The following is a 60948-nucleotide window of genomic DNA, read 5'->3' on the forward strand; positions in this document are numbered from 1 at the left end:
AAACATCTTGTTAATCTACCCATCGTGTCCGATTTCAAAAATGCTTTACAGCGAAAGCACAACATATGATTATGTTAGATCACCGCCAAGTCAAAAAAACACAAATTTTCCCAGCCAAAGATAGGAGTCACAAAAAGCAGAAATAGAGATAAAATTAATCACTAACCTTTAACGATCTTCATCAGATGACACTCATAGGACTTCATGTTACACAATACATATATGTTTTGTTTGATAAAGTTAATATTTATATCCAAAAACCTCAGTTTACATTGGCGCCATGTTCAGAAATGCCTCCAAAATATCCATAGAAATTGCAGAGCCATGTCAAATAACATAAATACTCATCATAAACTTTGATGAAAGATACATGTTTTACATAGAATTAAAGATACACTTGTTCTTAACTTCTTTCAGCTAGGGGGAAGAATTTTTATGTTTGGAACTAGGATTCCTGGGAATGCATTCTGATGAAGATCATCAAAGGTAAGGGAATATTCATAAATGTTATTTCTTATTTCTATTGACTCCAACATGGCGGATTTTTTTAATTTCTTCTGAGTGCCGTCTCAGATTATTGCATGGTTTGCTTTTTCCGTAATTAAAAAAAAAAAATCTGACAAAGCGGTTGCATTAACTTCTTTCCGCACGGATCCCTTTAGCGGGATAATTTTCGTAAACAACCGCTGAATTGCAGAGCGCCAAATAAAAAAAAAATACTAAAAATATTTATAATCATGAAATCACAAGTGAAATATACCAAAACACAGTTTAGCTTGTTGTTAATCCACCAATCGTGTCAGATTTTGAAAATATGCTTTACAGCGAAAGCAATCCAAGCGTTTGTGAGTTTATCAATCACTAGACAAAACACTAAGAACAGCTAGCCTCAAATTAGCTTGGTCACGAAAGTCAGAAAAGCAATAAAATTAATCGCTTACCTTTGATAATCTTCGGATGTTGCACTCACGAGACTCCCAGTTACACAATAAATGTTATTTTTGTTCGATAAAGATTAGTTTTATAACCAAAAACCGCCATTTGGTTAGCGCGTTATGTTCAGAAAACCACAGGCTCGTTCCGGTCCTGAAAGGCAGACGAAAATTCCAAAAAGTATCCGTAATGTTCGTAGAAACATGTCAAACGTTTTTTATAATCAATCCTCATGTTGTTTTTAAAATACATAATCGATAATATTTCAACCGGACGGTAACCTATTCAATACTACAGAGAAAGAAAATGTCGAGCTACATCTGTCGCGCGCAGGAACTAATCAAAGGACACCTGACACGTTTTGAAAAATCTCGCTAATTTTTCAAAATAAAAGCTTGAAACTATGTCTAAAGCCTGGTCACAGCCTGATGAAGCCATTGGAAAAGGAATCTGGTTGATACCCCTTTAAATGGAGGAGGGGCATCCAACGGAACAGGGATTTTTCCAAATAAAAGGCACTTCCGGGTTGGATTTCTCACAGACAATATTTTGACAGTTTTGGAAACTTTAGTGTTTTCTATCCTAATCTGTCAATTATATTCATATTCTAGCATCTGCACCTGAGAAATAGTCCGTTTACCTTGGGAATGTTATTTTTCCAAACATAAAAATTCTGCCCCCTAGCTGAAAGAGGTTAAACAATTTAAAGGCAATGCTACCAAATACTAATTGAGTGTATGTAAACTTCTGAGCCACTGGGAACGTGATGAAAGAATTTAAAACTGAAATAAATCATTCTCTCTACTATTATTTGGACATTTCACATTCTTAAAATAAAGTGGTGATCCTAACTGACCTAAGACAGGGATTTTTTACGAGGATTAAATGTCAGGAATTGTGCTAAACCGAGTTTAAATGTATTTGGCTAAGATGTATGTAAACTTCCGACTTTAACTGTAGATAGGAGGGGATGAGCGTAGCTGAAGGACGGGACTGAAAGCAAACAAAAGATAACTCATTTAAAATATACTGTGTCCGTAAAATGTATATAGTATGTATAAGCTGGAAGTAGAAGCCTAAGTGTTGTTGGCCATTAGTTTACTCCAATTAGGAGAGCGGCGGTAGGGTTAGCAGAAAATAATAAGGGGGGGGCGGGGTTGGGCTCACCTGGGGTGACAATGTCTCAATGTTTTTCTTGCAGGTCTATGTCCCTAGAGTTGGAAAGTGTGTGATAACAGTGCAGTAATGTTAGCTTTCTTTGTGTTATCACTCTTTTTGCAGCCCTCTTTCACATTCATTTTTCCCATAGTGATTTTACCCATTGACAAAAAATGGCAGTAAACAACAAATTATTGCTCACATGCTCACTTAATCATATGTTATGTGATTCACAGCTATACATCAGACTAATTTTCAAAATGTTCAGGTCAACAGAACTTTGCCCTTTGACATCTAGGGTATATATCAGAATTACCTGTATAAATAACTTTAAAAAAGAAACCCTGATACATTTTTAAGTGGTTCTGAAAGGTCATAAAATTACCTTTCAAATGATATATAACATAACCACCTTTGGAAATCAACTGCTACTCTTTAAAAATTGCAAATATTGTGCATTCACAATAGAATGTTAAGCATTAGAATTCCATGGAACTGGGCAGCTATGTTTTAGGATTGTCACCTTGGTGATAGAGGCACCAACTTTCACACACAGCTAGATCAGTGTTTCAAAAACATGTATAGACAAAAGATGGCGCCGACAGAGAGGGCTGCCTCGCTTCTAGTCCTTAGGAAATTTAGCAGGATTTAGTTTTTTTATGTATTATTTCTTACATTGTTATCCCTGAAAATCTTAAGTGTTATTACATACAGCCGGGAAGAACTATTGGATATCAGAGCGACGTCAACTTCCCAGCACTACGACCAGGAATACAAATTTCCCAAAGCGGATCCTTTGTCCGCACCACCCAGGGCATTTGAACTGATTCCAGAGGCCAACTCAAAACAACGCCGCTGGAGAAGAGAGAGACGGAGCGGTCTTCTGGTCAGACTTCGGAGGAGCGCACACCACCCACCGCTTCTGAGTATATTACTCGCTCCAGTCCCTAGATAACAATGTCGACAAAATCAGGGCAAGGGTTGCCTTCCAGAGAGACATCAGGGATTGTAACATACTCTGTTTCATGGAAACATGGCTCTCTCGGCATATGCTGTCGGTGTCGATACAGCCACCTGGATTCTCAGTACGTCGCACCGACAGGAATAAAAATCTCTCCGGAAAGAGCGGGGGTGTATGTTTCATAATTAACAACTCATGGTGTAATTGTAACAATATACATGAACTCAAGTCCTTTAGTTCACCTGACCTAGAATTCCTCACAATCAAATGCAGACTGTATTATCTCCCAAGAGAATTATCTTTGGTTATTGTCACAGCCATGTATATCCCCACTCAAGCTGATACCAAGACGGCCCTCAAGGAACTTCACTGGACTTTATGCAAACTGGAAACCACATATCCTGAGGCTGCACTTATTGTGGCTGGGGATTTTAACAAAGGAAATTTGAGAACAGGGCTACCTAAATTCTGTTAGCATATCGGCTGTAGCACTCACGCTGGAAAAACACTGGACCACTGTTACTCTAACTTCTGCGATGCATAAAAGGCCCTCCTGTCACGACTTCCGCTGAAGTTGGTCCCTCTCCTTGTTCGGGCGGCGTTCGGTGGTTGATGTCACCGGCTTACTAGTCACCACCGATCCATGTTTCATTTTCGTTTTGTTTTATCTTCATTGTACACACCTGGTTTCCATTCCATAATCATGTTCCTTATTTAACCCTCTGGCTTCCCCTTTTGTTTTGTGCGTGATTGTTTTTGTCAAGTGGTTCCGTGTACATGTTCTTGATTGTTGTTTATTGTTGATATTGAGTAAATATTGTGGCTTTACTCATACCTGTGTCCTGCGCCTGACTCCACTTTATTCCATTTACCCGGAACATTGACACCTCCCCCGCCCTCCTTTCGGCAAATCTGACCATGACTCCATTTTGCTCCTCCCTTCCTACAGGCAAAACTCAAACAGGAAGTACCCGTTTTAAGGACTATTCAACGCTGGTCTGACCAATCGTAATCCACGCTTCAAGATTGTTTTGATCACGCGGACTGGGATGTGTTCCGGGTAGCATAAGAGAATAATATGAGTGAGTTTATAAGGAAGTGTATAGGAGATTTTGGACACACTGTGACTATTAAAACTATCCTAACCAGAAACCGTGGATAGATTCGTGTTCGTGCAAAACTGAAAGTGCGAACCAGGTGACTGGGAATATGGCCAAATACATATGGAAAGGTGACTGGGAATATGGTAAAATACAAACAGTGTAGTTATTCCCTCCGCAAGGCAATCAAACAAGCAAAATGTCAGTATAGAGACAGAGTGGAGTCGCAATTCAATGGCTCAGACACGAGACGTATGTGGCAGGGTCTACAGACAATCACAGACTAGAAAAGGGAAACCAGCCACGTCACGGACACCGACATCTTGCTTCCAGACAAACTAAACACCTTATTTGCCCGCTTTGAAGATAATACAGTGCCACTGACGCGGACCGCTACCAAGGACTGTGGGCTCTCCTTCTCCGTGGCCGACGTGAGTAAGACATTTAAACGTGTTAACCCTCGCAAGGCTGCCAGCCCAGACGGTCCCTAGCCGCGTCCTCAGAGAATGCGCAGACCAGCTGTCTGGTGTGTTTACGGACATATTCAATCTCTCCCTATCCCAGTCTGCTGTCCCCACATTCTTCAAGATGGCCACCATTGCTCCTGTACACAAGAATGCAAAGGTAACTGAACTAAATGAGTATCGCCCCGTAGCACTCACTTCTGTCATCATGAAGTGCTTTGAGAGACTAGTCAAGGATCATATCACCTCCACCTTACCTGTCACCCTAGACCCACTTCAATTTGCTTACCGCCCCAATAAGTCCACAGACGATGCAACCGCAATCACACTGCATACTGGCCTATCCCATCTGGACAAGAGGAATACCTATGTAAGAATACTGTTCACTGACTATAGCTCAGCATTCAACACCATAGTACCATCCAAGCTCATCATTAAGCTTAAGGCCATGGGTCTCAACCACGCCCTGTGCAATAGGGTCCTAGACTTACTGACGGTCCGCCCCCAGGTCGTGAAGGTAGGAAATAATATCTTCACTTCGCTGATCCTCAACACTGGGGCCCCACAAGAGTGGGTGCTCAGCCCCCTCCTGTACACCCTGTTCACCCATGACTGCGTGGCCATCCACACCTCCAACTCAATCATCAAGTTTAAAGACGAAACAACAGTAGTAGGCTTGATTACCAAAAACGACGAGACAGCCTACAGGGAGGAGGTGGGGGCTCTCGGAGTGTGGTGTCAGGAAAATAACCTCTCTCTCAACGTCAAGAAAACAAAGGAGATGATCGTGGACTTCAGGAAAGAGCAGAGGGAGCACCCCCTATCCACATCCACAGGACAGCAGTGAAGAAGGTGAAAAGTTCCTCAGCGTACACATCACTGACAAACTGAAATGGTCCACCCACACAGACATTGTGGTGAAGAAGCAGCAACAGTGCCTCTTCAACCTCAGGAGGCTTAAGAAATTTGGCTTGTCAACTAAAACCCTCACAAACTTTTACAGGTGCACAACTGAGAGCATCCTGTTGGGCTGTATCACAGCCTGGTACGACAACTGCACCGCCCATAACCTCAAGGCTCTCCAGAGGGTGGTGCGATCTGCACAACACATCACCGGGGACAAACTACCTGCCCTTTTTGGCCAAAAAGATCATGAATGGCAACAACCTCCCGAGTCACTGCCTGTTCACCCCGCTACCATCCAGAAGGCGAGGTCAGTACAGGTGCATCAATGCTGGGACCGAGAGACAGCTTCTAACAGCTTCTATCTCAAGGCCATCTGACTGTTAAACAGACATCCCTAGCAGGGAGAGGCTGCTGCCTACATACAGAATTGAAAAAAATTGGCCACTTTAATCAATGGAATACTAGTCACTAATAATGCCACTTTAATAATGTTTACATATCTTGCATTACTCATCTCATATGTATATACTGTATTCTATACTATCTATGCATTTTAGCCTATGCCGCTCTGTCATTGCTCATCCATATATTTATATTTATATATTCTTATTCCATTCCTTTACTTAGATTTGTGTGTATTAGTTATTTGTTGTGGAATTGTTGGATATTACTTGTCAGATATTGCTGCACTGTCAGAACTAGAAGCACAAGCATTTCGCTACACTCGCAATAACATCTGCTAACCATGTGTATGTGACCAATAACATTTTATTTTATTTACAATCGCATAATTAAACTGTTAACCCCAGTGTTGGGTAGGTTACTTTCTAAACGTAATCCGTTACAGTTTACTAGTTACCTGTCTAAAATTGAAATCGGTAACATAACTTTTGGATTACCCAAACTCTGTAATGTAATCTGATACTTTTGTATTACTTTCCCTTTAAGAAGACAAAATATACGTTACAAATTAATGTTAAAGTTTACATAGCTGGTCATACATTTTTCTTTATGGGTTGGTTATGTAGGTTTTTTCTAACCCATTGCTTTCTAATACATGTAATAATATGATTAAATGATATCTTTACATTAATATATGTAATTTATAAATCCAAAAATGGATGTAGCAACTACAGATTGCCCCTTTAAGTCTATCAAAAGTGTGTGAGTTTCAGCATGTGTCCATTAGGCCTATGGATTTGGTTTGTTTTTTTATAAAAAGATTTAACCAGGCAAGTCAGTTAAGAACAAATTCTTATTTTCAATGACAGCCTAGGAACAATGGATTAACTGCCTTGTTCAGGGGCAGAACAACCGATTTTTTTACCTTGGCAGCTCGGGGATTTGATCTTGCAACCTTTCGGTTACTAGTCCAACGCTTTAACCAATAGGCTACCTGCTTGAGCATTAAAAGCCCACCTTTTATTTCATAGGCTGGGATCCGCACAATGCAGCTGTTGCAAGAGCGCATTTTTCTGGTATAAAAAAAAAGATTGATAGGCAGCTTAAACTTCTTAAATTCAACCATTATTGGGTTCAAATACACATTTAGATTTGTGAACAGCCATCCATAACAACCACAATAGGTAAGGCGCAAATAGTTAAATGAGAGAGCATGAGTGTGATTCACATCAACGTGCTATGTAGATATTGTTAGCAGGTGATGTTATTATTCAATAACACAGACTCCAAAGCAAATCAGGGGGAGAAAAATAGGTTTATTCAAAGATAAAAAATCATATTTGTTATGCTGGGAAGTAGATGGTCCTTCTTCCCTGTTCTCAATGATTCTCCACAGAACAAAGTGACAGGATGTAATTTATAACCCAACCCATAGCCTGTGGTTGACCAATTAGAATTCCTTGCAATAAAACTGGGCCAATGGACAAATAACAAGTATCCTGTTTCTGGCTCAATGTATAGACAATTCGGACCAATGAGAACTTGCCACGTAGCTATGAGTCCCGGACTGAAATTCCTCCTGTGTCTCTGACCCATTAATCATTAATTCCCTATTAAAGAAAAACAACTATTTCCATTGATCATTAATTCCCTCTTGACCTTTAGTCCTCTGCGTTGTGTATTTATCTTCAGATATTCGTACAATATCAATAATAAGTGATATCTGTTGACTACACATCTGCTGTCACCCTTACCGCCAAGCGTTTATTCAAGTTGGATAATCTTTGGATGCCGACAGCAGTCGCACCATTGGAAGACATAGCTTGGACTGTAGCCTACAAAAGCCTACTCCTGCTCTTTTCCTGCGATCCATCAAACACATTGGGTGTGTCATCATAGTGGTCTCTGACTTGTGGTCAGACTCGCTCAGGTGGAACAAACTTAAATTTGCGCCTTTTTTCAATGATGATTTGAATGTAATTGAGATAACAGAGAAGTGTCAAATATTTTTTCCCCGCAAACATCTTTTCTGAATTTAAAAGTAATCCTCAAAGTGATCATCTAGTTTTTCAAAAGTATCTGTTATCTGATTGCAATATTTTTTGCTGGTAACGTAACGGATTACAGTTACCGTTTTTTTTGTAATCCGTTACTCCCCAACCCTGGTTAACCGCTTAAGTAGTCTTTTCCCAAGTCAACACAGAAAATTAAATGTAAATGAGACAAATTAGGCAGTGGTTTCAAATCACAAAATATATTTGCTAAAAGAGTTTAATTTTTTGTTAATACATTTAAGAGTATATTTCTGGAAAATGTACACTGAACAAAAACATAAATGCAACATGCAACAATTTATAAGATTTTACTGAGTTACAGTTCATATAAGGCCCTAATCTATGGATATCACATGACTGGGAATACAGCTATGCATCTGTTGGTCATAGATATCTTTAAAAAAAGGAGGGGCATGGATCAGAAAGGTAGTCAGTATCTGGAGTCAGTATCAGTATCAGTATCTCCTTCGCATAGAGTTGATCAGGCTGTTGATTGTGGCCTGTAGAATGTTGTCCCACTCCTCTTCAATGGCTGTGCAAAGTTGGTGGATATTGGCGTACACGTCCATCCAGAGCATCCCAAACGTGTTCAATGGGTGACATGTCTGGTGAATATGCAGGTCATGGAAGAACTGGGACATTTTCAGCTTCCAGGAATTGTGTACAGATCCTTGTGACATGGGGCCAAGCATTATCATACTGAAACATAAGGTGATGGCGGCAGATGAATGGCACGACAATGGGCCTCAGGATCCTGTCACGGTATCTCTCTGAATTCAAATTGCCATCGGCAAAATGCAATTATGTTTGTGGTCCATAGTTTATGCCTACCCGTACCATAACCTCCAATGCCACCATGGGGCACTCTGTTCACAACATTGACTTCAGCAAGCTGGTTGGACTTACTGACAAATTCTCCAAAACAATGTTGGAGGTGGCTTATGATAGAAAAATGAACATTACATTCTCTGGCTACAGCTCTGGTGGACATTCCTGCAGTCAGCATGGCAATTGCACGCTCCCTCAAAACTTGAGACATCTGTGGCATTATGTTGTGCTTATTGATATCCCACACCTGTCAGGTGGATGGATTATCTTGGCAAAGGAGAAATGCTCACTAACAGGGATGCACACATATTTGTGCAGAGAATTTGAGAGAAATAATATTTTTGTGCGTATGGAAAATTTCTGGGCTCTTTTATTTTAGCTCATGAAACATAGTTTCATTAATGCAACACTTTAGATGTTGCATTAATATTTTTGTTCAGTGTATTGTTGGTGAAATTGTAGTGGAAACTTCTGAGTTCAATAGTCATATTCATCATTTAGATTTTCCTCTTCTATTCTTTCATCTTAATCTGCATCTGATGACTGGTTTTCACAGTTTTGAAGTCTGCATGTCAGTGCACCTAAGCCCATTTGCCAAGCAGACGTGCTGGTTGACCCTCAATCCAATTGATTACCAACTGCTCAGTATTCTGAACCCTCTCCATTCTCCATCCCTATATGAATACCTATGGGAAGATGAACATCATCCAATGGATGTAACATTCACCTTCTACATTTGTATTTCTTGCTGTTTGGTGTTTTAGGCTGTGTTTCTGTACAGCACTTTGTGACATCGGCTGATGTAAAAAGGGCTTTATAAATACATTTGATTGATGATTGATTGTATGTTCCCGGAAAAGTGCTCTCAGGAAAACATTGAACTACTACTGGGTATTCAAGTCACCCATCTCTTATAAGAACTGCAGAACATACTGTATGTACATGAACACAATATACAGTAGTTGAATGCACTGACTCTAAGTCACTCTGGATAAGAGAGTCTGCTGGATGACCAAAATGTTGATGTAAAAACAAACACTTGCAAGGCATGCTGGGTATAATTCTAATTACCTCCGCCCCCAAACAAGCATACATAGACATCGAGACCATGTTTCACAAGTTTGAACAGCACAGAACGGCACAATTCAATACAGCACAGTGTACATACAGTAGAGTTGAATTAGAGCAAAGTAGGGTACAATACAGAATATTATGCTGTACTATACTCTACTTTGCTGTACTGTACTCTACTGCATTGTACTGTACTCTACGCCACGGTTCTTTACTGTACTGTGATGCACTGTATATTCTGCTGTGTTAGCTTTACTGTACTGTCCAAACTGGTGAAACATGGACATCTATGATTGGTTCAGATTTGGTCCGGTACGGGCCAAATCTGAACCAATTATAGATGTCTATGTTAGGGCCAAATCAAGGCCTGTCCAGACCAGACCATATCTGAACAAATTGTGGACGTTGAAATCAAGGACTTCACCAAAAAAAGATGGCCGATCTGGACAGGTGCTTAGTGGGCACATTCAAACATGCTGCAACCACACTGCAATGAAGGACAGTGATGGTCAGCACAGAAAAATACCTATAAATTTACAATTTGCTTAACACCCATTTAACCTTTAACAGCTAAAACCATCATGTAGGCTTAAGTCAAACTTAGTTTCAACTAACCCAAATGGGAAGACTGCCAGATGCACAGTATATGCAGAGTTTTTGAAAGTGAATGGGAGTGCAGTTGGTTTTGGAACTGTATGACACTGGGCTTAAGGATTTGTGCATTCCTGACTGAATAGAGATAATGCTGCAATAAATTACCAGGATTTACTTGGAAGCCCATTGAATGGTTGAAAAGATGCCCTCCAAAGTAAAACACTAAATTAACCTTCAATTAGCGCACTCTGTCCTATTTCCGGCATATTTGTTTTCCCGGGTTTTGAATTGGATCCAAAAGACTCAAAACCATGTGAATCAGGAATCCAATTACAGTGTTAGGAATCCTATTACAGTGGATGTGGGCTTTGATTCTGAACAGCACAAGTGGAATAACATTCAGTAATGAGTGAAGAGTTGTCTCAGTCTCATGACAAGTCTATAATTGAACTGTCAAAACAGCTATCAGGGTATAGAGGGACGGAGACATGCAGCTGCAGATGGCCCTCTAATCCCAGACACTGACATGACACCCACAGGCAGAGTGATGACAGGATGTCACGTATTCCAGTCCTTATTAAGCCTAAACCCTAAACACAGCCCTAATGTTAACCATAACCTCACCCTAACTCTCAATCCACATTGTCTCCTGTTTGATAGTAGCCAATTAATGTGCGATTGAAAAGCAATAGTGCTATCCTCCATGTCAGACATATTGCAGGCAGGTTGATGCTTGTATTGTCATCTCATATCTGCATCTTTCAAGTTTGTTTTGAGAGATGTTTTGCAAGTTTTGTCTCAGAGATTGAGCATCATAATATAGCAAGCAAAACAATTGCATTTCTCAAAAAGGTAGGGGTCAAAATGATTGGGAAAAAAGTATACCCCCAAGACATGCTAACCTCCCCTGTTATTGGTAATGGTAAGAGGTTGGCATGTCTTGGCCATATGATTTCTGACCCTCTGTAACTTTCTCACTCATCATTATTCACTATTCAATCAGAATTATCCGTAATCATGGTAGCATCCACATTAATGTAAAAAAAAATTGAAACATATTCTATTGTCGTTTACAATAAAAGTAACTTCAAAATGACACATAATTTACCACTAACCATTAATGAACTGTGAATGAGTCACAAGCTTGATGTAGTCATTGTATACTAGGAATATGGGACCAAATACTCAACTTTTGACTACTTTATTTATAAGAATCTTTAGGGATGTAAATAATGTTGACCCCTACCTTTTTTAGATAAAAAAGTATTGTTAAATAAAATCTATTTCTCTGAGCAATTGTATTAGTACAAAATAAGGGGACTGAAAAATGGCCATTGACTTTTTGACTCAGACCGGCCCACCAAAACCCTCCCAGCGATTCTCCACCACCCACACAACACTTTATGTAAACAAGATTACTGAAAAATAACTTTAGTAAAATATAGGTGGCAAGAATCTCTGGAACCATCTGATCAGTAAAATAAATAAAACAGGAAGAAATTTGTTGGTGAAAAGACTGGTGAGTAGGCAAGTCATAGAATAAAATAAAAATAAACATATTTCCTACCTCCTTAAATTAGCAATATCTGCAGCAGCTCCCTTCTCTCAGCAATGCCATCTATAACCAGCTCACTGTCCAGGGCCATTAAAACATCTCGCTCAGTAGCCATGAGCATAAAAGCCTCCAGGTGCTGTTCAGATAGATTGCTCCTGAGCCTACTCTTGATTAATTTCAGAGTAGAGAAGCTCCGCTCGCTACTTGGGTTACTGACAGGGTAAGTAGGAACTTGTAAGCAAGGCCCAGGATGTGGTATGCGTCGGTCAATAGGTTGTACTGACTAAGAATATGGTAGCAACACACTGGACAGTCCTTGCAAGATGAACAGCTCTTGTTCACCATCTCCATGAGTCCATGATCTTCCATAGTCCTGGTTGTGTATTCTTCAAATCCCAATTGTTTTAACCTAGTCCACTATTCTGCCAGACTCATGAGCTCACTCTGTAAATTGGCCACTGTTGCTCTGCTGTCAAATTTGATCAAACATTTGCTTAGTTCTTGAAGGGCTCCGTGGAAGGCCACTGGCACTGGATGTTAGCTGACTAAGGTTTTTAGGGTCCAGAAGAGCCATGTCGGCATACAAAGTGCCATTACTCAGAAATCGCAGATGGACGCTATCTATAACTTGATTTGATTATGGACACCAATCCTGTATTCACCCTTTTCATTGGCAGAGTGGTCTCTAACTCCAGGTTTGTTTCCTCATCCCGTTCCTGCAACTTCCTGTTGGCCCACTGAACAAAATGTGTCTGCAGCTGCCTTGACTTTTTCAAAACCTCTTGCCATTCGTTTCAGCTGCTTCTCTGTAGACAACCATACGATGCGCAGACAGAATGTCCATTCCACTTGTTTGAAGATATTTTGAGACTGGTGAGGTGACCTGAAATATTCTGAGGAATATCTGAGCTGTAGGTATTGTTTCATACTTCAGCAACCCCTCAAAGTATCTTTGTGCCTTGACCCGTGCAGTAATGTTGATGTTTTTCTGATTGTGTATGGTTGAACGAGTGAGAAGGACATCAACATACAGACCCTCATCTGGATTTCCAAAAGCTCCAAAGACCTTCTTTAAGGCACTGTCTTTAGCCCACCAGCGTGTCTCTCCAATTGGAGCAAGACGTCTGTGTCTTGGGTCCTTGCTCTCCTTCTCCCAAATGTTCACCCTCTGGTAGGATTCACGGAAGAACACAGCGATGTTGTTCATGAGAGAAAAAAGTGACCCACTTGCCAAGACACTCTTTGTTGTGTCTGCCAAAACAAGGTTACAAATGTGTGCATAGCACCACACATGCAGTTGATTGGTGGACTTTGCAGAGAGCAGGGCAGAGAAGCCTTTATACTGGCCTTGCATACTGGAGGCTCCATCAGTGGAATTGCCAAGGCACTTGCTGATGTCAAGCTTCATGTTTTCCAGTACTTCACTCAGTACCTGGACAAGGTATTGTATTTCACCACAGCCACAAGCCTCTCATGGATGACGTTTGTCACATATTTGACTATGACAGAGCATTGATCTTGTGTTGTAATGTCCTGTGTAGTGTCAATATGGACTGAAAACATACCAGCTTCCTGGATTTCACATGCTATGGTGGCCTGCATTGTGTGTTGGATGGTGGTAATGACGTTATTGATGGTAATAGAGTGATTAGAGAGACTCTGCTCCCTCTTGACACAGTTTTTTGCTTTTCTCTATGCAGGCAGTGAGATGGTCTTTTATACACAGGTCGTACTTTCCCAGCAGAATGATCATCTCTAAAAAGTTGCCAAGTTGTCATCTAGCATATACACATACTGCTTCAAACTGCATGCCTCTGTAGCTCAGACCCCTCTTGCCTATGACTTTAACAACATCTATAATGTGCCCTAGCACTTGCCTTCTTCTGCGCACTTGCTCTCTATGAGCAGACATCTGACTGCCGATGAACAAGCTCTCAATGTTACCTTTGGAGGACCTTAGAAAGTAGGCCTCCGCATAACCTCTATGCATAATGCTCTTCTCATGCTCTCCCACTCTCTGATGGACATGCTTGCAGTCTGACATTCCATTCATGAAAGGGTTTTTCTCTGTGGGCTTTGCAAATGCCAAACAAATGAAGCATAATAAAGCATGGTTCTCTTCACTATATGACAGCCACTTCCTGTTGGTCCCATCTTTACAAACTAAAACCTTCTGCACCACAGACTTTTCACACTTTTGTTGGGGTGGAAACTAAAAAACATAAAATAATTAAAAATTGTGGTGGCAGCGGCATCCTGGCTCTGGCTCAATCTACATCTGTCCACTGCAGATGTACTATCCTCAATCTGGGTGTATCACGCCTGCTCCCGCTCCCCCTCCCTGGCGCTTGAAGGCACCAGGCTCCCCAGCATTATGCACTCCTGCCACCATCATTACGCACACCTGCCTTCACCTTGTCACGTGCATCATAAATACAATAGATACAATTTCTGGCTACTGACGTCACTTCCTCTTGAACTTGCAGACGTGCTGCTGTGCGTTTTGTTGCCAACCTTACTTTGCTAGCTGACAACTTTACGGTTTTTACTTTTTACTTTTTAATTACCGTTTATATTTTTAGTTTTCCCTCACAACTTTTTTCCCTCATTCAACTTTTTCACTCCGGACGCTTTATCTGGACATGGTTCGTCAGCACCTTCAACAGCCGAAGCTAAGTAGTAACATTAACATGATGCCTTCTAATTGCAGTCGCTATACTTATAATATACAGGAGAACGATCGCCTTACGGCGAGGATAGCTGTGCTGCAAGCCCAGCTTCAGACGCAATCGTTAGGCAAGGGTAATTTCAGTGTAGGAAAGGATGAAACAGCGTCTGTGCCACCAGTAAGTATAGATAGTAGTATAAATCCCCCCGCACAGTCCCCGCAGCCGGACAACTTTCTCATGGCTTCTGGAGGGAAATGCTGTAGGAATGCTCAACTGGTGTCGCTCATTCAGCCGACAGAAATTTTAAACCGGTTTTCCCCATTAAGTAGCGAGTCAGAGTCTGAGGCCGAGTCTTCTCTGGTCTCTACTCCTCCCGTTACGGGGTCTGAGACGCCGAAGCTTCTCACCATTAGCTCTGACAAATTGAAAACCCTAGTCATTGGCGACTCCATTACCCGCAGTATTAGACTTAAAACGAATCACCCAGCGATCATACACTGTTTACCAGGAGGCAGGGCTACCGACGTTAAGGCTAATCTGAAGATGGTGCTGGCTAAAGCTAAAACTGCCGAGTGTAGAGAGTATAGAGATATTGTTATCCACGTCGGCACCAACGATGTTAGGATGAAACAGTCAGAGGTCACCAAGCGCAACATAGCTTCAGCGTGTAAATCAGCTAGAAAGATGTGTCGGCATCGAGTAATTGTCTCTGGCCCCCTCCCAGTTAGGGGGAGTGATGAGCTCTACAGCAGAGTCTCACAACTCAATCGCTGGTTGAAAACTGTTTTCTGCCCCTCCCAAAATATATAATTTGTAGATAATTGGCCCTCTTTCTGGGACTCACCCACAAACAGGACCAAGCCTGGCCTGCTGAGGAGTGACGGACTCCATCCTAGCTGGAGGGGTGCTCTCATCTTATCTACCAACATAGACAGGGCTCTAACTCCTCTAGCTCCACAATGAAATAGGGTGCAGGCCAGGAAGCAAGCTGTTAGCCAACCTGCCAGCTTAGTGGAGTCTGCCACTAGCATAGTCAGTGTAGTCAGCTCAGCTATCCCCATTGAGACTGTGTCTGTGCCTGGACCTAGGTTGGGCAAAACTAAACATGGCGGTGTTCGCCTTAGCAATCTCACTAGGATAAAGACCTCCTCCATTCCTGCCATTATTGAAAGAGATCGTGATACCTCACATCTCAAAATAGGGCTACTTAATGTTAGATTCCTCACTTCAAAGGCAGTTATCCTTTTCTCAATGGGGGGTGCTGTTTTCACTTTGTAAAGATTTTGTTCCCAAATTAAACTGCCTCGTACTCAATTCTTGCTCGTACAATATGCATATTATTATTACTATTGGATAGAAAACACTCTCTAGTTTCTAAAACCGTTTGAATTATATCTGTGAGTAAAACAGAACTCAAGTTGGAGCAAACTTCCTATGAGGAAGTGAGAAATCTGAAATCAGGCAGGCTGTTCTGGGGTCAGTTTATTAATTTGCATGTCTTCTATTGGTCGAGATGCACTGCATACGCCTCCCCCTAGATGTCAGCAAATAGTGAGAATTGGAATGGAGTTGCTAGGCAGATCTGAGGCCATATAAATGGTCTTGGAACGTGGGGTGCAGTCTTTTCAACATTCGCCATGACGCAAGACAGACCTCAGGATGGCGTTCTGGAAAGCTGTCGTTATAGGCCTTCGATATATCCGGCTCTGATTTTATTCGATATAGGTGTTAAAGACATCATAATGTTGTTATTTTAAACCGAGTTATATCAGTTTATATCAGTATATTGCAATTTTCGGATATTTCTTAGTGCTGCGTTATAGTGAGTTGGACACGTCTTTGCCACATGGCTAATGTTTACTGCTAATTCCAAAGTTGAAGGCGACAATCTACAACCGAGCAACAATTCCTCTGGACAAAGGACAACTTGCCCAAGATTCTGATGGGAGCTCATCAAAAAGTAAGAAGTATTTATGATGTTAATTCGTTGTTCTGTTGAAAAATGTAAAACTACTATTCCGCCATTAATTTCGGTGCGGTCTCGCTTTAACGCACGCTATGTCGTAGTAACGTTAATTTTAAAAATCTAACACAGCGGTTGCATTAAGAACTCATGTATCTTTCATTTGCTGTCCAACCTGTATTTTTTAGTCAAGTTTATGATTAGTTACTGATTAGATTAGGTGCCCCAAGATTTCTCCCGACATTTTGTTGGCAGCTTGGCTACTATTCTCATTGTATAACCACGATTTGTGCCGCTAAATATGCACATTTTCGAACAAACTCTATATGTATTGTGTAATATGATGTTATAGGACTGTCATCTGAAGAAGTTTGAGAAGGTTAGTGAAAAAATTAGCTGGTTTTGCTGGTTTATTCGTTATCGCTATTGTTGGCTTGAATCAATGCTGTTGTGTGGTTGGCTATTGTAGTAAGCTAATATAATGCTATATTGTGTTTTCGCTGTAAAACACTTAAAAAATCTGAAATATTGGCTGCATTCACAAGATCTTTGTCTTTCATTTGCTGTACGCTGTGTATTTTTCATAAATGTTTTATGATGAGTATTTAGGTAATTCACGTTGGTCTCTGTAGTTATTCTAGTTGCTTTGGTGAGAGTTGTGATGGTGGCTGCAATGTAAAACTATGATTTATACCTGAAATATGCACATTTTTCTAACAAAACATATGCTATACAATAAATATGCTATCAGACTGTCATCTGATGAAGTTGTTTCTTGGTTAGTGACTATTTATATCTTTATTTGGTCGAAATTGTGATAGCTACCTATGCAGGAAAAAAATGGTGGGAAAAAAAAGTTTTGTCTTTTGCTATCGTGGTTAGCTAATAGAAATACATATTGTGTCTTCCCTGTAAAACATTTTAAAAATCAGAAATGATGGCTGGATTCACAAGATGTGTATCTTTCATCTGGTGTCTTGGACTTGTGATTTAATGATATTTAGATGCTAGTATTTACTTGTGACGCTATGCTAGGCTATGCTAGTCAGCTTTTTTACTGATGGGGGTGCTCCCGGATCCGGGATTGTGACCAAGTAGAAGTTAAAGTCAATGAACTAATCACTGATCATAATCTTGATGTGATTGGCCTGACTGAAACATGGCTTAAGCCTGATGAATTTACTGTGTTAAATGAGGCCTCACCTCCTGGTTACACTAGTGACCATATCCCCCGTGCATCCCGCAAAGGCGGAGGTGTTGCTAACATTTACGATAGCAAATTTCAATTTACAAAAAAAAAAATGACGTTTTCGTCTTTTGAGCTTCTAGTCATGAAATCTATGCAGCCTACTCAATCACTTTTTTATAGCTACTGTTTACAGGCCTCCTGGGCCAAATACAGCGTTCCTCACTGAGTTCCCTGAATTCCTATCGGACCTTGTAGTCATAGCAGATAATATTCAAATTTTTGGTGATTTTAATATTCATATGGAAAAGTCCACAGACCCACTCCAAAAGGCTGTTGGAGCCATCATCGACTCAGTGGGTTTTGTCCAACATGTCTCTGGACCTACTCACTGCCACAGTCATACTCTGGACCTAGTTTTGTCCCATGGAATAAATGTTGTGGATCTTAATGTTTTTCCTCATAATCCTGGACTATCGGACCACCATTTTATTACGTTTACAATCGCAACAAATAATCTGCTCAGACCCCAACCAAGGAGCATCAAAAGTCGTGCTATAAATTCTCAGACAACACAAAGATTTCTTGATGCCCTTCCAGACTCCTTCTGCCTACCCAAGGACGTCAGATGACAAAAATCAGTTAACCATCTAACTGAGGAACTCAATTTAACCTTGCGCAATACCCTAGATGCAGTTGCACCCCTAAAAACTAAAAACATTTGTCATAAGAAACTAGCTCCCTGGTATACAGAAAATACCCGAGCTCTGAAGCAAGCTTCCAGAAAATTGGAACGGAAATGGCGCCACACCAAACTGGAAGTCTTCCGACTAGCTTGGAAAGACAGTACCGTGCAGTATCGAAGAGCCCTCACTGCTGCTCGATCATCCTACTTTTCCAACTTAATTGAGGAAAATAAGAACAATCCAAAATTTATTTTTGATACTGTTGCAAAGCTAACTAAAAAGCAGCATTCCCCAAGTGAGGATGGCTTTCACTTCAGCAGTAATAAATTCATGAACTTCTTTGAGGAAAAGATCATGATCATTAGAAAGCAAATTACGGACTCCTCTTTAAATCTGTGTATTCCTCCAAAGCTTAGCTGTCCTGAGTCTGCACAACTCTGCCAGGACCTAGGATCAAGAGAGACACTTAAGTGTTTTAGTACTATATCTCTTGACACAATGATGAAAATAATCATGGCCTCTAAACCTTCAAGCTGCATACTGGATCCTATTCCAACTAAACTACTGAAAGAGCTGCTTCCTGTGCTTGGCCCTCCTATGTTGAACATAATAAACGGCTCTCTATCCACCGGATGTGTACCAAACTCACTAAAAGTGGCAGTAATAAAGCCTCTCTTGAAAAAGCCAAACCTTGACCCAGAAAATATAAAAAACTATCGGCCTATATCGAATCTTCCATTCCTCTCAGAAATTTTAGAAAAAGCTGTTGCGCAGCAATTCACTGCCTTCCTGAAGACAAACAATGTATACGAAATGCTTCAGTCTGGTTTTAGACCCCATCATAGCACTGAGACTGCACTTGTGAAGGTGGTAAATTACCTTTTAACTTCTTGCCACTAGGGGGGTGCCATTTCGACATAGTACAAATTCGTTTCCAAATTAAACTGCCTCGTACTCAATTCTTGCTCGTACAATATGCATATTATTATTACTATTGGATAGAAAACACTCTCTAGTTTCTAAAACCGTTTGAATTATGTCTGTGGGTGAAACAGAACTGGATTTAGAGCAATTTCCCTATGTGGAGTTGAGAATGCAGAATTTTCCAACCTGTTCTCAGACCTGTTTATAAATCTGCCTGTCTTCTATTGGTTGAGATGCACTGCATACGCCTTCCTCTGGGTGTCAGCGAATAGAGGGCCTTGAAATGGAGTCTCTAGGCAGAGCTGAAAGTCTATAAATTGATTGGAAACTAGGTGTATCGTTCTTTTCCCCTTCGCTCTGACGCACTGAGGACCTTGGAACGTTCTTTTGGAAACATCGGTTATAGATCTTAGACATTTCCGGCTGTGTTTTTATTCGATATAGGCTTTAAAGACATCATAATCTTGTTATTTTGAACCGAATTATATCAGTTTATGTCAGTATATTGCGATTTTCGGGTATTTATTTTCTTGGCGCTGTAGGAAGTTGGGTATCTCTCTCTCTCAAGCTAATGTTTACTGCTAATTGCAACGTGGAAGACGACGTTCTCCAACCTAGCAACGATTCTTTTGGACAAAGGACACCTATCCCAAGATTCTGATGAGAGTTCATCGAAAAGTAAGAACTATTTATGCTGATAATTCATTGTTCTGTTGAAAAATGTCAAATGCATAAGACGCCATTTCTTGCAGTGTAGCCTTGCGTTATCGCACCCTGTATTGCGCAGTAACGTTAATTTTAAAAATGTAATTCAGCGATTGCATTAAGAACTAATTTGTCTTTCAATTGCTGTCCAACCTGTATTTTTTTAGTCAAGTTTATGAATAGTTTTCGATAAGAATAGGGGCCTTTCCAAGATGGCGCCGGACAGATTGCTTGACGTTATGGACACTATTCTCATTGTATAAGCACGATTTGTGCCGCTAAATATGCACATTTTCGAACAAACTCTATATGAATTGTGTAATATGATGTTACAGGACTGTCATCTGAAGAATTCTGAGAAGGTTAGTGAAAAAATTAATATATTTTGGTGGTTTATACGTTATAGCTATTTTTGCCTTGAATCAATGCTGGTGTGATGTTTGCTATTGTGGTATGCTAATATAACGCTATATTGTGTTTTCGCTGTAAAACACTTAGAAAATCTGAAATATTGTCTTGATTCACAAGATCTGTGTCTTTCATCTGCTGCACGCTGTGTATTTTTAATCAATCACCACATTCTTTTGGAGAGACTGGAAACCCAAATTGGTCTACACGGACAAGTTCTGGCCTGGTTTAGATCTTATCTGTCGGAAAGATATCAGTTTGTCTCTGTGAATGGTTTGTCCTCTGACAAATCAACTGTACATTTCGGTGTTCCTCAAGGTTCCGTTTTAGGACCACTATTGTTTTCACTATATATTTTACCTCTTGGGGATGTCATTCGAAAACATAATGTTAACTTTCACTGCTATGCGGATGACACACAACTGTACATTTCAATGAAACATGGTGAAGCCCCAAAATTGCCCTCGCTAGAAGCCTGTGTTTCAGACATAAGGAAGTGGATGGCTGAAAACTTTCTACTTTTAAACTCGGACAAAACAGAGATGCTTGTTCTAGGTCCCAAGAAACAAAGAGATATTCTGTTAAATCTGACAATTAATCTTGATGGTTGTAAAGTCGTCTCAAATAAAACTGTGAAGGACCTCGGCGTTACTCTGGACCGTGATCTCTCTTTTGACGAACATATCAAGACTGTTTCAAGGACAGCTTTTTTCCATCTACGTCATTGCAAAAATCAGAAATTTTCTGTCCAAAAATGATGCTGAAAAATTAATCCATGCTTTTGTTAGACTACTGCAATGCTCTACTTTCCGGCTACCCGGAAAAAGCACTAAATAAACTTCAGTTAGTGCTAAATACGGCTGCTAGAATCCTGACTAGAACCAAGAAATTTGATCATATTACTCCAGTGCTAGCTTCCCTACACTGGCTTCCTGTTAAGGCAAGGGCTGATTTCAAAGTTTTACTGTTAACCTATAAAGCGTTACATGGGCTTGCTCCTACCTATCTTTCCGAGTTGGTCCTGCCGTACATACCTACACGTACGCTACGGTCACAAGACGCAGGCCTCCTAATTGTCCCTAGAATTTCTAAGCAAACAGCTGGAGGCAGGGCTTTCTCCTATAGATCTCCATTTTTATGGAATAGTCTGCCTACCCATGTGAGAGACGCAGACTCGGTCTCAACCTTTAAGTCTTTACTGAAGACTTATCTCTTCAGTAGGTCATATGATTGAGTGTAGTCTGGCCCAGGAGTGTGAAGGTGAACGGAAAGGCTCTGGAGCAACGAACCGCCCTTGCTGTCTCTGCCTGGCCGGTTCCCCTCTCTCCACTGGGATTCTCTGCCTCTAACCCTATTACAGGGGCTGAGTCACAGTACTGGTGCTCTTTCATGCCGTCCCTAGGAGGGGTGCGTCACTTGAGTGGGTTGAGTTACTGACGTGATCTTCCTGTCTGGGTTGGCGCCCCCCCTTTGGTTTGTGCTGTGGTGGAGATCTTTGTGGGCTATACTCGGCCTTGTCTCAGGATGGTAAGTTGGTGGTTGAAGATATCCCTCTAGTGGTGTGGGGGCTGTGCTTTGGCAAAGTGGGTGGGGTTATATCCTTCCTGTTTGGCCCTGTCCGGGGGTATCATCGGATGGGGCCACAGTGTCTCCTGACCCCTCCTGTCTCAGCCTCCAGTATTTATGCTGCAGTAGTTTATGTGTCGGGGGGCTAGGGTCAGTTGGATATATCTGGAGTACTTCTCCTGTCTTATCCGGTGTCCTGTGTGAATTTAAGTATGCTCTCTCTAATTCTCTCCTTCTCTCTTTCTTTCTCTCTCTCGGAGGACCTGAGCCCTAGGACCATGCGTCAGGACTACCGGGCATGATGACTCCTTGCTGTCCCCAGTCCACCTGGCCTTGCTGCTGTTCCAGTTGCAACTGTTCTGCCTGCGGCTATGGAACCCTGACCTGTCCACCGGACGTGCTACCTGTCCCAGACCTGCTGTTTTCAACTCTCTAGAGACCGCAGGAGCGGTAGAGATACTCTTAATGATCGGCTATGAAAAGCCAACTGACATTTACTCCTGATTATTATTTGACCATGCTGGTCATTTATGAACATTTGAACATCTTGGCCATGTTCTGTTATAATCTCCACCCGGCACAGCCAGAAGAGGACTGGCCACCCTCATAGCCTGGTTCCTCTCTAGGTTTCTTCCTAGGTTTTGGCCTTTCTAGGGAGTTTTTCCTAGCCGCCGTGCTTCTTCACCTGCATTGCTTGCTGTTTGGGGTTTTAGGCTGGGTTTCTGTACAGCACTTCGAGATATTAGCTGATGTACGAAGGGCTATATAAAATAAACTTGATTTGATTTGATCAGCGATTATTGGACTCACCTGGACTCAATCACCTCTGTCATTACCTCCCCTATATCTTTCTGGTTCCCCGCTCTGTTCCCTGCTCCAGCATTGATTGTCTTATGTCCTTGTATACCCTTGTGCTGACGCTGTTCCTGTCTTGTTTTATGTCTGTTTCTGATTAAATGTTTGACTCCCCGTACCTGCTTCTTATCCCCGGCGTCGGTCCTTAAAGGATGAGTAATTAGTACAAATTAGTATATTAGTATAAGATTATAATAAGAAATATAAAGTATAATGGTAATATAATAGTATAATGTTAGTATAATATTAATATATTAATTATATAATGTTAGTATGTTCATATAATTTCATATAATAGTATACTTTAAACCACTAGTATAATATTAATTCCAATTGGACAATACAGCAGTTTAAGAAATACACAACCAACATTTATAATTTTTGTAGGTTTTGTTCCATCATTAATTCCTTCTGCAAGAAAAATGGTCTACATTGGTGGTTAGTCTCTAATTTGTTAATGCTAAGTACTAACTTGTCAATAATCATAACCATTCATGCATAACAATGAGTTCAACATTTCGAAAGTTTGCTGTAGCAGGTCAACCTTTTTTTAATGTCCTGCCCCATCCAGGCTGTGATTGGTCAGTTCACGAAAATTGACATTGACAAGCGCTTGTTTCAACAAAAGGCACCTGTCACGCCCTGACCTTAGTTTTCTATGTTTTCTGTATTATTTTGGTCAGGTCAGGGTGTGACGAGGGTGGGTATGTATGTTTTTGTCTTGTCTAGGGTTTTGTTTATCTATGGGGATTTTGTATGTCTAGGTAATGTAGGTCTATGGTGGCCTGAATTGGTTCCCAATCAGAGGCAGCTGTTTATCGTTGTCTCTGATTGGGGATCCTATTTAGGTTGCCATTTTCAATTTAGGTTTTGTGGGTTATTGTCTATGTGTAGTTGCCTGTCAGCACTCAGTTTATATAGCTTCACGGTCGTTTTGTTACTTTGTTTGTTTGTTTAGTGTTTATTCTTCATTAAAATAAGTATGTATTCATATCACGCTGCGCCTTGGTCTCCTCAATACGACGAACGTGACAGCACCCGATATAGCTAAACAGCCAGCTAGCAAAACCCAAACATTGCTTATCTTATCCCTATTGTCTTCTGTCTTACCGCTTCAGCTGCAAAACCATGACTAACAGTTGAACTGGTATCGCTGGGCTCAATGGGCTGCTCACTCTGCTCTCTCCTCTCTGCTGCCAGTGCCTTCAGGCGCACTAGGCTGAGATGATTCACTGGTAACGGCGCCAAATGAATAATTTGTTATTTTAAAACATTTGGCTGCATCAGCCTCAAGGGACTTCAACCTCTTCTCTCTTCGCTTTTTAGCACCACCTTTACGTTTTTTCTCTTTTGTTTGTCCATCTTTCTCCGCTCCACTATTTATCCAAATGTCACCACTTAACAGAGATGGGAAAGGGGCGGGGCCCAGGTAAAGTTAGAATGGACTGGACCAAAAGTAATTGGCTGGGAGAGAGAGGCTGACAGATGTAATACCCAACCACAGTGGCAGTGGGCCGGCAGCCCACTCGCCTGGCCAGTCAGACACACAGCACTTGGTTATTGTTATTTAAGTGGGGGCTGGGGTTATTTATATTTTGTGTTGCATCGCCCACAATTGTCAAGCGGCCCACCGGGAAAACTCCCGGTGCTCCAGATGGCCTTTCTCGCTGATGAAAGATAAAGGCCATATGTTTCGAAAGCCGTATTGCAAACTATGATTATTGACATTTCTAAATGTTAATTCTTAGGGATTGGCGTCCCGTCAATGGGACAGTTGTAAATCATGCAGCGCCTTGTGTCACGATCGCAGATTTTAGAGAAACAACAAATGTCGGTACATATAAGTGTCTGATATCAGCTGAAAGCTTAAATTCTTGTTAATATAACTGCACTGTCCAATTTACAGTAGCTATTGCTGCGAAAAATGTAATGCTATTGTTTGAGGAGAGTTCCTAACAACAAAACACTTTTTTCACCGCGATAGGTTTGATAAATTCACCTCTGAAGGTGAAATGTGTACTTACATTCTGAAATCTTGCTCTGATTTATCATCCAAAGGGTCCCAGAGATAACATGAAGTGTCCTTTTGTTAGATAAAATAATTTTTCATATCTTAAAAAGGTCCATATAGCATGCAAGATTGATTTTGTATTTCCACTCGTTCAATTTGCAAAGAAAGGAATCTGTGAAAATCTAACCCTAAACATTGTTTCAACCAGTCAAATCATGTCCGTATGTATTCCTCAGAGATCCTAGAACGTAACCAGACTTCACTATATCATTAGGGGTGTAGTATATCCTATAAGACACCAAATTTGTTCAGAGAGCGACGCCTTCATGGCACGCCAATGACACGAGCGGTCTTCACATGATCGACTCTAACTTTGTCAAATAAGCACCAATCGGGGTCAAACAAAGCTCCCTATGAGGTGGGCTTTACGGGAGTACCCTGTATCTGTCGCAAAATGTAGCTGCTAACCTTGTGCGACAGCATGCCTTTTATAAGAATATTCAGAGTTATGAAGTTATGAAAACTGGTTGTTTTGCAAATGTTGAACTTATAAAATGGCTACTAATACTGGAAAAGCTAAATCAAAGTCCAAGTATACAGATTTGATGATATTCTTGCAGAAAAATGTAATATGAATGCAAATGTCTCCTTCACGATTTGCCCAAATGTACCTGGGTGACTTCACACTAAATGTCATGTAGTTCGCTCATACTTCAATTTATTCGTCTGCACATACACTGGTGCCATCTTGTGAACACCATTGGAATTACAACCAGAGTGATGGCTAGAAGTGGGACCATTCTGTTGCATTTCAAAGATGGTGGTAGTAAAGAAACGGTCGTTTTTTTCTTTGTATTTTCTTCTACCAGATCTATTGTGTTATATTCTCCTTCATTCAATTCACATTTTCACACACTTCAAAGTGTTTCCTTTCAAATGGTACCAAGAATATGCATATTCTTGCTTCAGGGCCTGAGCTACAGACAGTTAGATTTGGGTATGTCTTTTTAGGCAAAAATTGATAAAAAGGGGGCAATCCCGTCAGGATTATAGTTCACATGAGGCAGTCGTGGGCAAAGATAACGGCTGAGAACTGTAGAGAGAAGCCACCTAGAGTTTGAGAGCTAGGGTAGAAGTTGCCCTTATGCACAGATCTAGGATAAGTTTACCCTCTCCGATTCCTACCCTTTACTTTATAGGAGAAGATTGACATTTGACCTGAGATGCATGGGTGACTGAGAAACATGGGCAACTTCATCCTAAGCTCGCAAAAGATGCCTGCTGATCCATTGTGATCTTACTTCTCAGACGTAAACCAAAGTTTAAATCAAATAAATCAGGTTGTTCCATTTCATCTGAATGGCAAGAGACAGGTAATTGAATAACAACTTGGATGCTGTATCAAAATCTTACCTGGCTGAAAATCAGAAACCTGCAGATGTGTTGGTATGTCACAGCTCCATATTATCGATATTTGTGACCAAAATAATTATATGTACAACAAGGTAAATACAAAAGGCCCAAACAAAAGCATACACAAACAAATGCTGCCGAGCCACAAGGCCGAGAGGCAACTCCAGCCTGCAGTCACTAAGAGAGCAATGAGAGCAATCACTTTCTTATCAGGCTTGGCAGAGCACAGCACCTGGTTGCTGCTTCCACCTAGGGATGGGGTGTGGAAGTGGAAAATTGACAGTATAACAATGGACCATATATCCTAACAACAAGATAAACCCAAAAATATGTCATATGTGACCAATTACAGGATCTGAGTTTTTCACGCTAGTTCCTAATTCACAGTAACACTTTTCTTAAGGCATTTATAAACTGGGTGTTCACCATTTATTAATCATTACTCCCACATTTACCAAACATTTACTAATCATTAGTAAAGTATTTTTGCAGTCCCAAATCTAAAGTGAGCGGTATTTATACTTTAGAAATACTTAATAAATGTTCTGAGAGACCAGAGTAATTTCTGAAAAAAATCATGCCAATGGCAGACATTCCTGCAGTACCTGGAAAATCCAAATCACACAACACAGGATGTTTAAGGAAATATATATGTACAAATCTATATGTACACACTATCGGTCAAAAGTTTTAGAACACCTACTCATTCAAGGGTTTTTCTTTATTTTCACTATTTTCTACATTGTAGAATAATAGTGAATACATCAAAACTATGAAACAACACATATTTGTATTTATTATGGATCCCCATTAGCTGCTGCGAAAGGCTACTTTTCCTGGGGTCCAACAAAATTAAGGCAGTTTATACAATTTTAAAAACATTACAATATATTCACAAACTGTGTGCCCTCAGGCCCCTACTACATATATACAGTACAAAATTCATGTGTACGTGTGTGTATAGTGCGTATGCTATCGTGTGTGTGTATGCATGTGTCTGTGCCTATGTTTGTGTTGCTTCCAAGTCCCCGCTGTTCCATAAGGTGTTTTTCAATGTATTTTTTCAATCAAATTTTACTACTTGCATGAGTTCCATGTAGTCAGGGCTCTATTTAGTACTTCCATAATCTGTTCTGGACTTGTGGCATGTCTTGTAGGGTATGCATGGGTGTCCGAGCTGTGCGGCAGTAGTTCAAACAGACAGCTCCGTGCATTCAACATGTCAATACCTCTCATAAATACAAGCAGTGATGAAGTCAATCTCTCCTCCACTTTGAGCCAGTAGAGTGACATGCATATTATTAATATTATCTCTCTGTGTACATCCAAGGGCCAGCCGTGCTGCCCTGTTCTGAACCAATTGCAAAGTCCTTTATAGTGGCACCTGACCACACGACAGAACAGTAGTCCAGGTGCGACAAAACTAGGGCCTGTAGGACCTGCCTTGTTGACAGTGCTGTCAAGAAGGCAGAGCAGCACCTTATCATGGACATACTTCTAAACATCTTAGCTACTGTTGTATCAATATGTTTTGACCATGACAGTTTACAATCCAGGGTAACACCAAGCAGTTCAGTCACCTCAACTTGCTCAATTTCCACATTATTTATTACAATATTTAGTTGAGGTTTAGGGTTTAGTGAATGATTTGCTTTTAGTTTTATAAATATTTAGGACTAACTTATTCCTTGCCACCCACTCTGAAACTAACTGCAACTCTTTGTTAAGTGTTGCAGTTATTTCAGTCGCTGTAGTAGCTGACATGTATAGTGTTGAGTCATCCGCATACATAGACACTGGCTTTCCTAAAAGTCAGTGGCAATTCATTAGTAAAGATTGAAAAAGTAATGGGCCTAGACAGCTGCCTTGGGGAATTCCTGATTCTACCTGGATTATGATTCGAGAGGCTACCATTAAAGAACACCCTCTGTGTTCTGTTAGACAGATAACTCTTTATCCTTAATATAGCAGGGGATGTAAAGCCATAACATATACGTTTTGGCAGCAGCAGACTATGATCGATAATGTCAAAAGCCGCACTGAAGTCTAACAAAACAGCACCCACAAAATTTTTATCACCAATTTCTTTCAGCCAATCATCAGTAATTTGTCTAAGTGTTGTGCTTGTTGAATGTCATTCTCTATAAGCATGCTGAACGTTTGTTGTCAATTTGTTTACTGTAAAATAGCATTGTATCTGGTCAAACACATTTTTTCCCAAAAGTTTACTAAGGTTTGGTAAAAGGCTGATGCTGCATAGAAGGCTGCCTAGAAGGCCAGCATCCCGGAGTTGTCTCTTCACTGTTGACGTTAAGACTGGTGTTTTGCGGGTACTACTTTATGAATCTGCCAGTTGAGGACTTGTGAGGCGTCAAACTAGACACTCTAATGTACTTGTTCTCTTGCTCAGTTGTGCACCAGGGGCCTCCCACTCCTCTTTCTATTCTGGTTAGAAACAGTTTGCGCTGTTCTGTGAAGGGAGTAGTACACAGCGTTGTACGAGATTTTCAGTTTCTTGGCAATTTCTCGCATGGAATAGCCTTCATTTCTCAGAACAAGAATAGACTGACGAGTTAAAGAAGAAAGTGCTTTGTTTCTAGCCATTTTGAGCCTGTAATCGAACCCACAAATGCTGATGCTCCAGATACTCAACTGGTCTAGCCAGTTTTATTGCTTCTTTAATCAGCACAATAGTTTCCAGCTGTGCTAACATAATTGCAAAAGGGTTTTTTAATGATCAATTCGCATTTTAAAATGATAAACTTGGATTAGCTAACACAACGTGCCATTGGAACACAGTGATGGTTGCTGATAAAGGGCCTCTGTACGCCTATGTAGATATTCCATAAAAAATCTGCCGTTTTCAGCTCCAAGTCATTTACAACATTAACAATGTTTATACTTGTATTTCTGATCAATTTGATGATAAAGGGCCTCTGTACGCCTATGTAGATATTCCATAAAAATCTGCCGTTTTCAGCTCCAAGTCATTTACAACATTAACAATGTCTATAGTTGTATTTCTGTTCAATTTGATATTTTAATGGACAAAAAAAATAGCTTTTCTTTCAAAAACAAGGACATTTCTAAGTGACCCCAAACTTTTGAACGTAGTGTATATATATATATATATATATAAATATTATTCTCTATGATTGACCCACGCTAAAAGAAATGTCGCAAAAAAACAAACATTTTGGCTATATGGACACTCCTGACCTGCAAACCGATATTTCATTTAAATATTTAAGGTTAGATTTAGGGTTTAAGTGCGACTGCACTTCCTGAAGAAGACCCTTGCTCTTCTTAAATGGCATAATTGCGGTTCGCAACCAATCGTTTAAGGTGCATGCCACCATCTACTGTGCTGGAGTGTGTGATCAATTTTAGTTTGCATAATTTTGTACTGCTAAGAAAAAATAAACAAATAAATCCCTAATAACTTTGACCAAATCCTCCCCAAACCCATCAAATCTCTTTCCCTCTATCATGCTGAGACAATCCATCTTTAGGATTATTCAGCATTTCAAAAATCATGTCGATAGTAACATCTGTTACCCCTAATAACTCTGTTTGTCGTATCGACAATAATCTTTAACCTGCCATTTCTGCTTTCTTCAATCCAAGTTGTGTTGATAACCTTTCCAATGAAAGCTACAGTGCATTCGGAAATTATTCATTCCCCTTGACTTTTTCTATATTTTGTTATGTAACAGGATTATTCTAAAATTGATTAAATTGTTTATTCCCCTCATCAATCTATACACAATACCCCGCAATGACAAAGCAAAACGTTTTTTTTCTAAATGTTTCCTAATTTAAAAAAACGAAATATCACATTTACATAAGTATTCAGACCCTTTACTCAGTAGTTTGTTGAAGCACCTTTGCCAGCGATTACAGCCTCGAGTCTTCTTGGGTATGACGCTAAAATCTTAGCACACCTGTATTTAGGGTGTTTCTTCTCTGCAGATCCTCTCAAGCTTTGTCAGGTTGGATAGGGAGCGAAATAGCTACACAGCTATTTTCAGCTCTCTCCAGAGATGTTAGCTCGGGTTTAAGTCCTGGCTCTGGCTGGGCAACTCAAGGACATTCAGAGACTTGTCCCGAAGCCACTCATGCGTTGTCTTGGCTGTGTGTTTAGGGTCATTGTCCTGTTGGAAGGTGAACCTTCGCCCCCAGTCTGAGGTCCTGGGCGCTCTGGAGCAGGTTTTCATCAAGGATCTCTTTGTACTTTGCTCCGTTCATCTTTGCCTCGATACTGACCAGTCTCCCAGTCCCTGCCGATGAAAAACATCCCCACAGCATGATTCTGCCACCACCATGCTTCACCGTAGGGATGGTGCCAGGTTTCCTCCAGACGTGACGCTTGGCATTCAGGCCAAAGAGTTCAATCTTGATTTCATCAGACCAGAGAATCTTGTTTCTCATGGCATGAGAGTCCTTTAGGAGCCTTTTGGCAAACTACAAGTGGGCTGTCATGTGACTTTTACAGATGAGTGGCTTCCATCTGGCCACTCTACCATAAAGGCCTGATTGGTGGAGTGCTGCAGAGATGGTTGTCCTTCTGGAAGGTTCTCCCATCTCCACAGAGGAACTCTAGAGCTCTATCAGAGTGACCATCGGGTTCTTGGTCTCCTCCCTGACTAAGGCCCTTCTCCCCCGATTACTCAGTTTGGCCGGGCGGCCAGCTCTAGGAAGAGTCTTGGTGTTTCCAAACGTCTTGATGGAGACCACTGTGTTCTTGGGGACCTTCAATGCTTCAGAAATTGTTTTGTACCCTTCCCCAGATTTGTGCCTCGACACAATCTTGTCTCTGAGCTCTAAGGACAATTCCTTCGACCTCATGGCTTGGTTTTTGCTCTGACATGCACTGTCAACTGTGGGACCTTATATAGACAGGTATGTGCCTTTCCAAATCATGTCCAATCAATTGAATCTGTTTATGTTTAATAAATATAAAAAAAATCAAAAAACCTGATTTCGCATTGTCATTATGGGGTATTGTGTGTAGAATGCTGAGATTTTATTTGATCCATTTTAGAATAAGACTGTAATGTAATTTTTTTGGTTGAAAAAGTCAAGGGGTCTGAATACTTTCAGAAGGCACTGTATGAAGCCAATTTTATTTACAATAAAAGTGTCCTTTGACAAAGCACATTTATGGGAGCAGGATTTATGAACAGGCCTCGAAACCATGTCAGGACTAGTAGAAGCACCAGTTCTGACACTTACTAAGGAAGCAGTCATAGTAGCGCATAAGTCCGAATTGCAGTTCCACCAATATGTCTTTGGGTCTCTCTAGCCTCTTTCTGCACCTGGAAGACACTCGTTCTACAAAACCTTGCAACAAAAATAGCTTGCAACTTAGTTTCAACACGTCATGTACAGTGCCTTCAGAAAGTATTCATACCCCTTGACTTATCCACATGTTATAACCTGAATTCAACATTTAAAAAAAATTGCGCTCATCTACACACAAAACAAATCATGTTAATCACTATTATTGCACACAGAGTGAGTCCATGCAACTTATTATGTGACTTGCTAAGCAAATCTTTACTCCTGAACTTATTTAGGCTTGCCATAGAAAAGAGGTTGAATATTGTTTTATCGACACAAGACAGTTCAATGGAAACGCACCGTAGAAGGCAATTGTCACATCTATTTTCTATGCAAACTTTCCAAATGTCGACAACAAGAAACATAGGTTATTTCACTTCCTCTGATATTGTCTAAAAAAAAAATGAACCCTAGTGCAGACCTAAGCTATGTTGTATGCAGGATGTTGGTCAAACCCAGCACTTACACAATTTACACAATACCAAGGTATTGATGAATTTGGTGTGTTAGTCCTGAACGGGAGCAAAAACACAATTGTTTTTGGACCATGCTCTATTTTATTCTCTCCTATGACATGGCTCTCAACCTTAACAATGTCCCATTTATTTTGATGGGCCTAATATTGTTATACTTCTGAACCCGGCGGTTGCTAGACTCCATTAGACCAATAAGATGTCATTCAGATTATTGGAGGTTCTTAGCACTACATACCAAATTGTTGGTATAGATTTGAAGCTCCCATCGATTGGCTTATAACGCCTCCATGACAGACTAACCCTCATATGTCCAAAAAGCTGCCAGGACAATTAGCTCATCATGAACCTAAGGGTTTGATCTCCAGGTGTGCAGAAACAAAAAGAGAACTCAATAACAGGTGGTGACAGCTGTGGTGCATGCTTTTAGATTGCTAGTCATCATGATTATGCTAATAGTTATCAAAGCGACATATGATTTGAAACATGTTTATTTTAATAGATATTCTTCTTTGAACAACCAAGGATGTAAAAAAGAAAACCAACAGTGAAAAGTGAGTGCCTTTCACTTGTGTTTTTTTCTTTAAAAAAGAAATAGCCTGTCCCCTTGTTCAGAAACCGTTCTAAAACCAAAAAATAAAACAAAACCGAAAAGCGTGAAAGGCCATTACATTTCTTGGCAATTATAAATATAGTGGTTGGAACAGGGGTCTGAAAAGGCTCACATGTAAAGACCGTACGTCTACACACGACAGTAACGACACTCGGCACTGCCTGTATCAAGTTTATTTGTAAAAAAAACAGGATCCTTCTGTCCAGTATCAATTCAATGTGTTTATGACAAGTAAATATGTACATTCAGCTCTACCAGTGTGACGTGCCCATTACCCACTCTCTTTAATTATGATCGTCTGTTCAGGGGGAGTAGTTGTGTGAGTATGTGTAATCTGAGTAGTAATCTTGTCCACCTGGCCTGGGGCCTCCAGGTGGGGCTTCTCTACCTCGGCACTCCCCTAAAAACCCGGGACCCATTCCCCTAGGAACCATGCTCCCGCGTTCCATACCCCCATCCATCTGTCCAGGCATGGCACCTATACAGCTGAAGCCACCATCGCTGAGTGGATGTACACTGGCCACGCCGCCTCGACTACCTCCAGTACCTCCAAGGATTGGCAGCATTGGCCTAGCTATTGAGCCCCCCCTGGTGGCTACAGAGGCAATAGCCATGCCCGCCTCAAGGCTTTCTACACTGTTCACTGGAGTCCGGCCCCCCTGACTTCCAGGGGTACTGCCACCAGGAGTGCCTGTCCTCTCCCTCTCCCCGCTTTGGGTGAGACCGCTGTGGGAAACAGAGCCAGGCGTGGCCCCTCCCTGGCTGTTAGGGGTTCCACCTCCTAACCCCCATAGGCTCTCCCCGGGCCCAATGAGTGTCCTGTCCCCCTGCTGGGTGGGGGTCCCATTAGTGCTGGAGCTGACCCCTTCCGGGTAGCCGAGCTGGGCCATTTCGCGCTGAGAATAGCCCGGGCCTAAGGAGGCAACAGCATGGTCTGAGTATGTAAGTGCAGTGGATGGAGAAAAGGAAGAGACCTCTATGCTTGACAGAATGCTAGAACTGCTGGCTATAGAGAAGGATGCTCCAACACCAACCCCTGCTGCTCCAGTATCAGAGCCAGGCATCCTAAATGACTGAGACAGAGCCCCACCCAACATGAGATGTTGTGGAAGGGGAGGCTGGGGGATGTCTGATAGGGTGAGGGGGGCCTGGCTGGTCACAGGCCCTGTGGTGAGAGTGGAGCCTGGTGCTGTAGTAGGTGCTGTGGCTGGGTGTCTGTAGTCCTGTTCTTGGTTGCTGCTGCAGGGTGAGGCGGGGTAGGCCGGGGAGGCCGTGTAGCCGGAGGAGCCAGAGTAGGATGCCCACTGGGTGGAGGGACACAGGAAGCTCTGGTGGGGGTTGACAGCAAACGCTCCTGGCGAAGTGCTGCCTACGTCCGCCAAGCCTGCCCTCCCAACCTGGTTAGAGGCTTTGAACTGGGAGATGGCTGATTTGAGAGCAGCGAAGTCGGACAGGTTGGCAGTGCCGCTGGAGTAAGAGAGGGAGGAGGGTGTGTGTCGGCCAGGGGTGTTGAGCTGGTCGGGAAGAGGGGGGCGGAAATCGTCTGACCCAGGTAAGGGGGGCTGCTGGGTTGCGTCCCCCATGCCCCCTCCTGTTCCCCCCTCTCTCTGGGCAGGGGGCTTGGCGATAACCTGGTTTTGGGTGTCATCATCAGAGTCCAGCGACATATCTTCCTCTTCTACACACTCGTCATGCACTACTGAGAGAGGAGTAGAGGGGGAGAAAAAGTGAGAGGAGGGGAGACGAGGGGAAGAGAAAGAAAAGGTTATAGATACATTCAAGTAAAATATTTCACATTTGGCCACACGTTTTTGAAAATTTTGTTCACAAATATCTTGCCATCACAAAGAATTATGCATTTGAATTGTGAAGTCATTGTTCATGATACCCACCAGTAGAGGGAGGCGTGGGCAGCTCGTTCAGATTGCTGCAGCCAATTAGGCTGTGAAAACTTGTCATGATGTCATCGATGTTCGCGATCACTATGCCGTTCCTGGAGTACTGCAGGAACATCTCAAACCGCCTCTCTTTAGGGGCAAACAACAAAAGAGGGGTGATCAACTGGAAAAGTAAATATTCTGATTTACAAACAAAAATGCCTTATAGAGAGATATTCTCAAAGCAGTGAGTGAGGAAGAGGATGATAAATTATAATGTTGTGAAAATGATGATGGTGGTGATACCTGTGAGGAAGATGATGTGGCGGTGCTGGGTGTGGTTAGCCTGGAGCTTGACCAGGCAGTCTAGATCAGGGGCCTGACGTGATTGGGCGTCACACTCGTGGTAAGGCAGGAACTCCACTAGGTGCTTCTTCTGATAGGCTGTCAGCAGGTTCAGAAGAGCCATGGCATCACTGTTCAACCTATGAGAGGAGAGAGGGGGTGGGGATGTCTGTCTGTCGTAATCGCTCCTCTTTCACCCCAGCTGCCAAACTAACCCTGATTCAGATAACCATCCTACACATGCTAGATTATGGAGACGTAATTTATAGATCGGCAGTTAAGGGTGCTCTTGACCGGCTAGATGTTGTTTACCATTCGGCCATCAGATTTGCCACCAATGCTCCTTATAGGACACATCCCTGCACTCTATATTCCTCTGTAAACTGGTCATCTCTGTATTTCCCTATCGCAAGACCCACTGGTTGATGCTTATTTATAAAACCCTCTTAGGCCTCACTCCCCTCATCTGAGATATCTACTGCAGCCCTCATTTTTTTAATTTCACCTTTATTTAACTTCTTATGGCTGCAGGGGCAGTATTGAGTAGCTTGGATGAAAGGTGCACAGAGGTGCCCAGAGTAAACGGCCTGCTCCTCAGTCATAGTTGCTAATATATGCATATTATTATTAGTATTGGATAGAAAACTCTGAAGTTTCTAAAACTGTTTGAATTATGTATGTGAGTATAACATAACTCATATGGCAGGCAAAAACCTGAGAAGTTCCACTTCCTGTTTGGATTTTTTCTGAGGCTGGTAGATTTTCAACCAAGCTCCCATTGAAATTACAGCGAGATATGGATGAGTGTTCACTTCCTACGGCTTCCACTAGATGTCAACAGTCAATAGAACTTTGTCTGATGACTCTAATGTGAAGGGGGGCCGAAGGAGACATGAATGATTCACTACTGCCATGAGGTGACCACGCTTTGAACATGCGCGTTCACGTGAGAGGCAGCTCCGTTCCATCGCTCAACTGAAGTCAATGTAATTCTCCGGTTGGAACGTTATTCAAGATGTATGTTAACAACATTCTAAAGTTTGATTCAATACATCGTTTGACATGTTTCTACTGACTGTTACGGAACTTACGGACATTTCGTCATGTTATAGTGGACGCGCTTTGTGACTTTGGAATTGTTTACCAAACGCGCTAACCAAAGTAGCTAATTGGACATAAATAACGGACATTATCGAACAAATCAAGCATTTATTGTGGACCTGGGATTCCTAGGACTGCATTCTGATGAAGTTCATCAAAGGTAAGGAAACATTTATCATGTATTTTCTGGTTTCTGTTGACTCCAACATGGCGGCTAATTTGACTATTGTTCTGAGCTCCGTCTCAGATTATTGCATGGTTTGCTTTTTCCGTAAAGTTTTTTTGAAATCTGACACAGCGGTTGCATTAAGGAGAGGTATATCTATAATTCCATGTGTATAACTTGTATTATCATCTACATTTATGATGAGTATTTATGTTGAAACGATGTGGCTATGCACTATCACTGGATGTTTTTGGAACTAGTGAATGTAACGCGCCAATTTTTATATAAATATGAACTTTATCAAACAACACATGCATGTATTGTGTAACATGAAGTCCTACGAGTGTCATCTGATGAAGATCATCAAAGGTTAGTGATTAATTTTAGCTATATTTCTGCTTTTTGTGACTGCTATCTTTCGCTGAAAAGCATATTTGAAATTGGACACTTTGGTGGGATTAACAACAAGATTACCTTTAAAATGGTATAAGAAACATGTATGTCTGAGGAATTTTAATTATGAGATTTCTGTTGTTTGAATTTGGCGCCCTGCACTTTCACTGGCTGTTGTCCTATCATCCCGTTACCGGGATTGCAGCCATAAGAAGTTAACCAGATAGGCCAGTTGAGAACAAGTTCTCATGTTCAACTGCGACCTGGCCAAGATAAAGCAAAGCAGTGCGACAAAAATCAAACAGAGTTACACAAACAAACGTACAGTCAATAACACAATAGAAAAAATCTATGTACAGTGTGTGCAAATGTAGAAGAGTAGAGAGGTAGGCAATAAATAGGCCATAGAGGCAAAATAATTACAATTTAGCATTAACACTGGAGTGATGATGTGCAGATGATGATGTGCAAGTAGAGATATTGGGGTGCAAAAGAGCAAGAGGGTAAGTAATAATATGGGGGTGAGGTAGTTGGGTGTTCTATTTACAGATTGGCTATGTAGAGGTACAGTGATCGTTAAGCTGCTCTGACAGCTGATGCTTAAAGTTAGAGAGGGAGATATAAGACTCCAGCTTCAGTGATTTTTGCAATTCGTTCCAGTCATTGGCAGCAGGGAACTGGAAGGAAAGGCGGCCAAAGGAAGTGTTGGCTTTGGGGATGACCAGTGAAATATACCTGCTGGAGCACGTGCTACGGGTGGGTGTTGCTATGGTGACCAGTGAGCTGAGATATGGCGGGGAAATACCTAGCATAGACTTATAGATGACCTGGAGCCAGTGGGTTTGGCGACGAATATGTAGCGAGGGCCAGCCAACGAGAGCGTACAGATCAGAGTTGTGGGTAGTATATGGGCCTTTAGTAACAAAACCGATGGCACTGTGATAGACTACATCCAATTTGCTGAGTGGAGTGTTGGAGGCTATTTTGTAAATGACATCGCCAAAGTCAAGGATCGGTAGGATAGTCAGTTTTACAAGGGTATGTTTGGGATCATGAGTGAAGGATGCCGATTCTAGATTTAATTTTGGATTGGAGATGCTTAATGTGAGTCTGGAAGGATAGTTTACAGTCTAACCAGACACCTAGGTATTTGTAGTTGTCCACATATTCTAAGTCAGAACCGTCCAGAGTAGTGATGCTAGTTGGGTGGGACGGTGCGGGCAGCAATCGGTTGAAGAGCATGCACTTAGTTTTACTTGCATTTAAAAGCAGTTGGAGGCCTCAGAAGGAGTGTTGGATGGCATTGGAAGTTTGTTAGAACAGTGTCCAAAGAAGGGCCAGATGTATACAGAATGGTGTCGTCTGCGTAGAGGTGGATCAGAGAATCACCAGCAGCAAGAGCGACATCATTGATATGTACAGAGAAAAGAGTCGGCCCGAGAATTGAACCCTGTGGCACCCCCTAAGAGACTGCCAGAGGTCCGGACAACAGGCACACTGAAATCTATCTGAGAAGTAGTTGGTGAACCAGGCGAGGCAGTCATTTGAGAAGCCAAGGCTATTGAGTCTGCCGATAAGAGTGCAGTGATTGACAGAGTCGAAAGTCTTGGCCAGGTCGATGAAGACTGCTGCACAGTATGATCTTTAATCGATGGCGGTTATGATATCGTTTAGGACCTAGAGCGTGGCTGAGGTGCACCCATGATCAGCTCGGAAACCAGATTGCATAGTGGAGAAGGTACAATGGGATTCGAAATGGTCGGTGATCTGTTTGTTAACTTGACTTTCGAAGATTTTAGGCTGGATAGATATTGGTCTTGGGTCTAGAATGTCTCCCCCTTTGAAGAGGGGGATGACCGCGACAGCGGTCCAATCTTTAGGGATCTCAGACGATACAAAAGAGAGATTGAACAGGCTAGTAATATGGGTTGCAACAATTTCGAGAAACAAGAAAACAAGAAAAATAAACATGAAACAATGGACATGATATCATGCTCTCATCAATAACTTCAAAAAAAATGTGTCTTATGTATTTAGATTTTTTTAGTATTCATTTAACTAGACAAGTCAGTTAAGAACAAGTTAACTAGACAAGTCAGTTAAGAACAAGTTCTTATTTACAATGACGACCTACACCGGCCAAACCCGGACGACGCTAGGCCAATTGTGCGCCACCCTATGGGACTCCCAATCACGGCCGGGTGGGATACAGCCTGGAATTGAACCAGGGTGTCTGTAGAGACGCCTCAAGCACTGAGTTGCAGTGGCTTAGACCGCTGCGCCACTGTTAAAGGTCCCCAAAGCACACACATCCCTGGGTCGCTTGTATTTTTAGTTCGTTGCGGCTAGCGACTGGAACAAGCTGCAACACACACTCAAACTGGGCAGTTTTATTTCAAGCTCTTCATTCAAACACTCATTCATGGACAATCTTACTGACAGTTGTGGCTGCATTGCGTGATGTATTGTTGTCTCTACCTTCTTGCCCTTTGTGCTGTTGTCTGTGCCCAATAATGTTTGTACCATGTTTTGTGCTGCTGCCATGTTGTGTTGCAAACATGTTGTTGTCAGGTGTTGTTGCCTTGCTGTTATCTTATCTCTTGTCGTGGTGTTTTGTCCTTTATAAAAAAAAATGTAGATTTTTTTTTTTTTTATCCCAGCACCCGTCCCCGTAGGAGGCCTTTTGGTAGGCCGTCATTGTAAATAAGAATTTGTTCTTAACTGACTTGTCTAGTTAAAAAAAGGTTAACTAAATAAAATAAATACTAAAAAAATCTAAATACATAAGATTTTTGGGGGGAAAAAGTTGATGAGAGCATGATATCATATCCTATGTTTTATAATGTTTGTTTTTTAAAATTATTTCTCAGCCTTATAAACGTCACCACTATTACTACTTTGAACATCCCAGAGACGTTCCTTATTGGTTGGTAGACTTTCTTACCAGTCTTTGTATGGGCTGGACGATGTTACTGAATGGCTTGACATAGACCTATGTAGACGGCCATGCTGAATGGTAATAGTGGAGGTAATTACTGACCTGCCCAGCTCTCTGAGTTTCTTCTGGGACTTACAGTGGATCTTCCACTGCCAGGGGTTCTCTGGAGAGCTCTGTTCCTCTAGGAACCCCAGGAATGCCTGCAACCGGTCTGCACAGGAAATACAATAATACACAACGTATTACTGATCTGCACAGGAAACACAATAACACATTACAGATCTGCACGGGGAACACATTAACACACAACATTTTATACTTGTACTCACCCCCCCCCCCCCCCCCCACATAAATTACCTGTCATGAGAGTTCAGTCTTTTCCCCTCCAAAAAAACCACATGGCTTATGCCCTTCTGCTATGTAGTCAATCTATGAACAATTTACTAACCAGAATGTAATGACAGCTGCATGGTACATAAAGCAACAATGGAATTCTAATGGGGGAAAAAACTGACCAAATACTGTTTTTAATGAGTAAACTCAGCAAAAAAAAGAAAGAAACGTCCTCTCACTGTCAACTGAGACAAAACCGCGACTCGTCAGTGAAGAGCACTTTTTGCCAGTCCTGTCTGGTCCAGCGACGTTGGATTTCTGCCAATAGGCGATGTTGTTGCCGGTGATGTCTGGTGAGGACCTGCCTTACAACAGGCCTACAAGCCCTCAGTCCAGCCTCTCTCAGCCTATTGTGGACAGTCTGAGCACTGATGGAGGGATTGAACGTTCCTGGTGTAACTCGGGCAGTTGTTGTTGCCATCCTGTAGCTGTCCCGCAGGTGTGATGTTCGGATGTACCGATCCTGTGCAGGTGTTGTTACACGTGGTCTGCAACTGCGAGGACGATCAGCTGTCCGTCCTGTCTCACAGTACTGACATTGCAACTTATTGCCCTGGCCACATCTGCAGTCCTCATGCCTCCTTGCAGTATGCCTAAGGCACGTTCACACAGATGAGCAGGGACCCTGGGCATCTTTCTTTTGGTGTTTTTCAGAGTCAGTAGAAAGGCCTCTTTAGTGTCCTAAGTTTTCATAACTGTGACCTTAATTGCCTACCGTCTGTAAGCTGTTAGTGTCTTAACAACCGTTCCACAGGTGCATGTTCATTAATTGTTTATGGTTTATTGAACAAACATGGGAAACAGTGTTTAAACCCTTTACAATGAAGATCTGTGAAGTAATTTGGATTTTTACAAATTATCTTTGAAAGACAGGGTCCTGAAAAAGGGACGTTTATTTTTTTGCTGAGTTTATATAGTATAGCTGCATGTTATTTCAAAATCCTCTGTAACGATGGCATTTATCCAACTTCATGGAAATGACCGGTGACCGAAACTCAAGATATTCACATGTGGATCCCACACATCACAATGACTGTTGAGGAAATCTGAGGAGACCAATTTAGGCGGCTCACCGTGCGTTATGAAGTCTGGGTTGAGGACAAACTCGTCAGATACGATGAATCCTCCAGAGACAAAGAGCTCGTTGTAGGTGTGGTTCTTCACATCGTCTAGACTGTCCACTCCAGCAAAGCTCACCATGGACAGCTTCTTCAACGACACCAGGGCTGGGATCTGACAGGGGGAATGGTTCAGAATAAATCATTAAATAAGACACACATACATACAGCTTTAAATTCATCCTCAACACTTAAAATTGAAATGTACATTTGTGTGAAACAGAGGTAATGACCATGGCGAGGAGCATGTCTTCCAGCTCTGTCTACATATTCAATTAATGACACTATGTTTATCTCTGTGCTGCATCCATGTTTTTTGTTGGATTTAGAATTTCATTATTTCAGATCTTTTCTGGGGGGCTAATGAGAATCCTCTCTGGACAGACATTCTGTCTGGTGCCGTGGCCATGACTCATCCTAGCAGCCAGGATCAATCAGTAAGTCAGTCAGCGGGTCAGGCAGTCAGTCAGCCGATAATGATGATGTTACCTTGTTAACGTGGGCAGAGATGTCCTCGTTCTGAATGATGATGAGCAGTTTGTCCAGATTTCTGTTTTTCTCCAGGAATGTCTGGGGGTTACACTCCGTGTTACCCAGGCTCATCAAATACTCCTGTCACAGGGAGACAGAAAGAAGGGGTTTAGAACAGGATCAAAGACATCGACACATATCACAAAACCAAATTGACATGGTGAAGATAAGGGAATGAGGAGTCGTGCAATATAGTAAAAAAAAAATTAATGGCAGTAGTGTTCTGCAGTAAAACAAGGAGAATACAATGAAGTGTGACTCTGCTCGTCTTCCAGAGGAGAAAGTTATTTTAATGATGTTTGTAGATCAACAACATGAGGGAACTCTCTAAAGTAAGCCACTGAGTGACCATTCACAATGCAGATAATGACGCAGGTTGACATTTATTGGGACGAGTCTTGTCCTGAAGCCAGAACTGAGCGATTTCCGCTAGATGGGTCATCTGCAAAGTCAAAATTGGCTATATTGTAAAAATGCACTTTTTGGTCTTAATTTAAGGTTAGGGTTAGGCATTAGGGTTAGCGGTGTGGTTAAGGTTAGGTTGAAAAGTAGATTTTATGACTAGCTGTGCCAGCAAGTAGCCACTCTGCAGAGCTGCCTCCAGAACAACATTCATAATGAAAAATGCTAATCTGCGATATTTACAGTGGACAATGCAGAGCCTGTGACAGAGAAACTTTGGATAAAGGTATTGGTGAAGCGTTAGCTCAATCATTGGTGAGAAGGAGTTCATCTGTGGGCAAACATTGACAACATCGGTGCTAATCATAAGTGAGGCCTACAGTACCTTGATCTCCACACAGATGTCACTCTCCTCCTCCTTATCGCCAGAGTGGATGTAAAACTTGACCGTGTTCTTCTGCACATCCTTGAAGATCTCCACCAGGCTGCTGAACACCTCAGGCTTCAGCTGGCCTATCAGTAGTCCAGCGGCTGAGGCCGGGGTCAGGGGAGAGGGGGCTGTGAGAGGGGCTTGTTTAGGCCGGTTGGGGGTGCATTCTGGGGAGCCCATGGTGGCCTGGGAAGGGGAGTAGATCTCACAATCTGAGGCAGATGGCTCAAACTTCCTCTTCGCGGAGGGCTTCTGTGCTGCGGAGAGGTTCTTGTGTGGCTGTTTGACCGTGCCAAGTTTGTGCCGGCTCTGGAAGGAAGAGGCGCTCTTATCCTGAGGGGGCTGTGCTTTTGTTTTGGGGACATGCTTGAGGGTGGGGGACGTGATGGGTACAGGGTCAGGGAGGTGAACGAGGGCAGTTGGGGGTGGAAGGTGAGGGATGGGGGGAAGGGGAGGGATGGAAGTGACGGAATGGGGTGGGGAAGGGAGAGTGATAATAGGAGGGTTAGGGGTGAGGTGGATGTGATGAGGAGGTGGAGGGAGAGAGGGCATGGGAGGGGCGGGGTTGAGAGCATGTGGAGGGGGTGGCACAGTTGTGGGTGGAGCACAGAGGGTAGAACGAACCCCATGTGCTTTAGCAGAGTCAGTGTGGCGGGGTTGGGGCACCAGTCGGCCCATCCTCTCACACAGGGTGTTGACGTGGCCCTGGACAGGAACAGACACAACATAGGGTGCCACAAAGTCTGAGAAAGAGCTGTTGGGCTGCCAGGCGAGGCGCTGGGGCAGCCGTGGGGACAGCTGGGAGTTGTAGTAGATCCTCTGGGTCTCCATGAGGCCCTGGATGGAGTTGGAGAGGCAGTGGAGCCCCTGGCTAATGATGGTGTCCAGAGTGCAGGATGGCCTGTCTGGCCTCTCCACCCTGCTGTTCCTCTCTAGGGAGGTGCCCCTGGCTACCCTCTCACTTTCCACGGAGGCTCCTCTAAGAACCTTGTCCCTCTCCAGAGAGGCTCCCCTCAGAGCCCTCTCCAAGGAAGCCCCCCTGGCTACCCTCTCTATAGAGGCTTCCCTCGTAACAGTCTCCCGCTCAAGGGAGTCACCACTCTGAACTCTCTCACCCCCCTCCAGACCTCTCCTCTGCTCCAGGTGGCCGTCAGTCTGAGCATCAAGGAAGGGGAAAGGTTTGTCTGTGTGAGAGGCCAGCTCCAAGGTGAGTGGTGGGTTTTCTGAGGTGTGGTGTTGTTCTCCTGGAGAGCCGGGGCTGAAGAGGCTGGCCAGACTGCACACCGTCTGCTCCTAAACAAACACCACCACCATGGTTAGTCACAATACTCCATCACAACACCAGAGGATTCAGTACATTGAAAATGTCTGAGTCCGTAGTACTTCATTTTTTTCTCACAAACATCTCACCTCCAGGTAGTCCTGTCGGGCCTGCTCCACTCGCCCTGCGTACGGCGCTCCAGCCAGGGGCTTCTCCATGCTGGCCGTGCCCGTGGTGGGCTCCCCGTGGTCGGGCAGGTCGGTTGCGGCAGCACCCTGGGCCATGGCCTTGTTGAGGGTGGAAAGCAGGATCTTGAGCAGGCGCTGGGTCTCGTTGGCCGAGGAAGCCTGAGAGGAGTTGCCCCTGTCCCTCAGGTCAGTGTTGTAGATCCCCATACTCTCCATTACTGCTGCCAGGTTGTAGTTCCCACCCTCCCCCTCCTCCTCCCCCTGGGCTACTGGGAGGACGGAGACAGTTTGGTTAGGATGGATGTAGCCTCACTTACCAGGTTTATAAGGTAGGCTTCTACAATACACACACGGAAAGGTTAGAAAGGATATTATTGACTATACAGGCCTAGATTTAAATGTTAAATCAGACCCTGAAATCAATATTTTCTTTGGTTGGCGTATAAATGTTAAATGTTAAAACATTTATAACTTGCCCTACCAAACTTTTGTCTCCCTCCCACACTTGTTCTTTCCCTTATTCTTCAGTCTTGCACACACAGACACCCACCTATCACTCTCTCCCATACCAACTCACTCATTCATTCTCTCATACAATATTTTGCTCCCTCCCACACCATCCCGCTCTCTCACACAAACACACGTCACAGGCTCACCTCTACTGGGCTCTCCGTTGCTGAAGTGGGCTCGCTGTAGATATTTATACATGGCTCCTGATTCGTCCTCCTCTAGTTTTCTCTTCAGGCCATGGGGGCCCTCCCAGGACCCATCATCACCCCCCTCGGCCCTCTCCTTCTCCCCTGGCTCCTTCACAAGGGCCTTCTTATGCAGCTGGATCAGCTTCAGAAGCTGTTTCATCTTTTCCTTATCATACTCACTCTGGGCTAGCCTGGACCTCTGGGGAGGAGCGCCTGTCCCTGCTGCAGCCCCGTTAGAATGGGCCTGGGAAGGCCCCCCTCTCCTCCTACTGCTCTCTGGAGGCTGCCTCTCTGGTCTGTCCGACCCTCCTGAGCCCCCCCAGTCTGACACAGGGCTGTAGTCCGTGGTGGTGGGTGCCGGGGCAGACGGGGGCTGGTTGATCCTGTCCATCATGTCCCTGGCCTTGACCATGGGGAGGACGTAAGCCGAGGAGGGGCCATGCAGGTAGGAGCGTAGCAGACCCTCCATGTTGGATTTGGGTCGGGGCGCGGGGTGCATGCTGCCCCTCTCGTCCAGGTTCTGTTGGTACTCTGGGACAAGGAAGGCCCTGACACTGTCCCTCCTGGTCAGGTAGTCTAGGGCCTGGCGCTCCACCCCGGAGCTGAGGTGCTTGATGTCGGGGGTGGAGCGCATCTTGAGCAGGGCATAGTGCAGGGCTGGGATGAATGGTTCCATGGAGACCAAGAGGGGGGGCTGAGGCTCAGATGACAGGGGCTCCTGCTCTGGGGGAAGATTGACAGCAGGGACATGGTCAATGGAGGTAGTGGTTAAAAATGCATAAGCTGCAAATAAAAGGCTCTTACTAGAAATCACATTTCAAGGAAAAATAAGCTGCAACTGTGGTTTGAAGAAGGATCTTTTAGAATACTTACTGTTCTTAATGACTCCCCTGGACTCCTGAAAGATAAACAGTGCCTGCAGGCTCTTTTCAAACCGCCCCTGTCGTTCTAGAATACACAAAACAACTTCCTCAGTAATAATCCACACAAACAACAACATCGTCAGATCAGTTGAGAAATGAGAGGTGAGAACGAAAGAGACGTGATAAGAGATAGACAAGACGTACCCTTGGAATTGACCATCTGAGTAGATGACAAGAGGAAGAGAAAGCCTTTATCAAATAAAGGCTTCACTAGCACCTACACAGGGGAGGAAAGGAGACGTTAACATTCACTACATCTAAACAAACACTTTACATACATACACTGCAGCTGTGCAACACTATTCTTGACTTAACATTACGGCATTGGAATTACCTGATTCTCATTAGCTCTACCGATTAAACACATATGGGGAACAAATGACAGCGCCCCTTCTAGGGAATTGAACAATTTAGCTGCTCCACATTTCAAACGTCATGGGGGACCAAATGGAAGACTGGGAGGATGTACTGTATGACACTATGATCCACCCCCGCATCCCCCTCCCCACTCCTTTTCTAGTCTTGATGTGTAACCATTAGACTGTGACGTGATATTTTTTTAATCACGTGTAGTCCCTTGCACAGTCCCCAACCCTTATATGTGTTTGTACATTGTCAATTGTTATTTTTATGTCCTGTTAAGGATTTTTGCTGATGGAAGGTACATTTCAGTGAATTGTAAATATACAATTCTGTATTATCTATCTTGATTAAACATCCTCCAGAGGGACAGTCAGGGAGTGACTCACCATCCTCTCTCTCTCCAGTTTGTGTATTAGTCCTGATAAAGTGCTGGTGCTCGCTTTTCCCTTCCCATCCACCACCTCAAACAGGCTGCAGTACATCCCACACTTTAGCACTGAAACACACACACACAAACACTTTGGTAAAAAAAAACTTTAAAAAAAACACCTACACAGTGATTTCAAGATTCCGGGTGACAGTTCCTACATTGTTGTTAGTCAGATTCAGTGTTGTTGTTGCTGTTGCGATTCTATAGCAGGGGTGTCAAACAATGACTCAAACCAAATCGAAACTGTGCAGATATAATAATGGTCCACCGTTTCTTGACTGTGTCCAGCTCGCTAATAATCACCGAAATGAAAGCTAGACGGTCAGGGAGCATCAAAAATTCCAAGAACGATGGACTGAGGACATTTAAAAAAATGTTGATGGCAAAGAAATATATATTTTCAGTGTGGCCTCTCTGGACCTCGTTGAAGACCAAATGAGGCCCCAGGGGCAAAATTAGTTTGACACCCCTGTTCTATGCCTATGTACTGCTGTCTTCGTCAGAGAATAGATGAGCCAGACTAGGAGTAAGGCTATAGAGGTGCGGAGTGTTTCTGACCTTCTCGTGTTCCGCTGTAGGTGTCCCAGGAAAACAGAACAGAGGGAATTTTCCTCTTCACCTGGTCCAGCTGCATCCCCATACTCATCTCCAACTTCTCCGCTCTGCAAATAGAACACACACACCTGTTAATCTACTTATTATATGACTTCATGTTTATTAACTATAAATTACAACTGACAGCCATGTTTTAGTTATAGAAATAAATATGTGTATAGATAATAAAGGGGTACTCACAGTTTGAAAGGGAGGAAATGGCGTGTAGAGGAGCGCAGACACACCTGGCACAACTCCTGTCCCTTGTTCACCAGCGGCCCACTCCACACAGTGTAGCTACTCCACCCTAACAGGCAAATTAAACTTTATTTAAAGTGCATTTATAACACTTTACATTTGCAATAGAAACAATGGCCCGAGTCACAGGTGGACATAGTCAGCCAACATACAAGCTAGCTATCAAACTACATGCTACAATACCTACTTCAACACAAACATTGGCACAATTTTTTTTTATTTAACTAGGCAAGTCAGCCAAGAACAAATTCTTATGTTCAATGATGGCCTAGGAACAGTGGATTAACTGCCTTGTTCAGGGGCAGAACGACAGATTTTAACCTTGTCAGCTCGGGGATTTGATCTTGCAACCTTTCGGTTACTAGTCCAACGCTCTAACCACTAGGCTACCTGCCGCCCCACATGCATACACACACACAATAACATACGCACTATACATACACATGGATTTAGTACTGTAGATATGTGGTAGTGGTACAATACTTTCACCTCTACAATGACTAAATCCTTCAGTACAAACACATTAAAGCAGAGAGATAATGTGAAAAAGAAGAAATGGGAGCGTACTTCTGCTTCCTCCTTCACAGACAGTGCTGTTGAACCTGTGTGCAGCCATAGGTGCAGCAGCAGACTCCTTGCCTTTGTACTGGAAGGACACCACAGCGTATGGACACACATGCCTGGGCCGAGACTTGATCTCATCAAAAGCAAACTCATAGAAATACTGCTGCGTGAGCTCAAAGGCCCTGTATGACAGCAGGGAAGTGACCCGTGTGGCATTCTTAGAGACATGACAGTCAAACTTGGGCGTGGGTTCCAGGACACTCTTAGGCATGTTCTCAAAGATGCTCTTCAGCCGGCCCTGAGGGACAAACACACTTACTGGGTTACAGATCATTTAAACTGGTGTGGTATACAGTGATGCAGACTGGTGAGGGCCCAAAAAGGTGACACTTTAATTTTGCATTGAAACATGCAAAAAATCCCTGCTAGGGGGAAATGTAGGTTTTAACTAATTAAACAAAGAATATGATCTACATGATCAGTCTCTGTGTGTAAAATAAAGTGGTTAATGTGAACCTAACTCACTGCAAAAAAATGTAAAGAAAGCAATCCAATGTTATTTGTTGCCTATACTTTACTGCAAATGACACTCAAGTCTTGATAAAAATCAATACACTAATATTGCAATTAGCCATGACAGCCTTTATAATAGAACGCTTGTGACCACACACACATCTAAATATTGCACTTGGGGGGAAAAAAATCTTAAAGTAGAAATAGAATGAAACAAACAGGCATTCTATTTTTGCTCTATTATAGTGGCCTCTACATTGATCAAGTGCACAAGGCTACATGTGTGAAAAAATAACGTTCACCGAGTAAAACATTTTAACAATCCCACCCTCACTCACACACAAGTTTTACTGTCAAGTTCAACACAAAATCAATATCTTTGGGCTACACATTATTACATTGTACACTTTCTGCCTGTGGACATCTGTTCTATAATGTGCCAGCAGAGCATGAAACCCTTTGTTGGCATAATTGATCTCTTTCAAGCAGGGAGTAACCTGGAATACCCATTTTATCCACTGTATTGAAAAAGAGGGAACATGTGCGGTGTTCCTTTAACCTCTATGGTGGCATCCAGCTTAAACCAGGCCCAGCTCCAGCTCCACTTCATCCCTGAATCAACTTGTTTAACAAGCAACTCGTCATTTTCACCTAATTCTCTCATTCTGAAAATGAACCACATACATTAGACGGAAAACATCAGTTCACAGATAGTAGTTAGTTCGTTAGCTAGTTAACGTTAATATTTCACACAGATTGCCAGGGTCCAGTGAGCAACTAACGCGTTATAACTTAAGGAATGGCATGAAGTCGTATACCAGTTAATACTATAGCGAATTGGTTAGGTTACTAACGTTAGCGCATCTGATGTTTTAACGTTAGTTAGCTGTCTGACTTTATTAGCCAGCTAATTTTCACACCATAAACTCATTTTGGTCAGTTAAGTTGGCTAATGTTGCTCAACATTTCTCTGGCTAGTTAACGGAGAATTCGATCCAGCTAGAAAGATACTTAACGCTAACAATACTTATTCCACCACACTTTCTCCCTCACCTCAAACTTTCCAAATAGCACTTGTTTTTCAGTTACAGCTCATGAAGTACGCTTCATCACCTTCTCACTCATCTCCGTGGTCAGGCGTCTCACCTACCTCTTCGTTATCCTTAAGGGGACGCTCTGCTGTAAGTGGCAAACTGTCTTTCCAGAACACGCCCTGATGCAGTAACTAGAAAATTGGTTGTATCTTCTCTCTTCAGTCGCGTGAATCAAATCAAATGTATTTATATAGCCCTTTTTACAACAGCTGATATCTCAAAGTGCTGTACAGAAACCCAGCCTAAAACCCCAAACAGCAAGCAATGCAGGTGTAGAAGCACGGTGGCTAGGAAAAACTCCCTAGAAAGGCCAAAACCTAGGAAGAAACCTAGAGAGGAACCAGGCTATGAGGGGTGGCCAGTCCTCATTCTGTTGTTATGTGAACGATTGGCTGAGCCTTGGATACAGCCAGTATTGCTCCAAACGCATATCACTCGTTTGCTTACAGCCAGTTGTGATCCAAAGCCCCCCCCAAAAACTTTTCCCATCGGATCTACACGAATCACATAGGTCACCTATTTTGGATTCAAAACGGCGAATTTCGCCGAAAGGTGACTAGTTTGCATCCCTAATGTTGGCTGCACTCAGCGCTAGGCTGTAGCAATGTATGCAACTATTTTCTAGGTATTCATAATATACATATAGTTTCAGTTGTGTCCATAATGAGTTAGATAGGACATTTATTTACCCTCATGACTTTAAATACAACAATGTCTCCACAGGTTCCTGCTTCAAACGGGTTCATTTGAAGCAAATCAGAGAATTTGGACAGATAAACACCTGAAATGACAAAACAAAAGTAATGTCAAGCACAAACTAATGAGACAAAAACAATTCATAGACAACTTTAACTTTTGGCAAATCTAATTCTATGTGTGGGCTAATATTTTATGACTGAGGTTTGAGGCAGCGTAGTTTATGTATTGTAATAAATATTTCCACAATACTCAGCTGTTGCTAGGTCATGTATTGGGTATCTTCTCATGTAGCTGTATCTGGTAGAAATGCTAAGCTGTCCATCAGTGGACAAAGCTGCCCTTACTGTGCTGAGGCATACAGCTTTTCATCAATTAAAGAGCGTCATTAAACATGAAACTTGTTCAAAAGCAGATCAACTTCAAACTGACATACACCAGGCCCAAAAACATCTAACAGTTAGATAAGTGCATTAGCAAGAAAATCTATCCTTCCTGAGTCCAATCCTTAGAAGGTGAACAGCACAAATTTGAAATTTGCAAACTCTCCCTAAAAACATCATACTGCATGACATTTGGTAATAAGTACACAGGCGCACACACACACCCACACCCACACTCACCCATTGCTGGATTTCCGAGTGCAGTGATCCTGGAATGTCCCACAGACAGACCCTTCTCACAAATCCACGGGAGCTGGAAAAAGTCATTCACAAATTGTAAGTCAAAAAAGAAAGAAAAATGGTTTCAAAGGAAAACCAGGAGTAAAGCAGCAAAACTCAGATTGTAGACCTAATGCATAATCCAAAGATCCAGACCTCACTGTAGCAGCAACATCAGATCATAGTAGTAAATCAGTGAGCTGTACCACACGCAGGCAGGCCCTCAGGCTCACCTTAGACTTGTCTGGGAACATGAAGCAGTAGGACTCCACCAGCTCTGGGTCTGTACGGCCCTCCTGCTTTAGTTCCCTCCTCTTCTCAATGAACTGGCACACACACAGGAAAACATGGCATCATGAGAAAAGATGTGAGCACAACAATATAAAGGGGACACTGGTTTTGTGGGTGGGTGAATGAGGTATGAAGTACATATTTGTCATTGGTCGTGCAAAATTATCAATTAGTATTTTGTGCCAGTCTGGGGACAATATCAGCAGTGATGTGTTTTGTTTGAACATTAGGAAGTGGAGCTGTTGCTAAACTTCAAATAACTTCTTGGCATTGACAACAGCCGGAGGCGAACTGGTGTGGGCGGGGGTGGGGGCTTGCTGATGCTACCTCTTTTTCCAGCAGCTCATTGTGAATGAGCCTGGCCTTGCTGTAGGAGAATGTCCCTCTGGACGATACATCCAGGTAGGAGGAGGACAGAATCTTCACAAGGCCCTCAAACTCCCGGGAGTCAGCGGGCAGAAACTGGTAGAGGCCTAGGAGGAGAGAAACAGTGGATTAGTATCTGGGATGTGATTGGCACAACATAGAACAGGATGACATTGTTCATTTGTATGCATTGTTACTTTTAAGCACTCAATAGGCTACTTTCTGGGTATCTGGTCAGTTTAAACTGTCAAAAGGGATTAGGAAGTGTGTTAAAGAGGGGGCAGACTTGGAAAAAACATGTTTTGTAATGACAGTTCTTTACAGGATCCCCTTTACTCTGATTTGGGAATAGCATTGTCTAATTCTATAAAAACAGCTTGCCCCGACATCTAAGCACTTTATGGAGATTTCAAGAGATTAGACAGGTATTAGCATTATGCTTAAACCACCTTCCCTCCGAGTGACAAGGTGGATTTTTCTTCTCCATATTGCTTATACCTTTTGAATCCTTTCATATCTACACAAGTGCCTAGAGGGTCGATCTGGGATTGGGCACATAAGGGTTGTGGAGGTGGTGTTGTGCGAGTAATGCTTGGAAGCACTGCAGCATATCAGGATGGTGCTGCAGCATAATCAGGATGAACTCCATTTCCTTACAATGACAGCACACGCGCACACATGCCTACTGACGCCACATGCACTTTCACACTCACCACATACACTACTGCTACAGCTCAGTCCATCTATCCCGTTGCCTTGTTACTTCATTCCTACCTATATGTACCTCAATAACCTCGTACTCCTGCATATCGACTCAGTACTGGTTCTCCCAGTAAATAGCCATGTTATTTTTGCTTGTTGTTATTCGTTGTGTTTTTACAGTATTCCTCGTGTCACTATTTCATCTTTAATTCTTTGTTGGTAAAGGATTTATATGTAGGCATTTCAGTGTCTACACTTGTTGTTTACGAAGCATGTGACAAATACAATTTGATGAGAGGTTTAATAAATTGCCAGGTATGGAAAATCGCATTGGGCAAATCATATGGCAAGAAATGGCATTTGGGATCCAGAGTTGGGGTCAATTCATTCCGTCCTATTCTAAAATGGAATGTCATTGCTATGAGGAATGTCCCATGTCCAATGGACATTGAATTGACCACAACTCAGATGTTCACAGAACATGAGGTCAGTATGATAGACAACATATCAAAACATAAACAGACATACCCCAACTATACAAGATGGTTAGTACACTCAATAGCTTCACTTTCCCAAATGGTTGCCATTGTTAAGAGTGATAGGATGGGGCTGCACTGTAATGCGGACCACTACCAATAGTAATTCCCTATCTTCATCTAATGCTACTTCATCAGATCACCAAATGACCCTACCACCCTATATTCAATATTTATGCAAAAATGGCCAAGTTCTCTCATTGTACTTTGTGCTCAATTATGATGATGAAATATTTTTAAACAAGTTTCATCCACCAGTCTATTTTCCAACAGAGCTGGCATCACACTAAGAAACTGGAACATCTAAAACTAGCATATGCATTCTGAAAATTGGTCAATTGGCTATTTACAGTCGCATAATGCATGGCACATATCCATCAAGCAATAGGCTAGATTCTAGATCCAACATCAAATGAGACTTCATGTAGCTATACGCCCATGAGAGCAACTTGTATGAACTTTGCAGGCTGTGCCATCATAATTCTGCATCTCCCCAACTACAAAACCAAACACATACAACCTGTGAATATAGCGGGCACCATTGCATAGCTAGAATTCTTTCCGATGACAATCCAAGCAGTGGACCCATGACAAAACAGGCTTCCACTGCCCATGGTTGTGTCCATTGCATAGGAGTAGTCTAAAGGCGTCCGCATGCTCCCCAGGCGAAACAGTTTGTGCATATATTATGACATTTTGTGACGTTTTTGTTATTATTTTTGTAAACTTTTTTACATTTTTTCCTGGAGGCAAGCCGAAGGTTACGCCCCTTTGTCAGTGACTGGTCAACGGTAGGGATTCTTCAATAAAGTCTTGTCATTCAACGAGTCGACTCGTTCTCATGCTCATTTTTTAATTGAGAAATACTGAACCAAACATCTTTGTCAGATATAAGATTGCGCGACTAAGATCTCCTCGGCAAACAGCTCAAAATGAATGACAGATTTCTTGAGATATCTTAAACTAATTCTGACCATTTTGGCTAGGGCATCTCAAAAATGGACAAACAGTACTATTGCATTTTTTCAAGCGAAGGTCTTTTAAAGGAGTATGCGAGCACATTTGTTCGGTTCGGCTAAGCGCCAGCCGAACTGAAGCATGCTGACGCCAAAAAAAGTTTATGTAAAAGCCAATAACAGCACAGTAACCCTTCTGAAGAATGAACTAGCCTAGATAGCTAATACCAAAACAGTCCTTGGCAGCTTCTACCAGTCTGGCTACACTTCTGGATTGGCAATGGGTTCACTATTTCGAGTGAGCACGGGAATAAAATTAGAGTCTGGACTTGTCTTCCATAATCTGTATCAAATCTGTGAAGATAAGGGACGACGACTGACTATCTTTGAAGCTTCACTGAAGGGCCACGGTAACGAGTCTAGATGGGTGTGGTGTTTGTGCAACCGAGTGGACTTCACCACTATAGTCATTTTCCACCAAAAAGCCTTCAAATTGGTTCCTCGGCTGAATACCATCATCAAAACTAATTTCACTCTCCACATCAGCCTCTGTGTAGACCCAAGGAATTTGGAGGCTTGATGGGCAGTTGGCTGATTAACCAGACTGTGATACCGAATGAAATTGGTATATAGTCTGAAACATAGGAGTGCAAAATCATGGAAATGTTCCTTACAAGACAGAATGTTTACATGGTTTTGCATGTCCAGCTGAAGGACCAACCGCACAGACAACCAGTTTAATTTGATTAAACATTCTGGCTTGTAAGGAACATTTCCACGATTTTGCACTCCCGTTTCAGACTGTATACCAATTCAATAGCGGAAGTGCTCAAAGATGGCGGCCCCAATGCATTTACCACAAATTCCTTGTTTTGCTAAGTTCTCAGTTACTCTTTTTTTGTATGGTCATTAGCAGAGTATACGTGTTTACAATTTTAGCTTCAAGACGCAGTCAATTTGAAAATCTAAAAAGTAGATTGTGTGGATTTATTGGCACATTGAACCATATCGCACGCCATAGTTTAAAAACTCAGTAGATAGTGCTAAAACAATGACATATCGGAATTCTGCCATCTTTATGCACGTTCTCCATTGTATCAGTCGGGAGAGGCTATACGCACACGCCTATTGCCAAAATTGATGACGTATGTTGCACAGCTGAGAGTCAAGTGGAGACAAATGGATTCGGTTCAGTCAGTCGTCCTGATGAGCCCTTCCCAGCTATAGTTTATGCTGGCTAACTGGCAACCACAGCAGCATGGCGCTAGTTAAAATTGTCAAAGAAAGTGAAGTTTATTTCGATGGGTGAGGGAGAAATAACTTGTAGTATTGATCCCCATCTGGACGTCACCGTGACATGCCAATTAGCTAACGTTACAGAAAGCCGGTGTGAATGACAGTGCAACAGTGTTGTATCGAGGTGCAATTCTCACTGTTGCTTCCCACTGGGCAGCTGTATCATTTATTTTTTATTTAACCTTTATTTAACTAGGCAAGTCAGTTAAGAACAAATTCTTATTTACAATGACGGCCTACCCCAGCCAAACCCTAACCCAGACGATGCCGTGCCAATTGTGTGCCGCCCTATGGGACTCCCAATCACGGCCGGTTGTGATACAGCCAGGGTCTGTAGTGATGCCTCTAGGACTGAGATGCAGTGCCTGCTGCATCACTTGTGGTAGCTAGTGGCCAATTTGTTCCATCACACTTGATTATATTTATAGTGGGATAGCAGCCTACATGAAAAATAACTTAATATTTATAGTAACCATCTGAATGTCAGCGTCAAATGGGGAGAGTTTGCACCCGCTTGCCGGGCACTGCTGTTCTGCAGTAAGGAATGGAAAGTAGCTAGATCAGGGATGGAGAACTCCGATTTTTTATTTTTTTTTATTTTTATAAATTAGGAGTCAGGGTATTATATTACTGTTGAATTAAGATAGTAGAATACACAAGGTGCAATTTCAAAATGTGGTTGTGCATCAGCAGTTTCTCTTATGTCAATCAAATAGTCCAGGTCAGCTAAAATGTTTTTAGATTGGTAAATTAGTCTAGCCAGCTATCTAAACTTGTAGTAATAATGGTCGAATTCTGACAGCAGGCCCCCATTGATTTTGTTAGTCACTCTCCCACCCTATGGCAAAATCTGTAGAATTGCCAGAAATGTGCTTTAAAACTGACAACCATTCTCTCCACCCCATAAAATTAGTCAAAAAAAGTTGTAGTGTAGAATTGCTGCAAACTTACTTCAAAAGTACATTTTCTCCACATCCCATCTCAAAATGTGTAGAATTGCAAAAAATTAACTCTAAAATGTAAAAAGAAATCTTTGTAAATGTTTTGCTCGCATGGTGGGTGAAGGGGGGACCCAACAAAAGGCTAGGAACAGCTCTGATTGCATGTATGGGTACAGACCCACGAGCCACTATGACCCCTCATGATGAATTGAGTAGCCCCTATCCCCAGGTAGCCTAGTGGTTAGAGCATTCGGCCAGTAACCGAAAGGTTGCTGGATCAAATTCCCGAGCTGACAAGATAAAAAATGTTGTTCTGCCCCTGAACAAGGCAGTTAAGCCACTGTTCCCCAGCAGGCCGTCATTGTAAATAAGAATTTGTTCTTAACTTTTTAAATAAATAAAAAACATTTAAAAAGTTGCCCATCCCTGAGCTAGATGGTGTAGCCAAGATAACAGCTAAAGCACATTTATTTTAGTGATTTTCACCAAACTTCTAAAGTGGCACTTTGCTTCTTGAAAGTCTTCTTGAAAATATCTTGAAAACCTCACTGCAGATATGCAAAACATTTTGGGACTGTATCAACAATGGACTAACGTAAAAAAGAAAGATAGTTTGGATTTTCCCTTTATAATCTGTTTTCTTTTATTTATTTCAAATACTCTGACAAAAACGGAATGATTCTGAACACTCGAAGTCCCACCTCCGGGAGATAAGTCTCAAATTCTCGCTGAAGTTTCCAGCCACAAGGGCTCATTAAGACTGACTGAACCGAATCCGTTCGTCCCCCACTCAACTCTCGCTGCGCGACATACGTCATCAATTTTGGGCACCAGGAGTATCTGTATAGTCCCTCCCTTTATCAGTCTGATTAATCAGGCAAGATGGGCTGCGTCTCTTCACGTGCTTCCCTCCTTGCGCCTGGACCGAAACTTACCTGCAATGCTGACCGAGTACGGGAACCGATATTACGTTAACAAAGGCAATAACGAGGTTTGCGCGCAATAAACTAGCTACCCCCTGCAGATGGATCACATTTAACCATGTCAACCATCTAAATTCAGCCGGTAGGGAACGCGGGTTTGCAACATGCTGCACTTGAATTATGACAAGGCAGCCTCTGTTGGAAATAGTAGAGAAAGGGCACAACCTTTCCGTTCCTTAATCTTCCTCGGGATATGAAAATTTCTCCTTGGCAACTGTTCAGCCGGTCTCTGGCCGGGTAGCGGTGAATTATTGGAGCTTCTTGTGTCCGTATGCCCGCTCCTCCGCCGCTCAGATGCTTCTTGTTCTGGCATTATACGGTCTTCACATCCAGTCTGATCGCCATTTTGGTTGGATGTGGCCGAGATGGCGGCTGACCACGAATTTTTCTTGCTGTCGCCGCTCTCCACGTCGAGCTCGCCGGTCTTCAGACACGGTATGTCCGTTTTTCTCTCCACTTTGGAGTTCAGGGCCATTTTTCAGGCACCGTGAGCGTCTTTCGCGGGCAATGTATTTGGTTACTGCGCCGCTTCACTTACACACTCTCCTCCTCACCCTGTCTCCGCCATTGTGAATGACGTATGCCTTCTTCTCCACCACTGCAAAGCGCTGTCGTCACTCTGTTTACGTTCTATGAAAAGCCGTGCCTCCTACAGGCCCTTAAGTCAAATAACATTCTTTGAGACAGCTGCTGGCTGAACGTCTACCTTTGTGGACAATCGTAGGTCACCTGACTCATAACGGGACTTTGCATATGAGTATGACCAGGGCGTCATGCACCCCACAAATGTGAGGGGGTGTAAAGTATGAGGATGGCAGGAGGTGGGCAACAATGCCCCCCACACACACACACACACACACACACACACATCTGTAATTTGGAGAAGTGTGCATTTTTCAAACACCTGAAACAGGTTTTTCCTGGAATCTAGAGCCATAATCATTATGCATAATTCTAAGTAAAAAATGTCTATTTTTCTGCATATCTAAGCATACCTCTTGAGCTGTCTGTATTCCTGATTGGTGTTTATTTTTGAAAAACTAAATATGCTTCTCTGCTAAAATCTGGATAAAAGATTGAAAGGAATGTGAGTCTTATTCAGTACATTAGGTACTGAATTAGTTATTGCTTGCTTTTCTAAAGTCTACCAACCTTGCCAGCAGGCATGCCAGCTACTCTTAACTTGATTCATAAAGACTGTTAAACAGCCACCACTAACATTTAGTGGCCGCTGCCAACATACTGACTCAACTCCAGCCACTTTAATAACTTTAATAATGGGAATTGATGGACATTTATGAAAAAATGTATCACTAGCCACTTTAAACAATGCCACTTAATATAATGTTTACATACCCTACATTACTCATGTCATATGTATATGTATATACTGTACTCTATCATCTACTGCATCTTGCTATCTTTATGTAATACATGTATCACTAGCCACTTTAACCTATGCCACTTTATGTTTATATACCCTACATTACTCATCTCATATGTATATACTGTACTCTATACCATCTACTGCATCTTGCCTATGCCGTTCTGTACCATCACTCATTCATATATATTTATGTACATATTCTTTCTCCCTTTGCACTTGTGTGTATAAGGTAGTAGTTGTGGAATTGTTAGGTTAGATTACTCGTTGGTTATTACTGCATTGTCAGAACTAGAAGCACAAGCATGTGTATGTGTATGTGAATAAAATGTGTATGTGAATAAAATTTAAAAAATAAATAAATAAAAACAAACAAATAAATTTTTTGATTTGATTTGATTCATACCCTGAAATTGCTTGTAGGTAGCTATGTGGTTGGAAGATTGGGAAACTACTGTATCTGGGAATGCTAAAGACAACTTCATAAAATTGCTAAGTGGCTAGTAGTATTACAGGGGGGGGGAAAGATAAAATATTTTTACCATTCAAAAGTTTGGACACCTACCCATTCAAGGGCTTTCCTTCATTTTTACTATTTTCAACATTGTAGAATATTAGTGAAGACATCAAAACGATTAAATAACACATATGGAATCATGTAACAAAAACTGTTAAACAAATCTAAATATATTTTAGTTTCTTCAAAGCAGTCAGCCTTTGCCTTGACAGCTTTGCACACTCTTTGCAATCTCTCAACCAGCTTCACCTGGAATGCTTTTCCAACCGTCTTGAAGGAGTTCCCACATATGCTGAGCACTTGTTGGCTGCTTTTCCTTCACTCTGCAGTCCAACTCATCCCAAACCATCTCAATTGGGTTGAGGTCAGGTGATTGTGGAGGCCAGGTCATCTGATGCAGCACTCCATCACTCCCCTTCTTGGTTAAATAGCCCTTACAAAGCCTGGAGGTGTGTAGGGTCATTTGTCCTGTTGAAAAACAAATGATAGTGCCACTCAGCGCAAACCAGACGGGATGATGTATCCTTGCAGAATGCTGTGGTAGCCATGCTGTTTAAGTGTGCCTTGAATTCTAAATAAATCACTTACAGTATCACCAGCAAAGCACCCCCACACCATCACCTCCTCTATGCTTCACGGTGGGAACCACACATGCAGAGATGATCTGTTCACCCACTCTGCGTCTCACTAAGACACGGCGGTTGGATCCCAAAATCTCAAATTTAGACTCATCAGACCAAAGGACAGATATTCACCGGTCTAATGTCCATTGCACTTGTTTCTTGGCCCAAGCAAGTCTCTTCTTATTATTGGTGTCCTTTAGTAGTGGTTTCTTTGCAGCAATTTGACCATGAAGGCCTGCTTCACACAGTCTCCTCTGAACAGTTGATGTTGAGATGTGTCTGTCTGTTACTTAAACTCTGTGAAGCATTTATTTAGGCTGCAATTTCTCAGGCTGGTAACTAATGAACTTATCCTCCGCAGCAGAGGTAACTCTGGGTCTACCTTTCCTGTGGCGGTCCTCGTGAGAGCCAATTTCATCAAAGCGCTTAATGGTTTTTCGTGACTGCACTTGAAGAAACTTTCAAAGTTCTTGAAATGTTCCGTATTGGCTGATCTTCATGTCATAAAGTAATGATGGACTATTGTTTCTCTTTGCTTATTTGAGCTGTTCTTGCCATAATATGGACTTGGTCTTTTACCAAATAGGGCTATCTTCTGTATACCACTCCTACCTTGTCACAACACAACTAATTGGCTCAAATGCATTAAGAAGGAAAGAAATTCCAAAAATGATATTTTAACAAGTCACACCTGTTAATTGAAATGCATTCCAAATGACTACCTCATGAAGCTGGTTGAGAGAATGCCAAGAGTGTGCAAACCTGTCATCAAGGCAAAGGGTGGCTACTTTAAGGAACCTCAAATATAAAATACATTTTGATTTGTTTAACACTTTTTTGGTAACTACATGATTCCATGTGTTATTTCCTAGTTTTGATGTCTTCACTATTATTCTACAATGTCGAAAATGGTAAAAATAAAATAAACCCCTTGAATGAATAGGTGTGTTCAAAATTTTGACTGGTACTGTATATATAGGACAAATCTGAAGGGGCATGTGCCACCTATCGGCATGATGCCTCTGAGTATGACTATCTTTATTTCTTCTTTACAGATAGTATGTTCCACTCAAAATAAATGTACACAATTTTTCACTAAAGGATTATTATAGAAATCTTTACAAAATCATATATTGTCAAATTAAACTGTTCTTGTATCTGAAGTTATGCTTTTATACCATCTGTCACACATGGTATCTTAGTGGCATAAAGAGGCATTTGTTTGAATCAGAGGAATAGCCATAGATAGTATAGGCCTAATAACTCCCTGACCTATCCGCTTTCAGTCTGACATTAGATATACAAAGAGTGGTGGTCAGAGTGGGAAAAGCTCATTTCGTTTTGTCTGGCCTATTTAATTGAGATCATGCATCCAAAATTACATCTGACAAAGCCTACTATAAGAACAAAAATGGACAGTCATATTTTCTCAGATTTAATACAATGGTTCACCACCAGACAACAGCAAAGCATGCACATCTTGTTATACGTTGTCCAATGCCATATGATGTGTGCACAATGGGTGAAATGGATTTTAATGTTAAAAATATTAAAAAATATTAAATTAACGAAAA

The 60948-nt window shown here is 42.2% G+C and overlaps 1 protein-coding gene across 3 annotated transcripts; it reads right to left on the reverse strand.

Moving 5' to 3' along the window:
* Window positions 1–32701: 32701 nt before the first annotated feature.
* LOC120059532 (protein TASOR-like) lies at window positions 32702–57411 on the reverse strand. 3 transcript variants are annotated; one of them, XM_039008660.1, is made up of 20 exons: window positions 57016–57411; window positions 51398–51543; window positions 51013–51105; window positions 50741–50813; window positions 50111–50202; window positions 47818–48112; window positions 47194–47299; window positions 46957–47060; window positions 46355–46464; window positions 45750–45822; window positions 45556–45630; window positions 44641–45405; window positions 43946–44250; window positions 42491–43828; window positions 41662–41784; window positions 41128–41287; window positions 39764–39872; window positions 35025–35203; window positions 34734–34868; window positions 32702–34540 (listed from the first exon to the last, which is right to left on the reverse strand). In XM_039008660.1, exons 1-20 carry the CDS (start codon window positions 57323–57325, stop codon window positions 33144–33146), a joined length of 5988 nt encoding a protein of 1995 aa, XP_038864588.1. In that variant the 5' UTR covers window positions 57326–57411; the 3' UTR covers window positions 32702–33143. The 3 variants fall into 3 exon arrangements, with proteins under 3 accessions (XP_038864588.1, XP_038864589.1, XP_038864587.1); XM_039008661.1 differs by having other exon boundaries at window positions 32702–34537; window positions 43946–44253; XM_039008659.1 differs by having other exon boundaries at window positions 43946–44253.
* Between the last annotated feature and the right edge of the window lie 3537 nt (window positions 57412–60948).

This window comes from Salvelinus namaycush, chromosome 14 (assembly GCF_016432855.1).
Source record: "Salvelinus namaycush isolate Seneca chromosome 14, SaNama_1.0, whole genome shotgun sequence".
In the NCBI taxonomy this organism is placed as follows: domain Eukaryota; kingdom Metazoa; phylum Chordata; class Actinopteri; order Salmoniformes; family Salmonidae; genus Salvelinus; species Salvelinus namaycush.

Coding starts and splice junctions, on each gene's coding strand:
- LOC120059532 (XM_039008659.1), bottom strand. CDS start 57,325: ATGGCCCTGAACTCCAAAGTGGAGAGAAAAACGGACATACCGTGTCTG. Junction 44,254..44,640: donor CAACGGAGAGCCCAGTAGAG/GTGAGCCTGTGA, acceptor CCGTCCTCCCAG/TAGCCCAGGGGGAGGAGGAG. Junction 39,873..41,127: donor CCCAGACTTCATAACGCACG/GTGAGCCGCCTA, acceptor TTTCCTGTGCAG/ACCGGTTGCAGGCATTCCTG.